This window comes from Chenopodium album, chromosome 4, assembly GCF_948465745.1.
Source record: "Chenopodium album chromosome 4, dcCheAlbu1.1, whole genome shotgun sequence".
NCBI lineage: Eukaryota > Viridiplantae > Streptophyta > Magnoliopsida > Caryophyllales > Amaranthaceae > Chenopodium > Chenopodium album.
Window position 1 is genome coordinate 73,404,754 of NC_137837.1, and position 72,089 is coordinate 73,476,842.

A 72,089-nucleotide genomic window follows, 5' to 3' on the forward strand; every position below is an offset into this window, starting at 1 on the left:
CATTTTTTAATACTAAATGTTAATTTTTATTAGGTTGAAAGTAAAATATAATACGTTGAAAGTTAAACTATCTGAACATTTATGTTGAAAATCTGAACAATTTATTATGAATATATATGTTTGTTTTTAAGTATTGTATTGATGATTATATATTATAAACATTCTAAATAATTATTATGAAGATATTTTGTGATGATTATGAAAATTCTGATTATTTGTTATATTTTAGTGAGTACAGATTAATTGTATTTGTAGAAGACAAAGACTCTGAATTAGTGAAGAAACAACTAAGAAGCGATGAAGAAGTATATGATATGTACAATGAATTTGCCTTTAAGTTGGAGAATTTCCAATGTATATGATCCCAATTTTATGGTTGTATGATAAAGGTTCATTTCTAATATACTAAATGTTCATTTCTTTTTTTTTGACATGTTCACTTTTTATTACTGAATGTTCATTTTTATTACTGAATATTTTTTTTTTTTTTTTTTTTATGTGTTCATTTTTCTAACTAAATGTTCATTTTTAAGGTCGTGGTCTAGCAAATTTATGATTATATGATAATTAGATTCATTTTTAATAAATTATCATTTCCTTGTAACATGTTCACTTTTTAGTATTAAATGTTCATTTTTTTTACGTGTTCATTTTTTGTTTTTATATGTTCATTTTTTTCATGTTCATATTTTTCAACTAAATGTTCATTTTTTATTTGGGCCGCGCGTTTTGGGCTTCACTTGCTGTAGCGATCTTAGCTGCACTAGAGTGCAGCCAAGACCAATTGGTATAAAACATATTTCTAGGCCTCAACTATCGGCTTAAGCTTTTGGTTGAGTTGGTCCACTAACACTAATCTATAATTCATCGTCAGCTTCAAATGCCTTGAAAATAAATTTCTTACTTATGATATTTATTTAATTAAGTAAATAATATTAAAAGTCAAAATATTTTATTAAAAAAAGCGAAAGATAGAGTACATTTAAAAAATAATAGTTTCTATGTAAGTTGATTTATTCAATTTCAAACATAAGTTTAGTGGAATGGGGTGTTATTTTTTATTTTTATAGTTTCATCAATCTTGATATAGGTTTGACTTTTTTTTGAAATTATACAAGTACATGTTGTCACTAAGTTCCAAAAGTTTGAATAGATTCATGAGACTAAAAACGTAGCGACAAATTTAACAAATTGGCAACAAAGTCACCTATAGAAACATAGAAAGTCCTAACAAAAGATAAAACACTAAATTACCAAAGCCTATCCCATTTGTTGATGGAAAACTTTAAGACATTATTGCTATATTTGTCACTACCGTGAAATTTTCTTTTTGGCCAACTTATGTTACAACTTGCTTATAATTGAACCTTTAAATTCATTATGGAAAACTTTATACATGGAGTAGGTAGCAAGAATTAGACATTGTTCTTTTCCCTCATTAATTGAACCATTCAATTTACTTGGCCAAACTAATTATATTTTTTTTAGTTCAAATGGTCAGGCTAATAGCTAGAGACTTGAAAATTGCAAGTGAGTCCCTAGCTACAACCATTGAAGTAGCTACAATCATTATATTATGTCTTCCATTTTACAATGATTCTCTCATTTGGAATCATTTTAACTATTAAAATGAGAAATAATTTTCTAAATTTCTCTCAATCTATGTGAACATAATAGTTTAATAAGGTCTAATTTAATTCATCCTGGTGGGTATATTATTAATATTTAACTTTTATAATTTTTAATAGTGTGAGATTAAAGATATTTTCAATCAATAATTTGCTTAAATTTACGTAAATATGAACATCCTTATGAAACGGAAGAATAATTTTTGAACATATTATACGAAGTAAGATAAAAACCCATTTCTTTTTCAAAATATAATACTCCCTCTAACATTTCCTATCAATTGTTTTTTTTTTTCCCTTCCCTTTCTTTTTGACAAACAATTCCTATCATTGCCCGATGATTGTTTGCAAGCTATTGTCTAGAGACTAGAGGTGATCAAATATCTTACAACCCGGGCCTTAAGACATTTTCTCGTGCCCAACCCACAGAAAAATAGCAGGCTTTTCGAGCCGATTTCGAGCTTTTTAATTTAGAAGCAAGCTTGCTCAAACCCGTTCTATTTCGGGCCAAATCAATTTTGATCACCTCTACTATTGTCCTTCTAATCAGCCATAATGGATCCAAATAACTGACAACCCAGTTCAACTTATAATCTTCTGGGCCGCCATCTTTATAAGCCCAGCTACCCACACAAACATACCCTATTTTATATGGACCGTCCTCATCAGCCCACGATGCAACACAATTCACTCCACACCAACACAATTCACTCCCTACCTGAAATTACTTACCTTGTTCTGGACTTTCGGTCCTTCTAGATGGTATAACATTACTAATTTGCGATAATATCACTAATAATTAGTCACTCAACATTTTACAAACTTACAATGATAATAGGATTTCGGTAACGATTGTCCCCGGAACGTTGGATAAGCATTTAAAATATTGTTTAAAATGGTATTAATTTGGGAAAGTATGACAAAATCATGCGTCGATCGTTGTAATTAATGTTCATTTTAATCTAATATTTCTACTTTTAGCTAGCTTATCCATCCAACGCCCTCGGAGCGTTCATTAGCTTTTGCCATGATAATATGACTGTAGATTTGTTTTCTCCAAAAAAAAAAAGTATAGATTTGAAAACTTTGATTATAAATTACCGTTAATATATAAGAAATAATATAATCATGTGCGATCTTGTTTAATTCGTATTATTGAATATTATATTAAAATCACTTTTTTCTTTTTAATTTTTATAATTCGTATTAATTGCAACACTTTGACATTAGGAAAAGGACCCACTAATATTTTATAATTTCTCTCCCCCACTGACTTCACCTTCACAAATATTTTATTATTTCTCTTTCCTACTAACCCATTTACACTATTTTTTTTTTATTAGTTATCTCTCCTACTAAGGGTCTATTCTAATTTATTGAAATGAGATGAACTGAACTAAACTTATTGAAGTTGAATTGAACTGAACTGAATATTTTATGAGAGAAGAAAATTAAGATAAGAACTAAACTGAACTTATTAGAACTGAAATGAAAATAAACTGAAGAGAACAGCCCCTAACAATATTTTGTATTATAAAATATCCTCTTTTGAGGCATACCCTATATAATTTCTTAAACTTTGTGAACAACCTACTGTTGCAATTAATATGAAACGAAGGGAGTATATTTAAAATTGTGTTTGAGAAACGGTAAAAAATCAAATAATAGGCCAAATCATAAGTATTTGTAAGAAAGGAATTCTAAATCACATATCATAATGGGCCATTAGCCCACATTAAATCCATTACCGTTACAATCAACGCTAGTACTTGTATTTTTTTTTGAAACTCAACAGTTAAACTTAAACCCCTCATTTCGTTCAGTTCTTGGCTACCCAGTTTCCAATTTCTACAACTCTGCCGTTTTCTTTTCTTGCTTATTCTTCTCAAATCAAAGGTACCATTTTCTCTCTCCTCCATTTTTCTTCTTCCTTTCTAAACTCATCTCTCATTTCTATCATTTCCCACCATTTTTATAGCTCTTCATCAATGGCGACTTTGAGGGCAATCGGAGGTAAATGCAGAGCTTTAATGGCGGCCGCAAAGGCCTCCACTGCTGCTTCCGTTGAATCTTCAGCTACCAAGACTACTGCTGCTAAAAAATCGAAGCCCGTTTCTGCTGCTAACGCTACTAGGGGTATTTTGAAGCCTGTTCCTGTTTCTCCTACTCTCAGTCAATTCATTGGTTCTAACGAAGCTTCTAGAACTGAAGTTGTTAAGAAGGTTTGGGATTACATCAAGCTTCACAATCTTCAGGTATTTTCATTTATTTTTTTGGTTGAGTTTTGTTTAGGGTTTAGGGTTTAAGGATTAGGGTTTTAGGGCTGCTTGTCTTAAAATTAGTCACATTTTGATTAATTTGTTTGATCTTTGATGATTAATTGGTTTTAGGGTTTTCTTTTGATGGTTAAATATGTTGATTAGGAAGATTATGCATTATGTCTTGTTTATGATTACATGGTTGCAACATAATGGATGCCATTTGTTGTTCTGGTTGTGATGTTTGATGATTAGGGTTTTTGGATGTTACTTTGAAATTGTTTGTTGGTATATTTAAGTATTAATTTGTTAATTGAGGAGAATGTGAGGTTTATAGTTTAGTTTAGTGGGAGAAGTGTTGAGGTGTTTTTTAGCTGCTTTTGATTGTGTTTTGTGATATTCTTCATTAGATATGTACTCCATTCTAAAATGAGTGGATTTCAGGTTGTTATCCTCATGAATAGTAGCAGTTGCATCGATGTTGAAAAACCAACGTGTAATATCGCATTATTTCTTCATCATCATGTACATAACATGAAAATATAGTAGCTGACAGGATTGATAATGTGAGTAGCATAACAGCATGGGCATAATTCAGTATATTTGCCTATTTAAAGTCTAAGCTTGTTGTGAAACAGAACCTTCCCATGTATAGAATGCCTTTAATCGCTCATTTCCTCTTGAATTACATAAGATTTATATGCAACCATATGATAGTTGATTGGGAGGTTGGTGGGAAAGAGAGCTGCGTCTCACATTGGTAGATTTTCAACCAAACAAACAATGTTGTAGGCATTTTAGCTAACCTTTATGTATTTCATTGTTTCGATGGTAATGGTGACTCTAGAGTTATTTGAGGGATTGGCATGCTTTTTGTGGATGATATTTTCACTATAACCATTGGGAAATTTATTGGAATCATACAATTTATTTGACAATCAGGTGTAACTTACTCTTATCTCTGTCGGATGTAACAGGTGTATCAGCATTTTGAAATTATTTGAATATAAGATCTTTTTCAAATATGGCCTATGCTTATAGCGTCACTATAGCTCTCTGAAGGATTGAAACACTCTCTGCTGTTTGTGATTGCAGATTGAAAATTCATTCAAACAAATTCATGTTGAATCAATTTAGTGCTATATATTATACTTTACATGAAGGTGTATCTTTGTGCGTATGATACAATTAGCCAAGTTAATTGTTGATAAAGGACTTAGCTTGGTTTTGCAAATTTAGGATTCTGATGCAAATACAGTTCCATTAACAATAGTAATTTTAGGCTTGAAGTTGTTTTGTTGTCTACTATTGCTATTTTCTGCCATGTGAAATTGTTTATTAAGATTTTGTGTGGATATAGTTTCATATAGCTGACCAATTTGATGAACCCTTAAGTTTGAACATGTACAGATTTGGAACTTGACTTCTCTTTTCAGCCTCCTCTTTTGCATTTCAGTCTGGCTTGTGAATGTGTTTTTCTGATAATCTGTATCAAGTATCATTTATCTATTACTAAAGTCTGAAAATAATGTTGTCTTCTTTTAGACATATTTTAAGCTTCAGAATAATCCATGTAGTTACTTATTGAGAATGTATTGAGGCTTGTGTTTCCCTTTGACTTCTTGTGCCCTGTTTGCTTGATCGTCATCTGCTTTTGCATTTGCTCTGACTTTTAGGTTAATGATATCACTTGAAATGCATGTTATTTTGCTGCTATTGATTGATTGTAGGAAGTGAATGTCTGTCTTAGGAACTCTCCTTGTCATTGTCAGTGAACATTGATGTTTATTTTCTTCAATGTTACTGCCACAGGGCAACCCTCTTTCTTTATGATTATTGGTTTCAGAAAGGTTTATTAAAATTAAGATTTGAGTATCTCATACTCTGTACTTGATCTTTTCATGGCCTTTGCTTTACACGGGCTTATATTGTTAAATTGCTTTTTCGCAGAATCCTGAGAATAAGAAGGAAATAATATGTGATGAGAAGCTGAAAGTGTTGTTTAGCGGGAAGGATAGAGTCGGTTTCCTGGAGATTGCAAAATTGCTGTCTGTGCACTTTGTTAAGACCGCTTGACTGCTTGACCATGCCTACGGATGGAGGAAAAGACATTGATGAAATATGCTAGGTTTTTAAGTTTTAGGGGGTTGATAATGGAGCCTGTAATGTAGGTTTTTGTGCATCGCTTTAGTTGTCCAGTTTGATGTACTAGATTGCGCTTTTATTCCACATTTCAATCCAAATGGCTTAACTTTTGAATGAATTGTGTAATATGCAAGCTTAAGCAACTTGATCGCCTTTGGAAATCCTCTTGAATGTATGCAAGTCTGGGTGTATATTAAATACTACTATGTGTTTGCTAAATCTAGATCAAATTATTTGACAATGAGTTTAGCATAAAGTAGATGTATGGCTTTACAAGAGTTACTTAACAAACTAAAGCTCATTAACAAAAATCATGGTACGTCTTATATGCAACGGGTGTATTGTATACAATAAGTTTAGTCATTCCAAATCTTGTAAAGACTTGTCTTTTATGAAATTGACTTTATATGATATACTATATAAAATGAAACGATTAAATTTTTTGTATACAAAACACGTGTTCAATATACATTTTTATAAAATCCGCTCAAACGTTTTTCTTTTTTCCCCTCCCCCCACCCCACCCCCCCCCCCCCCCCCAAATTGTAGGCATGGGATAAACTAAAAAGTAACACTACTTGAAATTTCTAAGTGGCTGGGGAAGCCCACTAGTAATTGGGACGAAATTTCCACCCAACACAAAGAATAGCTTCGAAGACTTTCAAGTCAACTTCAACAAGAGAAAACTTCATTACTTCTGAATCTTACCCAGAAATGGTTTTTGTTCTTTTGCCAAGCTACTTCCATTCTTAACTTCAACACTAGATCTTGTTTTTTTTGGTGTTTAGAGAGCCACAAGGGCGGGGGTGAGAATCGATCCCAAGACCTCCTAGAATCGGGAGGGAAGCTCTAACCACTTGAGCTATCCCTCACTCTCAACACTAGATCTTGTAAGCATATTATATTTACTTTGATTGTATTTTAATTTTATCTTCTGCTCATTTATCATTTTCTAATGTAATAAATATAATCTATGGCTTTTACTTTACATTTTAATGCTTATACTTGATGAATTTTTGTTTCTGTTAATTATTTAATAACATTTAAGTATTGGAAATTATTACAGAGGACTTTCTTTATTTTTATATTTTGTGGATTGAATTTCTCTAAGATTTGGTTGTTCTTGTAAAAATGATGTATTTTTGCTTAACTAATAATTATGCTAAAAAAATTTATGTGATCTTCTACAGTTGCTTTCTTCATTTAGCAAAGGCTTTTGGGAATTCTCTTCATCAAATTATTTGGTTAATATGGTAATTTAATAAGTTATATTTCCTGCTTTTACACTTTATTATCATTTTGTGTAGTTCATTACATACATAAACTAGTTAATAGGTTCATCTTTATGAAATAAGAACCAAATTTGATTGTATCAGCTTGTGTATTACTAATCCCCAATTATATTGGTAAAAAAAGTTGTGAATATTTATGTGATAAACAACCTAGAATATAGATGACTGAGGATATGGTCTGATTGGTCTCTGAGAGATCGAGACTGCTGTTGCTGTAGTATAGCTGAGTTAATTGGTTGTTATATACTGGTTTTCGATTAATGAAGGGTTTGAGACTTTGAGGCATGGAGTTAAGAGGAAATTATACTTGGATTTTTGTCTAAAATAATATCAGTCGATATTCTATACTTAATGTAATCTTCAATGATTATTAAGGAAGGAAGAAGTATAGAAATTTCTGTAATGCTATGTCTTAAATTTCTGTAGTTGGGCCAAATTTTAGGTTTTGAATTTACTTCAAGTCATTCCACAAGTTGTTTGCTTGAATATGGATAACTATAGTGTAAAGTTTACATGATTATAAGAACAAAAAATTCGATGAATATCGAAATTTAGTCCATGTAGAATTATCGTCCTGAATTTTGACAGACTGACTTGTAGGTGCTGCAATGGTAAGAGAGTTGTCCACATTGTTATTAGCAGGAACTGCTACTGGGACAATACAGCCTGTGACTGTATGGAACGGAATCAAAGCTGGGAAGAAAATAATAGAATTTATTGGTGAAGTTCCGGAGTGGATTAACTATAATCAGAACCTTGAAAATCATCTCCGACTTCTTAAGAGGAAAACGGATTGCTTAGAGAGTAGAGAAGCTGATGTTGTAATAGAGCTTGAAAACACTGAGCATCAGAGTGGCAGGAAGCGAAAAGGGGAAGTTAACCATTGGTTGAGGAGGGTAAGGACTAAAGTTACTGATGTAAAAAAAGTTGAAGATGATATTAACACGGTGAGTTATTTGCCAAGATTTCTCTTTCGTGCATGGTTAGGGAGTTGTATAGGAAAGGAAATTGATCAAGTAAACGATCTTGTACAGCAAGGTTCATTTACTACGGGACTTCTACTTGATGCACCCCGAGATTGTGGAGGACCTTTAGTCACAAGTGACTTAAAGGGGGTAGTTGTGGCTCAAAAGTTGGATGAAATTTGGGAGCATCTCATCAGCCCTTTAACTGTAAGGATTGGTGTTCAGGGACCTGCAGGAATTGGGAAAACTGCTGTCATGGCTCATATCTTTAACCGATTATGCTCATCTTGTCGTGTTTTTTATGTTAATGTACCTCAAGACTTCAGTATTTATAGCCTTCAAGCTAGCATTGCGGAAGAATTGAAGGTTGACCACCTACCACAAACAGAAGGAAGTGAAATCAGGAGGGCAGCTAGGCTATGCCAAGCATTCAAATCAATGAAAGAATTTGTTCTTATATTAGACGGTTTACCCAAAGACTTTGCTATCGAGGATGTAGGCATCCCTTTGGAAGGAAGCAAAGGGAAAATAATTGTGACATCTCAATGTCTCAATGTTTGTAAAAGAATGTTGTGTCAAGAAACTGTTGTGTTGGAATCCCTGTCTCAAGAGGACTCAGAGAATTTGTTCATGGAGAAATTAGCACCAGATATTCCTATTTCTGAAGATATTAGGAATGTTGCTCGCGATATAATTCAGAAATGTAATGGCATACCATCGAAAATTATCGATATGGCTGTCCGACTAAGAGGAGCTCCTGATGTGAATGAATGGCTGGACACATCATCTGATATGTGAATTCACTCTTGCCATAAAGATGTATTAGCCCTATAAACACGCGATGTGTTTGTCTAACATATGGATATCAACTCTAATACAAGTGTCTTATTGTACTACGTATTAAAACTACTAATATTGGCTGATTATAGTTCAAATAATAACTTTTTTGACAGTATTGTATTTGTTAATATACTATCTCCTATGCTGCTAATCTGCTATACCTTCCTCTTTAAAATTTAATGTATGATATACTTTGAATTTGTAATTCTTTATTGTTATAAATGCAGGATTGGTAATTCATTCAAAATTTCGATTGCATAAGACAGAATTCCCTCTTGAAATTGATTAATTGAATATTGATTTTTGTTCTATACAATTTTTTTTTTTTTCCTTATAATTTTTTCATTCTAGTGTTGGTAACCATAATTAAGCTTTGGAAGACATCTTAAATTCCCTTTTTCGTTTTTGGAAGACTGCAATCAAGATTTGAACGAATTGGTAGTTTTCTTTTTTCTCATGATTTCTTACCAATTCTTTCAAATCAAAACAGTCTTAGTTTGTCCTTACTACTAGGCCAACACTTGTTTGTTAAAGCATGAAACTTTGATGCTATAGAATACACTTCAGCGTTGGTACACCACAAAAATTTCAGACATTATTTCATAAAAATCCGGCTAGCTGAACCCACCCCGAATACTCGAGTACCCGATGAAGAATGGCTAGGTAGTGAAAGGGAAATAGAGGGTGCACTACGTACACGAGTCCGGTCAAGGGACATCCTAATCATTTGCTGGTTCCTGGTCATTCCTGTGAGGTCTGAGTTGGGTATCCTGCAACCAACAGCGTCTATCATGTCATTGAGATTTTCCTTCCAGACCTTAATGTCATCATCTACTCCTCTCAGTTCTCTGGCCTTATCAACAATTTTGCCAGGCACACCCCAACATCGACGAACAATTTCCCTAGCTACATCTTGCACTGGGTGCTCAAGCTCTGATGCAAGTTTAAGTTTTTGCCTAAACAACTCTAATGCTTCATTTTCTTGAAGTCGGTCCATTTCTATAATGGCCCGACAACCTGATCTTCTACACACACTTAGAGATCGCGAAGTGATAATCATCTGCCCTCTAATCCAATCAAGTGGTATCCCTACCTCCTCCTCCCACAATGGCTGACTCAAACCATCTAAAATCAGCACAATGTTCCTTTTGTGTTTCATTAATGCATCATACAACAAAGCTGTCCGTTTCAATTTGTTTTCTTCCTGAAAATTGATATCTAGAGCTTTCGCAATTTCACCCTGCAGATCAAATTCTGTGTCATCCTCATGTACTTGAATCATGTATACATTTGCTTCGCCTCTTAAAAGCTCATTATATATATGCATCATAACAGCAGTTTTTCCTATTCCTTTGATACCATACAACCCGATATGAGAGGATCCCCTTGCTAACCATTCCAAAACTGTATTGATATGTAAGTTTACTGCATTACCAACCAATGGTGTTGTTGCATATTCCACTTTTTTGCTAACACGAACCAGCACCTCTTTGAAATCTCCTCTATCGTGAAGCTCTTCCACCTCTTGATTCTTTAGCTCAAGAAGATTTCCTAACCACGCGTGATACAGAAACTTCCAGTACTTATAACGCGTAGTTTCTCTCTTTATGTGTTCTAGCCACTTATCCAAATCAGTAATTTTAAGGTCAGCATGATTTAACCAAGCATCAACTTCTTCCTTTCGAGTCCTTCCAGTCTTAGACTCTTCGTGTTCAACTCGATTTATCAGATCATTCCGTCTTCCCCACAACATATTCCTTTTGCATTTAAGTTCTTGCACTTTGGCATTGTGGTTTTTGTAGAAGTAAAACCACCGCGATAAATTGATTAGGAATTCCCATACATCCTTCAAAGACTCTGTCTCGTCTGTGATACTTGGTGACTCAATGCAGTACCTTCTGAATAAACTTGATGTGGCTAGCAACAGCGGCACTAAATAACCGCAGTACATTAAATTGATTAGGAACTCGAATTCATCTTTCAAAGACTCTGTCTCGTCTGTGATACTTGGCGACTCAAAGCAGTATTTTCTGAATAACCTTGATATAACTAGCAACAGCGGCACTAAAAATACCATCAAAAAAAGCACTGCAGAAGAAGCTCAATAGTTAAACAGAAGAAGATCATATAATCATTTCATAAATGTTAACTAACAAAACAATGAGATCACAAAATTAAATTTTCTAGGAAATTTGTTAATGACTAGCTTGTATGCTAGCTGCAGGTTTAAATGTCTTTAGCATGAAGAACCAAATTTAGCATCGTAATTAAGACGTATTTCCTCTATCCCATAGATTTTATTTGGCACGTTTGCGATTTCAAAAAAATTTGACCTTAATGAATAGAAGAAATATTGTGAGATCTTGTCAAATCCGTTTCAATGAGAACTTTATTTCAAATCAATAATTTTGTTTATGCGTAATTGAATATATTAATAGTCAAAGGTGTATATTGAATACGTTGCATAATTGCAAACACGAAGATCCTTAATCAAAAAATGAAGGAGATAATACAATTAGTTTTTACAAAACATAGTTCATAATAGTTAGATCATTCGTCACAAAATCAAACACCCCCATTAGTCAAATTTGGCAATAATCCAATTACAAACTCCTAATCAACACATACACGGGTGGCTTAGCTTGCAGATTAGTTGCAAATGATATAATCAAACTATCTATCACATAAATTAAATTAAGTAAGCTAAATAAGGAGCAAAGAATAAGGCAAATTATTTGAAGTCAAATCCAAAACTGAAGAACTACTTACCAAAAAAAATGCAAATAAATGCAAGGAAAACAAAGGTGAAGTGAATCATTCGAATCATTGGACAATCTGAATCCAAATTTATGAAGTTTGATGGGGAGGAGTAGGAGATTTAAGCGAGAAATTGGTCAAGTGAAGTTGATGTACAAGTGTACAACTCATAAAAACCAAGTTTACTTGGGTTGAATAGAGAAAGGAAAACTTTTGTATACACCCGGTTTTCAGTAATTTACTGTACATCAGGTACACTTTTGTCACATTTAGTGTCACTTTTGTCAAATTTAGTGTCACTTTTGTCAAATTTATCAATAAAGCATAAATAACTCTTATATATGTCACGATAACTTTTGTGCGTTTTAGTGTAACTTTTGCACATTTTATTGTCACTTTATAACGGATGTTCAGTAATTTACTGAACATCCGTTTTATTTAAAAGTTTGTGATAGAGAAATGGGAGTAGTCAACTTTTCAAGTCTCAATCTTTTTTTCTTTTTTTTATTTGTTATTTATTATCACCCCCTTTGACTATATTCGTTTCCTTTTTTTTGTTTTTGAAACCGACCACATTCGTTTCCTGGAGATAATGACATGAAATTTTTTATGAAAAAACCCAAATAGAGGAGCAAGCGCCTAAGCCCCTAAATACATACTACTCCCTCCATTTTGTGATTATTTCAACAATTTTCTTTTACGTTGTTTTCTAACCTTCTGTTGTTCATTTTTTTTAAGTTGGTTTCTAACCTTATGTTTTACCAATTTTCTTTTACGTTGGTTTCGAACCTTCTGTTGGTAAAGTGAGTTTTTTTTTTTTTTTTTTTTTTTTTTTTTTTTTTTTTTTAGAGAGTCACAAGGGCGAGGGAAGAGAATCGATCCCAGAATCTCAAAGAGGTTTGCAGAAGAATGTCATGACAAACTCTTGTTGAGTTGGCATAAGTTTGTTACAATCAAGTTGAGGTGGACAAAGTATGTTCGAAGATATTTTGTAGTAACAGAATATAAATACTTGTAATAGTTTCCCTTTTCATTTTAATTATCAGAAAAATAGAAACACAAGTTTAGCATGCTCTTCTTCTTCTAGATTTTCTCTCTCAAAATCCTCTGTAAAAATCTATCATAAGATTGTATGATGAAGTTTTTTATAAAATGAAATTTCTTTCGATTTCTTCGCTATTGATTTGTGCTATTTCACTGTTTGATTGATGTTGATCATCAAATTTATCATGGTATCAAAGTGGGATATATAGATCCTCCTGAATTGTTCTTCTCATTTGGTGAGTTGTTGATTTGATTTCGTTTGATTCCGAAGATTATTGTTGCATTTTCAATCAGTTTCTGGTGTTCTTTGTTGTTTAAATTTTATAATTCTTGAGTTTTTTCTTTAAAATCTTGAGAAATGGCTACTGTTACCTTAACAAATGATCCTTCTAGTATGTATTTCATACATCTTTCTGAGAATCCTGCTAATTCTCTTACAACTGAGAAATTTAATGGAGAAAGTTACAATGAATGGAAGAGAAGTATGATGATATAGCTCTTTCTGCTAAGAATTAAATTATTTTTGTGGATGGAAGTTTACTTAGACCAGCAACTGGTTTTGAGGTTCAAGCATGGGATCGTTACAATGATTACTAGCTATATTATGCATTCTGTTGATGTATATACTTTACATCAGCTAGGGAGATCTGGAAGGATTTGGAGGATAGATACTCTCAAAGTTCAGGACCTTAGCTATATATATTACAATAATCTTTGAATGAATAGTCTCAAGGTTCAACTTCTGTGGCTGAATTTTTCACAAAGATTAAAGCACTTTGGGATGAGATTAATGGATTTAAGCCTATTCTAGTATGCATTTGTGCTGGATGCACTAGTAATATCAGTTAGAAATTCTTACAGCACCAATATTTTGATGATGCAACCTCTTCCTACTGCTTCTTTGGCCTATAGACTGTTGAAGCAAAGGCAGGCAAGCAAGCATGGTTGATGCAAGCAACACCATGGCATTTGCAGCAAGTGAATTAAGGAAACCAGTTGTATATTATGTTGGATTCAACAAATTTCGGCCACCTGAGGCAGTACCAGAAGAACAATTTTGCACTAGAAGTTCGAAGAAACTCTAACTTGTTTTGTGATCATTGTAGGTGTCTGGTCACACAGTTGAAAAGTGCTTTAAGATTCATGGATATCCATCTAGATTTGGTCAAAACAAATTTAAAGGCCAAAAGATTGCATCCATTGTCTATGGTGATGATGATATAGTGGAGATCTAGGAAATGAATATGAACCTGCACATATTCCAGTGGGGTAATACAACCAGTTTATGCAGATAATGAATCAAGATGGAACAGCAGCAAACTCAGGTTCAAAAATCTCAACACAGTCATCACAGAATCAGATGATCTCAGGATCTTCTTAGCACATGTGACAGGTACTTGCCTTCTGCTTCAATACCAAGTGGATTATTGATAGTGGAGCCACTGATCAAATGTGTTCATCTCTTAATTATTTTTATTCTTATCACAAATACATAAAGTATCCTAACTCCATTACAGACTTACAGTAGCTGATGGAAAGCAATTAGTGACTGTTGAGTATATAGGAACTGTTAAGTTTCAAAATGAAATTAAATTTAGAAATGTCTTACATGTGCTTGGATTTCAATTTAATTTAATATCCACTCACAAGCTATGCAGAGATCTTGGTTGTGATATCAAGTTCACTCATGACACATGCATAATCTAGGATCCTATCATGAACACTTCCTTGGTTCTTGGTCAGCTAGAGTCAGGACTATATGTTATGGCAGATTCACAAGCATTTAAGTAGCAGGCTAGGACAAGACTGGCAATATGGGAGTTGTATGCTTGTCTAGTTCAGAGGAAGCTAAGTTGTGGCACTTGAGAATGGGCCATATGCCTTTCAATAAGCTACATCATGTCATCAATAGTATGTTCTCTTCTAAAATTGATTGTGATAGCATTTGTCAGATTTGTCCTAAGGCAAGCATACTAGATTACCTTTTCAAAAGAGTAATAGCAAAACTTCTGCTTGTTTTGAATTACTTCATATAGATACTTGGGGACCATTCAGGTTGGTCACTCATGATGGTTACAGTATGTTCTTAACTGTAGTTGATGATTTCTCAAGGAACACTTGGACTTTTTTTTATAAAAAATAAGTCTGATGCTATTAAAATAATGCAAAACTTTGCTTTATTTATTCAGAATCAGTTTCATACTAGCATTATGTGTATCAGATCAAATAATGCTAAGGAATTTAATGAGGGTAACATGCTTTTGTTTTATAATTCTCATGGCATTATAAACCAAAAGAACTGCACAAATACCCCTCAACAGAATGGTGTAGTTGAGAGAAACACATGGACACTTGTTGGAAACAACAAGGGCCTATATTTTCAGTCTAGATTTCCTTGTAGTTGAGAGAAGCTTTTCAAGATCCAGCATGGGTTAAAGCTATAAGAAAAGAGATTGATGCTTCAGTTTCCAATGGCACATGGGAATTAGTCAAGCACGTTACCAAAGGATAAGAAGGCCATTGGGTGTAAATGGGTGTTTAAGGTGAAATTAAAGGCTGATGGAAGTGTTGAAAGGTTCAAGGCAAGGCCAGTTGCCAAGGTTTAAACTTAGAGGTATGGGATAGTTTTTGAGCAAACTTTTTCTCCTATTGTGAAAATGACAACTGCTAGGTGTCTTTTGGCTCTTACTGTCAGCAAAGGACGGGCATTGCACTAGTTGGATATCAATAATGCTTTCTTACATGGAAACCTATAAGAAGAAGTGTCCATGAAAGTACCTGAATGAATCCCAAATCCTGATAACCTTGTCTGTAAAATTAAAAGGTAGCTTTATGGTCTTAAACAGGCATCTAGACAGTGGTTTTCTTGACTGAATGTTGAACTGCTTTCAAAAGGATTCATACAGTATAAGAATGACTATTCCTTGTTCATCAACAAGTCTGGTTATGAGATTACAATTGCTGCAATATATGTTGATGACATTATCTTGACTAGTTCTAATATTGCTGTCATTTTGGACCTCAAATTTCATCTGCATCATGTTTTCAGCATCAAAGATTTAAGGCAGCTTCACTTTTTTCTTGGCATTGTGGTTTGCTATGTTTCTCAAGGAATTATCCTCACTTGGAGAAAATTCACTAAAGAGCTTCTACGGGCGGGATTCTGGTTTGGATCTCTCAAAACAAGCCAAAACTCCACTTCCTGCTCATCTCAAGCTATTGACAGATGATAGTGATTCTTATCATGATCATTCTCTTCACAGGTGCTTAGTTGAGAAGTTAAACTTCCTTACACATACCAGGCCTGATATTTCATATGTTGTTTAAACTTTAAGTCAGTTCCCATAGCAGCCCGGGGTGCCTTATCTCTCGGCTTTACATCATGTTCTAAGGTTTGTTGCTGGAACTATTGGTCAAGGCATTCTGCTACATGCCACTCAACATCTCACCCTCTAGGGCAATTATGCTTTAAATTGGGCTTCTTGTCCCAACTCCAGAAGATCTATCACTAGCTACATCATGCTGCTAGGCCAGTCACCTGACCTATTTCATGGAAGTCTAAGAAGTAGGGCACCACATCTAAATCATATTCTGAGGCTGAGTATAGGGCCATGGCAGCTGCACCTTCTGAAATCACTTAGCTAGTAAGGCTATTACAAGAACTTGGGGTTGATAATTTGAAGCCTGTAAAGCTTAATTGTGACAATCAGGCTGCTATTCACATAGCTAAAAATCCTGTTTTTCATGAGACGACCAAGCATATAATGATTGAATGTCACTTTACAAGGGAGAAGGTCCTAGATGGTCTTCTTAATCTTAGCTATGTTCAGAGTTATGATCAATTGGTTGATCTCCTTACTAAGCCCCTTATGTCAACCTCAACATCATGATTTAAGCAACAAGCTAAGCATGATTGATTCTCAATCACCCTCTAGCTCGGAGGGGGTAATGAAGGTAGTTGTGCTTAGCTAGCTGATCAGCAGAAGTTAAATTAGAGCAGCAGAGAAGTTTCCAGAAGAATGTCATAATAAACTCTTGCTGAGTTGGCATAAGTTTGTTAGAGTCAAGCTGAGGTGGACGAATTTTGTTAGAAAATATTTTGTAGTAATTCTCAGAAAAATAGAAACACAAGTTTAGCATGATCTTCTTCTTCTTGATTTTCTCTCTCAAAATCCTCCGTAAAAATCTATCCTAAGATTGTATGATGAAGTTTTTGATTCAATGAAATTTCTTTCGATTTCTTTAGTATTGATTTGCTGCTATTTATTGTTTGATTGACGTTGATCATCAATTTTATCACGAAGTTTTATATAAGTTTGTTAGGTATTCTATTAGAAATTCCAAAGTTTGCTACAAGTTGTAATAATTTCTAATACATTGTTGTATTGCCCAATTGTATGATTGATTGATGAGCTAATACAATTTTATGATACCCCCAAATTATCTTATCTCTCTTCCTTCTTTTTACTGTTTCTTCAGTTTCATAATAATTTCAATACTTCTTTATTTCATAATAAAAATTCGGGGCGACTAAAGCCTTAACATGAAATATTATGCCTGAATCAGCAAAAAAAACGTCAATCTTGTTGTGACAAAGAGGACTATATATATAACATGTTTGATAATTAGCTTAGATGGCTAAATAGTCAATTTTGCTGTAAGTGGTTTGAGATTTGAATCCTCTTATCAAGTGTTTGTGAATTGACGTGGCATCATGAATTGTTAGTGAAGTGAAGTGACGTGGCGTAATTGGGAAGAGTCTACGCATGGACGTTTTTATAAACGCCTTTTAATAGATTAGTATAGATGTTTTTAAGCCGAGAAATTGATTCTTTCACACAACATTTTGCGGACCGATGCCTGTTGCTTCATCTGAGAGAAAAGACCCAAGAGTAAAGGATGAGACTTTTCGTAATTAGCCTTATCCTAACCACCATCATCAATTCAATGAGATTCCGGGTTCATCCCATCCAAGCTCGCACTTTTTTTGGCTGGGTCGATCGGGCGGGGCATTTGATGATTCACTCCACTAGCTATAATTATAAAATTTCCCCTTTAAAGCATTATTGAGATTATTACAAAATAAAAAAAAGTGTTTTATTATTATTTTTTCTTTCACAAGCTCTACTTGTATCATTATTTTATTGTAATTTGACTCCCCCTACCAAACCAACTTAAAAAATATTTTTCTCACTAACTATTCCATATTAAATATTTTTGAAACATAAAAAATTAAAACAATTATCCTAATGTTTATTTATTTTTTATTTTATTTTAAAGTTCATACTACCTCTTCCTCAAAAAAATTTTTTAAAAAAATTATACATAGTACTCTGTATTAGATTGATTCGGGGTATTTCAAAAAAAAAAAAAAAGATTGATTCGGGTCAGCCTAATTGGATATTTTGCTGCCCACCCTACAGCCTCACTGGGTCTAACCGGGTTATTTTAACACTTTTTTTTTACACTTACTACCCAAAAAAAAATCTTAACAGTTGTTCATTTGTTCATATAATGAGCAGCAAAAATAATACAGATGTCTTCAAACTTGAGTCAACTAAAACCAAGCTAGTCAAAATCAAGCTTCCATGAAACTGAAATTCTGAATCCTCTTACACTTGTGAAGATAAAATTTATTTCCAATGATTGATTATCGTATGTTCTTTTCTCCTCTTTTTCTTGCATCTAAACTTCTCTTTCCTTTTAATTACAATGTTTATCTAGCTAGGTTCTGGAGTTTTGATTTGGATTTTGCTTTTGCTTCAATTATATTTGTTAAAATTACCCTTTAATTACTCACAAACAAACTCGTTAAAAGGTTGGATCTTTGATTTATCTTAATTTCTATAACAAAAAGTAATTAAATTTCTATGATTATAAGGAATAATCAGGTGTCCAACGTTCACTTAATTTTTGAGTTTTTTTTTTTTTTTTTTCACAAAGTCCAGAACTTAGTGCTTGTGTATAAAATCTAAGGTAAAATTTAATCCCTTAGTTTGAAATTGACAAGTCACTTATGTTATTTTTGGATATTCAAAAAGAAGTAATTACATTCTCTAATACTACTCCATAGATTATTAATACATCCATTTCATATTATTTGCAACATTTGAATATTTTATACAAGTATCTCACATAGTTGCAAATAATATGAAATGGAGGTCGTATTTGGTTTCTCAATATACTTTGTATTATATACAATAGAATTGGCTCAAGCTGCTGGAGTATGTTAATTGATCTGAGGGGTTATAAGTATAACCTGATCGGTTGTGAACGGAATTATTATGTTGTAGTAAATTGTTCCTATCGTTTGCAGTTAGTGTCATAGCCTCAGTGCTGCTGGTGATGATTGTAGCCCGTTTGCTAATAAGGGAACGGGTGGACTGGAAAAGGATTACAAATGGGATGAAGCCATTTACGGATGAATTGAATTTCATTTACAATGTACCAGGGTGGATTCTCTTCTACTATAATCTCAATGCCAGTATGCAAACACTTGAAGAAAAAAGGGACCGGTTGCAGGAAAGATTGAGTGATCAGAGAATGTGGATTGAAGACCAAGAGTTTCAGACAGGTAGGCGGAGAACCAGAGAAGCTGATGATTGGTTAGCTTCTGCAGGAATCAAATGCGCCGAGGTACAGAAGTTACTGCAGCAAATGAATGGAGAAACTTGTCATTTGAAATTTCTATATCAAGTATGGTCAGATAAAGTTGTTGAGAGATTGTTTCAAGAGATGGATGATCTTCACAGTTCAGGAGCATTTGAAGAGGCGCTATCTCCTGTTAGAGAAAGAGCAGAATTTGTGACTACACAATTGGTGGGTGATGCTGCAAAAGAGAATATGAAGAAAATTATGACGTTGTTACAAAATGGTGTTACTAATATTGGGGTGTATGGAATCGAAGGAGTAGGAAAAACTGCAGTTATGATGAACATTTATAATCAGCTTTTAAGGTCTTATGATCATGTTTACTTCATTGAAGTGCCTAAGGATCACAGGGAATGTACTCTGCAGGGTGCTATTGCGAAAGTTCTAGGAATTGACTTGCAGGAAAAAGACGTGCCAAAAAGGGCAGCTTTGTTGCTGGGAGCATTGCGACAAAGAAATTTTGTTTTGATATTAGATGATTTGAGGGAACCTCTCTCAGAGGATAAGATAGGGATTCCGCTTGGTGTTGGGATAGGGAGAATGATTATCACTTCGCGGTCTCTTGATGTGTGTCAAAGATCTGGGTGCCAGGAGGTGATACAAATGGGTCCGCTTTCATATGATGATGGTTTGAATCTATTTAAGCAGGTTCAACAAGCATTCAAGCTAAAGCCTCCAATAGAAAATGTAGCACAAAGAATTGTTGAGCAATGTAGGGGTGTGCCTCTCAAGATTGTCGACAAGGCAACAGATCTAAGAGGGGAGGCTGACATTAACATCTGGGAAAATAATCTCAAAGAGATGTTAAAAGGGTAACACTAGAAACAATTTTTCTATATTGTACCTTAATGATAACAATATTAACTAAGTCGTGTGTAATGTTTTCATGAAAGTTTGTGTTAATGTTGACAGCAATAGCACAATACTGTGAAGTATGTGATTTAAATGTTCATAGCCAATTTTACATCAGTTATTGTGTGACTGAGAATACATGAAATACTTTGGGGGGGTGAGGTTGCATTGCAGATTACTATAATTTGTTTTGCCAACTAAACACGCAGTTAGTGGTGTTCTTCAACTTCACTATCTCATGTTGCCAGGTACCTCTAGTCACAATTGAGTTGAAGGGAGTTGAAGGGTGCAATTGTATCAAAAATAGGATGAAATCTGGTGGAATCTTATGTCGTGTTTTTTTATGTTAATGTACCTAATTAAGACTTCAGTATTTATGGACTTGAAGGTTGCATTGCAGAAGAAATGAAGGCGAACCACCTACCACGACCAGAAGGAAGTGAAATCAGAAGGGCAGCTGCCAAGCATACAGTTCAATGAAAGAATTTGTTCTTATTTTAGACGGATTACCCAAAGACTTTGCTCTCGAGGATGTAAGCATCCCTTTGGAAGGAAACAAAGGGAAATTAATAATGACTTCTCAATGTTTGTAAAAGAATGTTGTGTCAAGAAACTGTTGTGTTGGAACCCCTGTCTCAAGAGGACTCAGAGAATTTGTTCATGGAGAAACTAGCAGCAGATATTCCTATTTCTGAAGACATTAGGAATGTTGCTCGCGATATAATTCAGGAATGTAATGGCATACCATCGAAAATCATCGGTATGGCTGTCCGACTAAGAGGAGCTCCTTATGTAAATGAGTGGCTGGACACATCGTCTGATATGTGAATTCACTCTTGACAATGTAGATGAATAATGGAATGTAATTGATACATAATTGTATTGTAAGTCTAAGAGGATTCATTTTGATGAGTAACATTTATTATTTTAATAAAATCAGAGCTAAATCATCTAGAACATGCAAAACTCAACCATATCTAAACGAGTAGATTGTCACCATTAATCGCTGGCCACCCATCTCCCTAAAGTTAAATTGTTGATGTAACTTCCAGGAAATACGTACTAGTAAATAGTATAGGCAAGTTTGGACAGGAGACTTTAAAGGTTGACTCTCCCAACAAAGTTAATAATTTAAACTCATGTCTTCTACCAAAAGTGTACGACTTCACTTGACCTTTATTTTTTTAACTCCAAACTCAATTTTTTTGCTTCTCTTCTTTCTCTCTCTTCCTCATCAACCCTTTGGGAAGATACAGATAACAGATTCCTTCCAATGATTGAATATCGTAAGTACTTTACCAATTTATTTTTCTTGCATTTTATTTTCTTATTTAAAGTTTTAGTTAATTGATAGTTATTTATTGTATTATTGATTTTGTTCATTTTATATTTCTGGAGTTGAGATTTGGTTCAATTGATTTCCCATTTAAATTCTCTGCTTTTTATGTCTAGTAAGGAGTAACAGGCAATAAATTTTGCAACTTGACCAAATGTTGATTGTTGCAACAGTTGTAGTGAAAGCAAAATGTTATGAGATAGCCGATATAGCTAGTTTAGTTGGTAAAGTTTTCGGAGATTTTCTCATAATATTAGTACGGAGTAATAAATTACCCGAGTCTTACAGAAATATATCTGATGAGGCTAAACCTATCTAGATTATAGTTTACAAGATGCTGGTTTTTGGAAGTTAATACATTGATTGTCTTTAATTTAGTTGATTGTGAAATATGAAATTAAAATTCAATAAAAGGAACTGCAATTTAAAACATTAGGGGGTGGTCACTTATCTAAACACAAGAATAAGTCACGTATACTATCAAATTTCCGGGATAGTTGTAAATTTATAACGTTTATAGTTGTCACATCTCCTAAGATAGTATTTGGATTTCTCTATACGCCATTATATGAAAAGAATCGTGAGGATTTCTCTAATTTTGGGATTATGAAATCTGATCGATTCTGGATGAAGTAATTATGTACAGGCAAATTCAGAGAATAGACTAGGGAATTTTTAATGTGTGCTCCTTTCTTCTGCAGTGAATGCAGTATATACGGCGCTGCTGCTGTTAATTACAGTAGTCTGTTTGCTAAGAACAGAACGCTTGGACTTGACAAAGATCTTAGATGGGATTGATTCGTTTAAGGATGCATTGGACTTCATTGGCAGTTTACCACGGTGGATCCACTTCTACAACAATCTCAACGTCAACGTGCAAACACTCCATGAAAGAAGGGACAGGTTGCATGTAAGACTAGATGATATGATAATGCAGGTTGAAGATCAAGAGTTTCAGACAGGAAGGCGGAGAAAAAGAGAAGTTGATAATTGGATATCTTCTGCTGGAACCAAATGCAATGAGTTAGAAACGTTGTTGCTACAAGATATGTTGAGAGAAACTAATTATTTCTGGAAATTCTTATATCGAGCTTGGTTAGGTAATCTTGTTGAGAGACTGATTCGAGAGGTGGATGATCTTTACAGTTCGGGAGTCTTTGAAGAGGTACTGTCTCCTGTTAGAGAACGAGTGGAATTCATGGAAACACAGCTGGTGGGCAAGGCTGCAAATGAGAATAGCAGGAGAATTATTACGTGGTTACGAAATGGAGCTACTAGAATTGGGGTGCATGGAATCAAAGGAATTGGAAAAACTGCTGTAATGAAAAACATTCATAATCAGCTGTTAAGATATTATGAACATGTTTACTTCATTACAGTAACTGAAGACCAAAATGAATATGATTTGCAGGGTGCTATAGCAAGAGATTTAGGAATTGATTTGACGGAAGAGGACTTGCCAAAAAGGGCAGCTTTTTTGTATCGAGCATTGCGACAAAGGAACTTTGTGCTGATATTAGATGGCTTGAAGAAATATTTCTCGGAAGATAAGGTAGGAATTCCTCTTGGTGCAGGAACAGGGAAAATGATCATCACTTCACGGTCTCCTGATGTGTGTCGAAAAATTGGGTGCCAGAACAATATAATAGCAATAGATCCACTTCCGGATGATGAAGCTTTGGATCTATTTAAGCAGTTGCAACAAGCATTGAAGCTTAAGCCACCAATAGAAAAAGTAGCCCAGAGTATTGTCAAGCAATGTATGGGTGTGCCTCTCAAAATTGTCGAACAGGCAACAAATCTAAGAGGAGAAGATGACATTGGCGCCTGGGAGAATAGTCTCAATGAGATGTTAAAAGGATAATACCTCGAAAATCTGTTCTAGTTTATACCCAACAACCCCTTTGGTATGCAGCAACATATGAAGAATGACAATAAGTTAATGAAATTGTGTGTTAAGTTGAAAGGAAAGTCCATGCTTATGTTGATAGTAAAAACACTGAACTCTGATTCTCTGAAGTAGGTGTTTCACACTTTCATATCCATTTAAGAGCCTGACAAAAAGTTTATGAAATATAAAGGGGGTGAGATTGCAGTTATATTGAGTATCTCTATCTCATGTTCACTTCTTTGTCTATGTTCGTTCCGTTGCAGTAAAAATCCCAATTAGATATTAGTCGTGAAGGAATTTCTCAAACTTTCTTTGAAATTGAGTTTTCTTATTCAATGTATGCCATCTTAATACATCCCCAATTAGAACATTGGTCTAGAATAGGTAACAACAGCAAAGAGAATTAATGTATTAACTATAATAAATCTGTTCTTTTAGCCAACAAAATTCAACAGGTGCAACTCGATGCCAAGGAAAAAATATAGAGCAGTTCCACAAATATAGACGCCTGTTTGAAGCGAAAAAATGGAAAAGCAAGTGCACTAGTTGCTGGGCCGGTCTTTGCAGGAAGTTTTTTTTTTTTTTTTTTTTCTTCATGGGCATCCTTCCTGAGTTCACTGGAAGAAGCAGCGGCAGAAACTTCTAAAATGCAGTTCAGCTGTAAGAAAGTCATTGAAAGATGGTCTCAGCTGCTAACACCCATTAAAATAGAAACTATAGGGACTGAAATGTGCATGTATAATTCTAGGAGGCGATAATCAAGCAACGGAAGTGGAATTGAAGCCTATCTACACCATTGCCTTGGTCTCCAGCCTCAACAGTGACCAAACTACCGACTCATAGGCATTAGGGCAGACTCAATGAATACACTATCCAACCTCTAGAGCAGACTCAATGAATACACTATCCATAAAAGAAGCAGCTCGTCTTTCCCTCCAACCCCCTTGGCAAGAAGATTGCTGACAATATATAGACAAGTGAATTATAAAATTGTGCTTAATAAGAATGAACAAAGTACAATGTTATGTATTATTAAATCAATGTTAAAACTATGATTAGTCAAAAGTGTGTTAAGAATTAATTTTGTAGTTTCTCTTTTTTACCCACTCACAGGGGTTGGTGATTCTTATGGTCAATATGAAAGGTAAGGGACTGTCAGATTCTCAACACTCCAACATATGGTAAATGAATGCCTCAGCCTCACTGACATAAAATCCCTGTTTATATATGAAAAAAGAAAAATAGCCATAATTCACTTGCTGAAGCTAAAAGATGAACCAAAGTAGCAAGAAATCAAAGAGCAGGATTTAACTACGACATATTACCTTCTTAAATGATGATACTCCCATAGGCTTCAGAGGAGAGAGCATTCCCAACTAGTATCAACAGCACCTATAATTTTCTCATGTAATACAGCTCCAGAACAAGCAATTATTCCACGATCAAGACCTTCCAAATACACTCCCCTTGAAAAGTCCAGTGGGCGTCCTCCGGCATCAGTTACCACACCACCAGCCTCTTGTACGATAAGCACACCAGCAGCATGATCCCATATCTTCTCTTTATAACCAGCTGTAGCAAACCTCATATAAATTTCGGCATCTCCTCTAGCTATGGCTGCATACTTCACCATACTATATACACGCAAAGGCTTCTTCCTGGAAACAATTTATTTAAATTGGAGCTGTAAGGTTCAAATACAAACTGTAGAACTTGAAGAATAAACAATGATGACATTAGTCACATTACAGTTATCAGAGAGGTATCAAGCCTTTCATGTATGAGCCAAGTTAAGATTTTACATGTGTATAATTTAACTGCATTGATAACATTGCCACTAAAGCCAAACTGACACTTTACAGCATCAAGTTTTGGAAAATTATTCTCATATCTAGCAGAAGAAAGGAGGTGCATATAACCACAGGACAAACGAGATAACACAAAAGAGAATACAAACCAATCCTTGAAATACTAAGTTAAATGTGCGAGCAGGTTGAGAACATGCCTAATTGCATACTTCATATTATATATGGACATGCAATCTAGACAAATGAGATCTTACTATATTCATGACTTCACATTTCATGATTGATATGAGATAAACTTCACCTCAAGGCTTAAACAATGAGAACATCAGTGAAAATAGAGTGTTATTTTGGTAGTCAAACACACACAAACACTCAAATACACCCACCTAAGTCCAGCACTGTGAGCAACCCCTTCTGTGAAAGAATGACTGGTATTGGCTTTTTCCACTGGTTCACAAAATGTTGCAAGAGCTGGATCCTTAACAGAGGAAACTTTAATTTTTCTCGCAGAGTCAAACAAGTTAAGCTTCGATTCTCCATGAATTAATGGCTGCATCCATGCTTTACCAGTGCCTCTCTTTGCATACATTACACAGCCTTTCTCCCACATATCAGGAGAGGTGGAGGACATTTCTGGTGTGAGTTGATGATGGTGGTTCACTAGACCCTTCTTCACAGGGTAGTTGGGGCACCCCAGGACTCCAAGTATTACTCTTCCATCCTCGATCAATGCTAGGGCAACAGCATACTGATTGCCACGTACAAAACCCAGGGTTCCATCAACAGGGTCCAAAACCCAATGTCTTCCTTTAGGACCACCAGAAGAGTTGCATCGACCAATGGCTTCAAGCACTTGGTTGGGGGCAAGAGGAATGTTTGAGACTTTAAGACCAAATCTAGGAGCTTCTGAGAAACTTTCGTTCACCGTATTCACCACTGCTTTCAATAAGTCGGACTTTGAGAGAGTCTGTGCATCTTCCTCAGCAACAATGGACAAATTTTGGCTTCCGAAAGATTCTGACAGTATTTGGCTAACAACAGCTTGTACACTATAATCTGTTCATGCAGTAATGCCGATCTGTCATCAAATTCATGTGCACAAAGCATAACACGAATATAAAGTCAAATTTGAATGAATACACAAGTGTAAAGGCTATCCATCAATTTACAAAACCAAAATAACTTCATAATTGATTGCAAAAACTTAACCAAAAAAAAAAACTACTGACATTGATGCACCAATGCTGCTCAAGCAAAGGTAAGACAATCTTCAAAACAAAAAAAATAAAACTCCTATGATTTAGTGTTTAAAAAAGCTAGTGGCAGAACATCTTTCTAATTCACTAAGGAACACCTTTTATATACACCCATGTGCATATAGAGGTAGGTGTACCCAAGGGTGCTCATTTGATATTATATTTTTCTCATTTCAAGATTTTAATGAGCAAAAAAAACCCTTAGGTGCACCTTGCACTATAATTTAAGTTTTTTTTTTTTTTTTTTTTTTTTTCTTTTTACCAAGCCATAATTAGACCAGAAAACTTCTAATTCTGATTCACAACTCGATACGACTGCATGACAGGGCATACACAGCATCACCCACAGTCATTTTATTATGAGTTGCCATTCTGTTCATTTTGATAGAAAGTAACCTCCAGAGACATATATAGGACTTCTCTGAAAAGCCCTCTAGAGATACTTCAATAACAATTGTGAGTCTTACATTCCATTACATCACTTTCTTTGGCAGATTGAATTTCACTAATTGGCTAATCATGCAAAATTTATCATGGAAAGAATACTTTACTTCTTTACATTGGTGAATTTGAAAGAAATTCATAACAGCCTTCAAAGTATAAACCTTTATATAATTAACACTTCAAACCATATATCATTTCTTAAGTACACCCAGAGTGCATGTATAATGTACAACAGACATTCAATCTAAAGGTATTCTCATTGAGACACCATTATCAAATAATCAATACTAAATGCAAGATTATCAAAGTTGTAAGAAAAATCTAACCAAATTCTCCACTAAAGAAGTCTAAAGGTATCCTCATTTATACACCATTATCAAACAATCAATACTAATGCAACATTATCAAAATTATTTAATCAAACACTCCATTAAAGGGCACCCAGAATTATCAAAAATGTAAATTATTAAAACATAACAGCATCATACAAAAATTCATAATCAACCCACATTGCCATTAAAATCATTAAACCAAAACAATACAAAAAACCCCAGAAAACATTCATACAATTGAAGCATACCCATCAAACAAAACACCAAATTCATGCCAAAATTCATGAAACCCAAATCATAAAAACCAAAAAAATACAAATATGAATAAGAAAAGAGAATTACCAGCAACGGTGACAAGAGAATCATCATCTTTAGAATTGACCTGGGAAGCATTAGCAGAAAGCAAGCTACTCTGAACTCTCTGACATAAAGCGCAAGCCAAATGAACAACTCGAACAGCAACATCCAATTCCTTGGAAAACAAAAACTCACCTTCCGCCATTTTTAGTCCAGGTTCATTCAAAATCGAGGAGAGAGAAAATGAGGGAAATTGGGAGATGGGAATTGGAATTACATGGTATAATTATAATAATAATAAAAATAAAATTGAAGGGATTTTAGAGCTTTTGAGAGGGTGGAAGTTCCTGGTCCATTAATCTCTCTTCCATAAGAAAGGAATTTGTAACAGAGTTTTTACGTTTTTTGGTTGGTTTTTGATTCGTAAATTATACAGTATTATTGAAAATTGGAAAGAATGATTTCATATGCACCTTCCGTTTGTTTGTGAGTGTGGCAAAGTGGCCTAACTCTTTAATTAGCTTTTGGCATAAGAGTGTAAAGTGTAATATTTTTTTTACTTGATCCGCTTTGACTTTTACACTATTTTTTATTTCTATTTTGACCGTATTTTATGAATAATATGCAAGGAAAAACATATTTATGTAGAGTTTATTAGAATCTTTTCAATAAGTACTATCACAATATACAACTTTTATAATTTTTACTTATAGAAATAAAGTTATTGATGGTTAAAGTTGTGTATCGGCAAGTGTGATAATAGAAACAGGTCAAGAAAAAAAAAACACAAAGGAAGTGGTATTTATCCTCCCATAACTTGAGTCATGGATGATTTTAATAACACGATATTGGTATTCCGATAGTATCTTCTATCAATACCAACAAAAACATTTTTACATCTACTGATATATATTAAAGAAAAAGTATTTTGGTATAATGATGATACCATCTAAAATATAATTTAATACCAATGCGTGTTATTAAAGTTCTTTATAGCTCAAATTATTATAAATAATAACATAAATAAGTGTTTCTCTAATAATAAGCTACGAGAATACTACTATTTAGGATGCATATACTCCCTCTGTATTTAAATAAGTGAAATGTTTTACCTTTTTGCATTATTCATCTAATTGACTTTGACTAATATTAGTGATTTAGGGCATGTTCTGATTGTCTAAACTGAGCTGAATTAAAGTAAACTAAACTGAATATTTATGAGAGAAGGAATTAAGAACTGAACTGAACTTATTAGAACTGAACTACTGAACTGAAAATAATCTAAAGAGAACAGGCCCTTATACATAAATAAGAATAAATATAGTCTTGTGAGTACTTGTTGGAATCGTCTCATTTAATATTTTATTAATATTAAATTGTTATAAGTTTTATTTATTGATAATTAAATATATTATCAATCAATATTTTGCATTAGCATACGTTTACAAGAGAAATATTTCACTTATTTAAATATATATGAAGGGAGTAATAAATAGTTAGTTACTCCCTTCGTCCTCTCATTTCTTATTTTTCATTGGAATTAAGGTTTTTGTAGCTAGTTTTCTTAAACCATGTGATTGGAAGTATCAAAGTACATTAAGGCCCCGTTCTTTAAAGCTTCTCTGCTTTGCTGAGCCCTGCTTTGCTCTGCTCTGCACAAAAGAAATCTGCTCTGTTCGGTTATGCTCTGCTCTGCTCTCTATTTTCAAATAATAATTAATAATAACAACAATAATAATTAATATTTAATAATAATAATAATTAATATTATATTGATGATAATAATTTATTATTTTGAATAATTATAATAATTATTAATATTAAAAAAAAAATTTAATAAAAATAATAATAATAATAATAATAATAATAACAATTAATAACAATTTCTTTTTGGTGGTGGTGGTGGTGGTGGTGGTGGTGGTGGTGGTGGTGGTGGTAGCAGTAGCAGTAGCAGTAGCAGTAGCAGTAGCAGTAGCAGTAGCAGTAGCAGTAGCAGTAGCAGTAGCAGTAGCAGTAGCAGTAGCAGTAGCAGTAGCAGTAGCAGTAGCAGTAGTAGTAGTAGTAGTAGTAGTAGTAGTAGTAGTAGTAGTAGGAGTAGTAGCAGTAGCAGTAGTAGCAGTAGGAGTAGTAGCAGTAGTAGCAGTAGTAGCAGTAGCAGCAGTAGTAGTAGTAGTAGTAGTAGTAGTAGTACCAGTAGCAGTAGTAGTAGTAGCAGTAGCAGTAGTAGTAGTAGTAGTAGTAGTAGCAGCAGTAGCAGCAGTAGTAGTAGTAGTAGTAGTAGTAGTAGTAGTAGTAGTAGTAGTAGTAGTAGTAGTAGTAGTAGTAGTAGTAGCAGTAGTAGCAGTAGTAGCAGTAGTAGCAGTAGTAGTAGTAGTAGCAGTAGTAGCAGTAGTAGCAGCAGTAGCAGTAGTAGCAGCAGTAGCAGTAGTAGCAGTAGTAGTAGTAGCAGTAGTAGCAGCAGCAGCAGTAGTAGCAGTAGTAGTAGTAGCAGTAGTAGTAGTAGCAGTAGTAGTAGCAGCAGTAGTAGCAGTAGCAGTAGTAGTAGTAGCAGTAGCAGTAGTAGCAGCAGCAGTAGTAGTAGTAGCAGTAGCAGCAGTAGCAGCAGCAGTAGCAGCAGTAGTAGTAGCAGCAGCAGCAGTAGCAGTAGTAGCAGCAGCAGTAGCAGTAGCAGTAGCAGTAGCAGTAGCAGTAGCAGTAGCAGTAGCAGTAGCAGTAGCAGTAGTAGTAGTAGTAGTAGTGATGATGTTGAAATCTGCTCTGCTTGACTCTGCTCTGCTATCCTAAAATTTGCCCTGCTCTGCTGAAATTTAATTTGCTCTGCTCTGCTGACCCCTACTCTGCTCTGCCTAGAAGCTCAAAAGAACAGGGCCTAAGTGCAATTAAATAACAAGTGAGAGAAAGAAAAAAAAGAGGTTAATAATTGCCAAAAAGAAGAAGAAGAATGAGGAGAGAGAACACATGTTGGTGGATTAATAAATGCCAAAAATATTTGGCACAAAAAATTAGTAAAAATTGAGGATAATTTGGGGATTAAATTAGGATAATGAGGTTAAAAATGTAAAAAAAAAAAAAAAAAAAAAAAAAAAAGCACTTACTAAAAAAGGAAAGATTCTAACAATGGGAAAAGGAATAGTGGACTCTAATAAAAAGGGCAGAGGGAGTATATCCTAATGTGTGATTGTATTAGAGGTATACATGCATAAGTGAACATTAAATATTTAAAATTCATGGTTAACTCTTTTTAATATGACTTAATTTTTTTTATATGACTTAATTGACATACGATGTGTTGTTAGACTAGTGGTAAAACTTAAATTTATTTAGCTCGATCATAGTACATATATATATATATATTGTAACACCCCCAAATCTCCCTCTACGTAAATACTATATTTATATGTATACAAATATCGTAGAAGTAGACTTGGGCGTATTACCGCCACGTGAAAACGTAAGGCTTACTTAATTACTCAAATTGCAGCGGAAAAATAACTAACTTTTATTAATAATAATATGAATAACCATAATAACTGTTTCAAAATAAACCAATAAAAAAAACTTGTCCAAACATAAATAAAATTAATTCCTAACTATGTGATCCCAATCCCGACTCTAGTATGCGCACGAACAACTTCACACCTGAAATCAAGACTGCTTACCAAAATGGTAAACAGGGCGAACCAAAACAAAAAGGAAAGCAGATTAGCAAAAACGCTAAGTACGTATAAGTGCAAGGCATGTAAATACTTTTATTAGGCAAACATGCTTTCGAAATAACCATTTAAATTTAAACCTGTCACGAGTCATTTTCCAAAATTAAACTTTCCAAAAATAATTAAACCTTCCAAGGGTAGTAATATCCATCAATAAAAGCTTTCCAAACCAATAGATTTCCAATTTATAAACTTCTCAATTTTTTTGATATATTTCTAAACCAATTTTCCTCACCTAAGTGTGCACGCCTCCCAAGCAAGTTATATTATACTCGAGGAAAGACCAGATCATACAAAGTTCATGGTCTTACTTAACCAGTCCCGGGTAGAGGGACAATTAAAATATCAAATACTCAGGCTCATAATGAGCTGCAATTTAATTGAATCAAGTGATTTATAAATCAAACAACTTTTATTAAATCGATCAACACTTTTAGAGATCAAACCTTCAAATCATAAAATTATATACTTTAACTCGTCATGAAAATTGTTAACTTAAATATTCATACGCAACATTTATTCAAACAATCATTAAAACAAACATTATACAAAACACGCATTCAAAAATTGTATCAAGGACCTAGCCACCTATACGTACCTTGATCACGAGAACAATAAGGTACGACTACTAAACTTGACCACGATCGAGAGACTCCTCCTACACAAATAAAATAACCTTAATTAATATAAGGTTAACAAAATAACACAAAACCAAAAACACCATTCTATTGTGCATGAACTACCTAAATATTAAACTTTATCAAAATAGTGCTATTAGTATAGTTGGGTGGTCATTGGTGGCGGAAGAGGTAGTTGTTCGGTGGCAACAACTTGGTTATGGGTTGCAGAGTTTATTTAAGCTAGATAGAGTAAGAAGAAGGGGTGGTGAGATAGAGTACTTACTTTGATGCCTCGTACCCTAGACATGATACTAGGAATATCATAATAACAACATAAACATGATCATAACATCAATTAAACCATTAAAGTACTTACTTTGATGCCTCGTACCTCTTTCTAATAACAAAATACACACGTTAGTAACTTCAAGGAAAATAATAAAACAACAATTAAATTAAATAATTGAAAGAGAGATTTGGGACCAAACCCTCAGAAATTAAACCTTTTACGTCTAGGGCGAAGGCAACTTCGAATATGGCTAAGTGTTTCTAGATCTAATGAATGCGGAATTTTGTATGTAAAAAGCAATTTTAGAAGAAAGAGAAAAGAGATGAATGAATGAATTAGAGAATGCGAGAATTAAAAACTGATTGTAGGTGATTAAAATTGAAAACTGGTTGTAGGTGAATATAGATGAATGTTGATGAGAATTGGTCAATATTAATTAAAACTGATTGTTGATGAATATAAACGGAGTTTTTAATACGTTATTTATAGAGAAAATCAGCCAAAAAGATAAATTAACAAAACATGGTCCTGACGCACGTGAAACAGAGCTGGCGCCAACCCTGGCTAACTGGCGCCAGGCGCCAATGCCTGGAGTCAGGCGCCAGACCTGTTTTTGACGCGTTTTCGAAAATCAGATAAATTTGTCGTACTGGAGGATAAAATCGTATCTTTTCCTCGAAAATGCTTTTTGATTTTAATTAAAACTCTGAAAAGTCAACAAAAGTCAATTTATCAATGTTAATTGAATTAGGAATGAAAAGAACCTTCTAGAAGAATCTAGAAGACTAAAACCATTCCTAATTGCATTAGGAATGATAAATCATATTAGGCCCTCCCCTAGATCATTGGGCCGCATATAAGGCTCAAACCGGGCCCAATTTAGTAAATTGGCCATAACTTCCTCAATATTCATCGGAATTGAGCTTATAATATATCGTTGGAAAGCTCTTGTCAAGCCCCATCCAACTACACTACTATTGGACTCATATCATGGACCAACCAAACTGGATTGACTGTTTTCTTAAAATAAGTTTTCAAAAACAGAGAGAAGAGAAAAGAAATTAAAACTATCCGCAACGCTAGACTTTCCACACTTTCGCTTCATTCGATTATGATTCAACGTGAAAGGTACTCATCACCGGGTTTGGTTTTGGGGAGACACAAATGGGTGTCTACACACACACACACACACACACACACACACACACACACACACACACACACACACACACACACACACACACACACACACACACACACACACACACACACACACACATATATATATATATATATATATATATATATATATATATATATATATATATATATATATATATATATATGTAAAATTTTTCCATAAAGTTAATATTAGACTATTTTGAAGATTTTATATGTAATCTTTGTTGCGACAATAAATACTGCATAAAGTTATCGAAGTGTTTTCGTGGTCTTCGGAGCCTTGTTGGTGGGTTTTGAGGGTTGTAAGATTAAACAATCCCTTATTAGTTGGGTTAGTGGTCCGGGTTGTAGCCTTGTTGGGGTGTGAATGTGTTCCCCTAGTAGTTAAAACAGATTTCCAGGGGGAAAGTTATTTGTGCAGGTGGATGGTTTTCCCTGCATATGGAGTTTGCAGGAGGAGTGTGGTTTTAAGGGAAGAGTTTGGTTTGCAGGTCTTGTTGCTAGGTTGTGGGATGATATGGGCATTCAGGTAATTGCTATATTTGTAAAATAATTGTAACCGTATACATATAAAATAACAGCAATGGAATGCCAATCTTCGGCCTTTATTTGTAAAGTTTCTATTCTTTGGTAATCAAAGCCCAACGATCTATGAACTAGCTTGTATTTGACTAGCCAAGCGGACAAACGACCCTACATTTTGTTTCTATCTCCCTCATTTGTTTATTTGTTTGTATAAATATTTTATTTCCATTTACTTTACGATATGCTGAAATTTCTTAAAATTGACCTGCTGCTTAATTCACTAATTTGGGTGAAGATGCGGAGCTTTTGTATTTGAAAAATGTTTTATCATCCCTTTGTTAGTTTGGGTGATGACAAGGTTAGTCGTCGTTGTTAATCAATATCTTGAAGGAGGCTACCCATCTTTGATGTTTTGGTTAAGCAAAGTCCTCCATTTTCTTGCATTCATTGTTGGTGGAGTTGCAAGAGGAGAACCTGCATTTGGATGCACGGTTTCTCATAGAGTCGTTACATTATATGACTCTTTAGGTTTTATTCCCAGACTCCTAGGATGCAATTATGCTTTTCGATCCCAAGGAGTGGAATGGTGTCACATGTTCGTTTTTCAACAAAAGGGTGTATATTTCAGGGTCTTTCGTCTCCTAACAATTTCTATCTACCACTTTGGGTTCTTTTCAATGTTTGTGATTTGCGTTCTTGGTCCATCTTGACTGTTTCAGTTCATTTGGCTTCTCTTGGTCCACAGTTTGGATGTGGTTCGGTTTTCTTGGTTGTTCGGGCTCCGCAGTTATTGGCACTACAACAAAATAAAGCAAAGGTAACAGTGTAAAACCATTGCCTAATATAAATAAAGTGTTGCCTTGTAGCTAAGGCAATACATTTTTATTCAAAGGCAACAATTTTGAAAGCCAAGGTAAAATGATCTTTTACAAAGACAACAAATGAAAAATGTTGTCATCTAAGGAGATAATTCGAAAATGTATCTAAATGTTGTCACTCCAAGCATTTAGTAGATGGTAGGGCTCGAACTTGTGACTTCAAAGTCACTAGGTGAGTTCCCCACCAACTTCACCAAATTTGCTTTTACACACACACACACACACACATCTTAAATTATGTTGTCTTTTTAATATAAATGTTGCAATAGATGGAAACATAGATATTAATGTTACATTTTTAAACAATAGGTTTGTTACCGTTTTCTTTTCATGCAACAATTATTATGTTTGTTGTCTTAGACAAGAAAAAGGTAACACTTTAAGCGATTGTTGCCTTATATAGTCTAGAGCAACACTTTTTTTCTGTTACTTTAGTTTAAGGTAACAAATAACTATTGTTGCGTTAGATTATTAAGAGTAACATTTCTGTAAGTGTTGCAATCTTAAGTGTTGCCTATACTCATTATTTTTTTGTAGTGTGGTTTGCTGCAAGATCATGCCAGTATTTTGTTCTCTTCGTTCTTCCTGTAATAGTACTTGGTGTGTGTCTTTTAGTGTTTAGGTTGCGATACTGCTTTTCTTTAATAGTATCTTTTGTCTCAAAAAAAAATATACCTTGTTAAAGATTTGCAATTGAACTTTTACTTTTTCATGATATCTTGGAAGGAAAGATACTAGACTATATCATACTCCTAGCTTATTCCTTTGTTTTGTAGTTAAAAAAAAAAATCCTGAAATTACGGAGTATTCTTTTATGAAATCTTTAATAACTTTGTGATTTCCTTAAAAAAAAAAAAAAAAAAAAAAAAAAAAAAAAAAAAAAAAAACTCTGTTGTAACTACCCCCTTTGTCCTATAATATAGTTCATGTTTAAGAAAGAGGAGAGAAAGTTGATAAAGTACATCAATAAAAGCGAAAAGTACAATAATAAACAAAAGTTAAAGAAAGAAAGTGGAAAAAAAGTAGTACAAAATATGTGCAAAATTAAAGGGCAAATTAGGAAAATAAATAAAGTTAAAAAAGTGAGGGCCAAGTATAATGGTCTTTCTATGCTATCCAAAAATAAAAACAATGAATAATATTTTGGTTTTCCAAAATAAAAAAACAGAAACTATATTATGGGACGAAGGGAGTATATGATCTCTTTTATTTGGTGTTGAGTGGTAGAGGGAATAATCGGTCGTTGGACAATCAACCTCAAGCCAAACAATATTTCTACCTAAACCAACCTAAGACAAGTCTAGGGTAAGTAAAGGATTGTATCCACAGGGAATGGGTATGAGTACACCGAGAATATGAAACGGTTGTAATCTAGGTCGGTCACAAGTTTGGGGTTTGATTAAATAACTACTATGGAGACAAACACTAGGGAAAGGAAATGGGAATCGACACCAACCAAACCTATGAATCAAAACAATAAGCAAGCATATACACAAATTGGGTGATAGAAAGGGCACTCAACATTGTCTTCTACCGAAGCCACCACACTAAGCATTCTTAAACCAAACTCAACTAGCAAGATAGGCTAACCAAGTCTTAATAATGGGAAGTAGACTACTAACTCAGGTTTGTCTTTCGATCGGTTCGAGATAGTACTAAGGCACAAATAATTGGGATTTCTCTCCTAATTACCGCAACTAATAAGACTACTATATCATCCAAACAAGGAACCGTAATCAAGATAGAAATTCGGTCTAATCATACAAGAGAAGGTTCACTTCTTTCAAAACCACAACACTAAGCATTCCTAAACCAAACTCAACTATCAAGATAGGCCAACCAAGTTTTAACAATGGGAAGTAGACTACTAACTCGGGTTTGTCTTTCGATCGGTTCGAGATAGTACTAAGGCACAAATAATTGTGATTTCTCTCCTAATTACCGCAACTAAGACTACTACATCATTCAAACAAGGGACCATAATCAAGAGGAATTTAGCATAATCATACAAGAAAGGGCTCACAACTAGACCTCATCTTTCAATGCAAGCATAGAAGTGAATACATGAGCAATAAGTGGCCATCCAATTACACATGCAATTAACCAATTCTTTAACAATCAATCATCAATCCAAAATGAACATGCAAGCACAAATATCAATCAACCCATGGCTTGGTTGGGTTATCACCCAACCCCTAGCTAACTAACTACTCACTAAACATGGTAAAGAACATTCTAACAACAATATCTAAGTTCAAAATAAAATCTAACAAACTGAAGAGAGTAGTAAGAACAAAGTAGATTGAACATGCAACAATAATTAACCAAGATTAAGAGAGAAATATATAATTCAAAGCAATAAAAAAACAGAAAATAAAGAGTAAGAGATAGAGGAAAGAGATTACTAATGAAGCTTCAAGGTTGAGAAAATGTTGAAAGTGAGAATACAAACTTCAATTAATCTACTTCAATGATTGAGTTGAGAGAAACTAAGCTAATTAATAAGAGTTTAGAGAGTTAAGGGACTAAGGAGACTAAAGGGAAGAAGGTGATCTTCTCCAAGGAAGAAGATGCAGAAAACTGAAGCCAAGGGTCGTATTTATACACCCCAAAATCACATAGTAAAATCCGCCCAAAAATATTCGGGTTTGCATGTAGGAGCGCCCGCTCCTACATAGAGGAGCGCCCGCTCCTCAGGCTGGAGCGCCCTCTCCTGGCTCTCGCGCGCCCTCTCCTCCTACAGCAATTTGAGGCAGTTTGTGGAAGATCAGGGAGGAGCGCCCGCTCCTACTATGGTGCACGCCCTCTCCTAGCTGGGAATAAAGAGAGACAGATTGTGGCACTTGGGGTAGGAGCGCCCTCTCCTCAGGGGTTGCACGCCCTCTCCTCTTGTGCTTTGCTTCCAATATAGTTCTTCATGTTCATGCTATATAACCAATTTCTCCTTGCATCTACAAACACGAACACACACATAAAAAGGATCGGGAAAGCCAAAAGTTGTAATCATACAAAAAAGGAGTCAGAAAGTGGGTAAAGGGGGGAAAATGGCAACAAAATTGTGTTAAAAATGTCATAATAAGTGGACAAATAAAACACTTATCATTGAGCGGTCAAATTTCCAATTTTAACCGCATATATGCCTCCAATTTCTCCAAACCTTGAATACTCGATCAGCTTTTATTAACTCTTAAACATGGCTATTGTGAGTACTGTGCAACGGAAGAGGAAGATACTTTACACCTTTTTTATAATAGTTCTATAGCAAGGTATGTTTGGACTAACTGCCAAATGCCAGGCTATCAAAATCTTAATGGATCAAATTCCTGTGTGCATTGGATCCAAAGCAATATCCTGCTGTTTTATAGTCAGGATGGAACTGAAAGTTGGCGGGTACAACATTTTGTGGCAAATCTCTAGTCGTTGTGGACTACAAGGAACAAGCGAATTTTTGAGGGAGACCATGGCTATCTAAGATCTTTCTTCATTAATTTAAATCTAGCTCTTACTCTTGTCCAAGATTTTAATAAAATCGATATTAGGAGCGTGGGGAGTTCAACAACTAATGTTCAAGATTCTCACTATCCGGCCACCAGGTTTTCTTCAGATTAATCTAGGCATGGTTTCCCGCCTCCTTTATTTCGAAGCCACTCCTAAGCCCTTTACTATTCGAGTAGATGGATCATGGCACAAATCGTCAAAATTATATAAGACAGGCTGGACGATCACTCTATCTGACCAAAAGGGAGAGAGATGCGGGGGGTACTTCTGGTATTGCTTCCTCGGCCGTTCATGCTGAGGGTCTAGCTTGCCTTTTCTGGGCCCGAGAAAATAGATATATATATATATATATATATATATATATATATATATATATATATATATATATATATATATATATTATATATATATATATATATATATATATATATATATATATATATATATAGCTATATACAGATTCTACTATGATGATCAACTCACTATGCAAAGAAGAGGCTTTATAAATGGACCTCTTCTGGATAGTTAAGGAAATCCGAAGGATAGGTAAACTTTTTCCAACATTGTGTAATCCTAAAAGTCGGAAGAGAAGATGTTTATCGACCTCACAAGCTTGCAAACCAATGTCGACAAACGGTTTCATGTTTTGCTACCTCCATTCCTTTTGATGTTTTTTAATTTTTTACTTCTTTTTTAGTTTTCTTTATTGTTTTCTGCTGTTGTAAAAAAAAAAAAATAATAATAATAAATAAACATGTTCTAGTATTCAATAACATCCATAGTTTCCGGTTTTCCACTACCAGAAATTTTTTATTAATAACAAAAATCGAAAATGTACCAAATTAATAAACCTTGTCGTCCTTGGGTATTATCACAGATATGTTCTAGTCGTGATCAAACTTAGAGGAGAAGACTATGTTAGGATTAATTCCTACAATAAACTTAAATCTTCATATCAAATTAATCGATAAATCTTAATTGCGGAAGCATACATGATTCCATGACAATTGATCGAACTCCTTCATCTTGATTATTCGTCTTCTTGTAAATACACACTCTAGGGTTTTTTCTCTATTGATGAGATATTATTGAGAGTCTATTGTATGTACTACTGGGGACCATAACCATGTCTATTTATAGAGACCCCCTTCCCTAATTCATCCATCACGCATTAGATTAGGTTCAATGGTTTCTACACATAAAACTAAACCCATACTCTATAAAAGACATAACAAGTCTAATAATAATAATTTATTTTTGGGCTAAACTATATGATAGCGTATAAATATAATCATAGATGTATAGTCCACATACAGTGGCGGATCCAGGATTTCCAAGTAGGGGTCGCGAGCACGTAGTTAAGAAAATTTAAAAATAAAATTAAAACCATACTTTATTTTAGCTATTCATATTAAAAAAAATTCCCACAAAAACGATTAGCAAAATAATAAACTGAGTTGTATTATTGATGCAATGCAATGTGTTAGTACATTGTTGTGCTACTTATTAATTGACAATGTGATTTTGGACATGCATACATTTGACCGAGAACTTAAAACAATTATTAAGATATATTATACTTATAAAAAATAATTACGGTTTAAAAAAAAACACTACGGTATGAGGTATCAAATTAATTATTTTTAGAAATTAATACTAGTGATTTTTACCCGTACTTTTATTTTAACAAACAATTCGTATATAATTTATCATTGTAGTTCATAAAATACTCCATACATCATAGATAATTTGTGAAAATGAAATAAAATCTTTATTAATAAGAGTAATGGAGAATTTTAAATTACTATTAATCTTATTAATGCTTTACTTATATATGTACATTATGGTATAAGAAATAAAGTCTAGGGGGAAATTGATTTGGAACAAAGAGTAATAATAAGGCCTCGTTCTTTAGAGCTGCTCTGCTCTGCTCAAATCAAATCTGCTCTGCTCTGCTCTACTAAATTTTCAAATAATAATTAATAATAACAACAATAATAATTAATATCCAATAGTAATGATTAATATTATATTGATGATAGTAATTTATTATTTTGAATAATTATTAATATTAAAAATAATTCTAATAATTATTATTAACAATAATAATAATAATAATAATAATAATAATAGTAATAGTAATAACAATAACAATAACAATAACAGTAGTAGTAGTAGTAGCAGCAGCAGCAGTAGGAGTAGCAGCAGTAGGAGTAGCAGTAGCAGCAGCAGCAGTAGCAGTAGCAATAGTAGCAGTAGCAGCAGTAGCAGTAGTAGTAGCAGCAATAGCAATAGCAGTAGCAGCAGTAGTAGTAGCAGTAGTAGTAATTATTATAAAATAAGGGGAAAGGGCAATTGTGTTTATTCATCCATTTTATGACCATCTATATATATACATGTATGATGTGAACATTGTAACCTATATATACAATGAAGAGTCCATTCTTGAGAGGGTTAATGAGAACTAATGACATATGCAGAGTTACAAGGATGCTATTAAAACCATACTTAAGATAGTCATAAAAGAGATAATTACAAGCTATAATAGGCATACATTATTATTTGTAACAATAATAATAATAGTAATAATAATTATAATAATAAAAAATAAATAAATAAATAAATAATAATAATAATAATAATAATAATAATAATAATAATAATAATAATAATAATAATATAGTAATAGTAATAGTAATAGAGTAATAATAGTAATAATAATAATAATAATAATAATAATAATAATAATAATAATAATAACAACAACAACAACAACAACATTAATAATAATAACATTAAGTTCTTTCAAAAAAAAATAAATAACATTAATAATAGTATTAATAATAACTAGCTTTTTGGCCCGTTCAATGCACGGGTTGTTACTTGGGTTAATTATTTTCATATGTAGGAAGATCGTTTCATTTCTAAATTTAGAAAAAAAGAGAGAAGGTAGAACCGTGAAAGAAGATGAATGAATTTAGTTAGATATATATACGTGAAGATTGTGGGATATAAAATGACATATTATTTTAAACTATATTTAAAGTCTAGGAGATGAAAATACAATTTTTATTATAATTTATATGTTTATGTAATGTGTATTAATTAAAACATTATTTTATTATGGTGGAAATGAAACACTTCATTTTCTTACTTGAATTTGCAAGTTGTATAATGCATAAAGACTTAAACATAAATATTAAGGGAGATAACATGTGGCATATGGTGTGATGAGTGACTTGTGAATTGTGATGCCATGTGTCATATAAAAATTTGTGTTTTGTGTTTTTAAATACTAAGTATAGATATAGATAGGTAGATAGATAGAAATCTGCTGTGTTCGGCTCGGCTTTGCTCCGCTATCCTGAAATCGCTCGAACTGCTGATGACCTTGCTTCAAAACACCAAACTTGGGAAATTCTCTTTTACCACTGCAGCATTGATAAGCATCTAGTATAAATGTTCGGTATTAAAAAATTTATACCGAAATATGCTACCCCTTGTTACTAGGTGGATTCGCCACTGTCCACATACATTATAATATTTGGGTTCATAAATTTTTTAATGACTAGAATTCCATACAATTGTTACAAACCGCAATATCACCTAGCTTTATACAGTTGTAAGTTGAAAGGGTGACATTCATGTCTAAGTTGTTGTATTAATTGCTTCAAGTTTTGTTTTGTTTTTTTTCTTTTTTTTTTTTTTAAGAGCCGTACGATAAACTAGCTACAGTACAGAGATAGAGCTCCAAAGTGTTGAGGTCACGTGCCAGTTCCCGAGAGAGGAAACTGTTAACTGCAAACCCCAAACTAAATTTGCCGCCAACAAGTTTTGTGCAGTTGCATCGACCTTCCTTCACTGTTAATTAATGAAATGAAATGCCCAACTTGGCTAGGAGCCTAGGAGTACCTAGTATTTCATTATTTCACTCCCTTTTTGTAATAAATAATTTTCATGTAATAACACAGGTAATTTTTAAGTGGTTACGTATATCTTTTTTTGTATGTCATCTTAACAAGACTATATGCAACGATTAATTAAAGTTTATATATAAGATTCTAATATTTCATCATCTGTTATATGAGACGGACTTACAATAATTTATTATAATTCATTTAAATTTGAGGATAAGAAATTTACAATTGAGAGTGTTATGGGAGATCTCGATGCACAATTTGACCTACTAAACCTATGTTGTTTCTAAGATTTGACCATAACAATCATACCTTCTAATGTTTAAGTGTTTAACAGTTATATGAGACGGACTTACAATAATTTATTATAATTCATTTAAATTTGAGGATAAGAAGTTTACAATTGAGAGTGTTATGGGAGATCTCGATGCACAATTTGACCTACTAAACCTATGTTGTTTCTAAGATTTGACCATAACAATCATACCTTCTAATGTTTAAGTGTTTAATACGATATAACGTACATATGTAAACTCAATTACCCTACAAGACAATGAAGTAGCTAGACAAATTTATAGTTGCTCTATATTCTACTCCTTCTGATTTTACTTTGTTGCCTATCCAATAAAATCACCCGAAAATATTGAAAGTTTTAACGAGTAATGATGGTTAAATAAAGTCATTCAAATTAAAATAGGTCACTACAAAACTACAAAAGTACTTGTCATTTGTATTATACATACAAAAAATTGGTTGTATGAACATAATATATACTTCATATTACTCAGAAGTTTGTACTTTGAGACAAGTATAATTAAAAGTGAAAGTTAAATTGGTTTTTGTGTCAAAAAAAAAAAAAGAAAGTTAAATTGGTTTTCAATGTTAGAGAATATGTAAAGGTTCTCTTCTGAGAGAATATGTAAAGGTTCTCATATTTATTTTGTGTAATTATTGTAACCCTAGGTTGTAATCACCTATATAATTTGGTTAATGGATCATCTCCATCTCAAGGAGAATTACACAAAAAAAAAAAAAAAAAATAATAAAAAAAATATGAGAACCTTTACATATTCTCTAACATTCAATACAAAGAAATCTTACAATTTCATGATAATAAGTAGGAAATTTGCATAATTCATACTTCCTCTTAGGTTAAGAAAACTTTCTAGATCATTTTTTTGGGTTGTCTTTTCTCAAGCACCACCAAGAGGCCCAATAACATCATCAAACACCCTTGGATTCAACCCTTATTTTAACATAGGGATTCAAACTCAAAGGTTAAACACTTAAACCTTGTAAAGTTGTATGACTATGTTCGGTAAAAATAATTTTTTTTAACAATTTAAATAAAATAAAATAAAAATTACATTAAGAATTTATTAATAAGTTAAACTGAACTCAAATGAAGTTAAAAAAAACCAACAAAAATAAGTTAAGTTAAATTTAGCAAAAATAAAGCGTTGAGAATAAAATCGATCAACCTTCTAGAAGGTGTCATCATAGACTCATAGTTATCACAATCTATACCACTAGCTAGACTACAAATCTACAATACCTCCTTAATACATTCTTATCTCCTCAAAATTCAAAACAAGATAAAGCTTACAAATTCTAATGGAAACTAACCTTGAATAGATGATACATCTCATCAAACAAACTTTTACCTAAAAGTATCATACATTATACCCCACGTCCCCACCCCCAAGGTGGTAAGGTGATAATAACTCCTATAATTAAATGCTTTTTACTAGGACATTCCAAATATACAACCAAATTTTACAGTAGTATAATAAGCTAAAACACAATACTAGTACAATATAAAAGAGAGTAGCAAAACAAGTTGTACTTAACAAGTGATAAGAAAAATGGAGTTTTCATGTTTTTTTGTGGACCAAAAGAGGGAAATGCAAAGCCAAAGGCCGGTTGCGGGGATGTGTTCGCGGTGTGGTGCGGCGGCGAGAGTGGCGGATATGAAGACGGCCACCCGATTTTGTTTCGTCCCTTTCTACTTTAAGTATTGGAAAGCTATCATTTGCTCATTTTGTGGTGCCACCCTTAAATCTTATGGTAATTAACTTATAATACTTGTATGTAATATTCTCATGCATTTCATTTTCACTATTAATACTACGTTACGTAGTTATTTTTTTTTTCTTTTATTTTTGTATAATTAATATCCTAATGTATTTGTTCTCTTTGTAATTTTAGAATATATATATAATAATCCTCATTTTGTAGTTTTAAGTGTGAATTGTACGTCGATTGCAAAAATATTACTTTGTATTAGTGGTAGAGAAGAAATAAAATCATGAATTTTGATACTTTGTATTAGTAGCGCATTAGCGTATTGATTTTAATTTAGATGGTATTGTAGATTTGTAGTTAATGTTGTGTTATTAAATTGATAGAGAATGTACAACTCGATTAAAAGAGTGAATTGATGGTTGAAGTCTTTAAAATATTTTTATATTTAATCATCTTATTTTTCAAGCGCTTGCTATTCTCTCTTTTTTTTTTTTTTTTTTCTTTGGTTGGGGCCGGGGTAAGAGGCCGAATGATAAAATTAAAATGAGAAAAGAGAAATGTAGCCATCAATTGATTAAAAATGTCCATTCCCGTAACAAAAGGTCACAAAATGTAAGTACGAATTGAAGTATATTCTGCATAGGTTCAAATTCAAATAGCATATCATTTATATCAACAAATCAAACTTACATTAGTCAATTTGTTGTAGAATTGTAGTGGCGAAGAATATACTTGTATGCTTCGTAATTTCGTACTTGTATAAGCACAAAGCTAGGCGAACTTGTTTAAGCGAGCCAGGTTGGCGGAGGAAAGTACATAGGCCCACCTACCACGGTCGTAACATGTAAAAAAATAAAAAATAAATAAATAAATAATTCTCAATGTTAACAGGTCAAGGAATGACACATCCACTTGATAAGACACGAGTCACGACATAACACAACACGAATCATGTCACGACCTAGAGGCCATGGCAAGGTCGTGGCAATATGGCATGGTCCTAGAGCGGCCCACTGCCAATCTGCCATGCATGTGGTGAGTACCTCCTTCAAGTAAATAATAAGAGTACAATTCATGTTCATAAAAATAAATAAATAAATAAATAAAAAATAAAAAAATCCTAGGGATGAATTATTTATCCCTTTTATGTAGCCTAATTTTAGAGCTTATGAAATTTTTAGTAATGTATACAACATGATGCAATTCATAGTGCAGAACAAAGTATACTTGAAACTCCAAAATTTAGCATCCATACCAAAACTGTTAAGTTACCTTTATAGCATAATAAATGACACAATCCTCTCCTAAAAGGAGAGGATTGCCAACAACCATCATAACTTCTACTACCAGAAAAGGGTTGTACATTTATTTTCAACAGAATGCTTATTTTCAAGAGAAAATTATTTCACGAAATATATTAAAATTCTCTCTATTATTGTTGCTTTGTTGGAAAATATTTCCTAGTATAATTTATTAATTTCAAAGTACTCCGTAGTAGTGTTTCTAATATGATTGATCGATTGTTACTCCGTATGTGGTCACTATGTGTCTTTGAAAGAATGACCTAGTTTTCCTTTTTATTCGCCTCTTTAAATATTACTCCCTCCGTTTTTAAATACTTGCTACTTTTACTTTTTACAATTTTATATTCTTCCACCTAACCCACTACTTTCATATTTTATTACTTTCTCCAATTTCTCCAAAAACTCCGCGCATGGAGAATTGGAGCAAGTATTTAAAAACGAAGGGGGTAATATTATTCCATTTCATTTTTATTGATATGATTTTGATAATTTTTCTCTAACTTGTTGCTAATTCAACGTGTTAATCTCCATAAATATGTGTTCTCTTAATACAACTAAACTTGAAACAATATTAAAAGTGAGATGTAGGGACCTAATGATAATCTCTCCTAGGCATAGAAGAGGACAAGGGATTTATTAGTAATGGAGCAATTGTTTAGATTCTACTCCGTATATAACTTTAATTCCATTCTCTATAAATTAGAATATCATCAAAGTTGAACTTGTAAATTATATAAAAGCCTAATGATGCAAGTAAAAAAGAACCAAATGACCATATTTTCAAAGCTATAGTCATTGAAGGATTCTGATTAACCTTAACCGTCACAATGGTACAAAATATATGGCCGTATAATATATAGGAATATAATATACTACCTCTGGTTCTTATTACTCTCAACAAAGGAGTATTATTTGTGAGATATAAGATATTTCTTTGTTGCGAGTAATAAGAATCGGAAGTAGTAATTGACAAACAATAAGGAAATCTAACCTTGTCAAAAAGCTTAGTGGCCCAACCATGCATAACAATTCTGCTTAAGAATCAACAATGCACTCTTGAATTGTTTGCGTCATTTTCTTATCTAGCAGGTACATTAATACATTATTGTAATCGGACCCAAATTTGGCCCAACTCTGACTCAACCCCTTTGTCCATATGTGTATTTTTGTATATAATGGCTATTTTTGTATATATATAAAAAAAAACATACCAAAAATCTTTTGTATATAATGGCTATTTTCTTGCATAGATTGCAAAAGAATTTCGATAGATTGACTCTCTTGATTTATCAATTTCTAATCCCCCATCTTCATTCTCCATAGCTCCATTGTTATATAATTAGGGTATGTTCTCATACGTTTATTTTCAGTTCAGTTCAGCTCAGCTCAACTCGGCTCTGAAATGAACTGAACTGAAATGAATATTTTATGAGAGAAGAAAATTAGGAACTGAATTGAACTGATTGGAACTGAACTGAATTGAAATTAAGCCGAAAAGAACAAGCCCTAAGTGTATCGAAGACTATATATTAGACTTTTTTTTTCATTTACTTTTTTTTTTTTTTTTTTTTTTTTTTTTTTTTTTTTTTGTGTTCCACCCGGTTAACCCTTTGGGCTAATTCAGATTCGTGGATCATTTTTGGGTAGTTAAGTTCCACTCTCCTCCAGATTGTTGTTGCGGGGTATTGAACACGAGTCCTTCCTATCAAGTGTAGTCTCAATCACCACTACACCAACAACCAATTGGTTTTCATTTACTTGTATGGTCATGTGAAAATTAATCAATCGAGAAATGAGGAAAAAAAATACTTTTGATTCTCCGATACACCAAAGTGATCTAACTCTAGATGTAACCAGATGCATAATAATCATGCATTCAAAGCACATGCACAAATAATACTTAACATATATTAAGTGATCATGTTGAAATTTATTTGTGACAATATGCAAATATATATTAGCAACCCATAATACCTTCATATATATCCCCAAAGGCCCAAAGTAGTAAAGTACCACTGAATCCGGCCACAATAATATGCGTAAAAGGAAACATTCTAACATAGTGATAATATATTAGCAAGTCTCGTCAAAGTCCAATTTAATATTGTAAATTTGTAATAATAATCCTCTTAACATTAATAGCAAAACTCACTCAATCCTCTTAAATTTAGTGAGTCGTCTTAAAGTAGTTGTAGCGTTGTTGGTAGTTGCATGTATTGTCAAGCACTCAAGCGCATTTAAATTCAAACTGATTGCCCACATTAGAATAAATACTTACACGAAAGAGGAACATAAGGAATCATAACAATCCTTTGGAAACAACACTTACTTTAGGTAGCTTAGAGAACCAATTAAGCAAGGTAGCTAGTGATAAGTATTGGGATATATTTTAGGAAACAAGATAATTGTGAATATTGTGAAATATATCCTATAGAATATTGTGAGCTATTTTAGGTTATTTGGTCTTGCCCTCCAAGTATACCTAATATATAAATATTGTATGCGGCCATTGTGATTAATGAGGATTACATAGAGAATTATATGATCATAATTTATCATGGTATCAAGAGCTTAGGTTACGATCCAATTTCAATTTATTTTTTTTTTGTTAAAAATAAACAAAAAAAATTACATATTGATTACACGTAATTTACATAATTTTGTGCAATCGTGAGAAGTGAGAGTTCACATAAATTATTTTTTTATTGGATCGAAAGATTGTTTCGAATCAATTGTTGAGGGTAATCGTTGTTGAGTGATACTTCTGTTTTGTGGGAATATATTTGTGAGCATTCACAAATTTGATTTCGAGAGTTGTGTGGGAATTCACAATCTTTATATATATTTGAGATTTGTGATTGAGATATTGATTGAGATATTGTGATCAGAAATCATAATTTAGTTTCTCTTATTGAGATATTGTGGTTAATTGAAACTTTTGTTTCTTTATGGCTGGGGGTGAACGACACTTTTATACTCACTGACATAGTGCAAGTGAGACAGAGACATGTACGGGTAGCCGTGACAGAGGCCGAGGCAGGGAGTTTGTTGCTGCTCCACGTATCAACAATTTGGTTGGGGCGACATGTCGATCCAACAGCACTGCTCTAACAAGCATCTCTTCAGAACAATATGAACAGCTTCTTGCTCATCTAAATAGTCTTAAATCCAAGACTATTAGTAAGCATGATCCGGGTTGGATTATAGACACCGGGGCATCAAATCATGTCACTTGCGAGTTATCTTTGTTGACAAATGTTTCTACTGGTCAAAATTGTCCGGTGGGATTGCCGGATGGAAAATATGCCAATGCTAACAAAATTGGCTCAGTGACTTTGCAAGGGGGTTTGACTATTAAGAATGTCCTTTATGTACCGCAATTGAATTGCAATTTAATTTCGGCGACTCAATTATGTGATGAATCAAATTGTGTAATGCAATTTACTAATCAATTTTGTGTTATACAGGACCTAACGACGAGGAAGGTGATCGGAACGGGTGAACGAGTGGATGGACTATATTATTTCCGGGGTACGGTGTTCCTATAGTGAAGACTATGAAGATAGATGGGGATCATTCGACAGAGTTGTGGCATAAACGATTGGGGCATCCTTCAGGAAAAGTACTTCAACAACTTCCATTTGTGAGTAGTAGTAATAAATTTAAATCATGTGATGTGTGTCCTCGGGCAAAACAACATAGGAGTAGTTTCCCTTTGAGTCATAATAAAGTTAGTCGGATATTTGAACTAGTGCATTTAGATTTGTGGGGGCCTTACAAGATTCCATCGTCTTGTGGTGCTCATTATTTTTTAACTATTGTTGATGACTATTTTAGGGGTGTGTGGACTTATTTATTGAGAAATAAAACGGAAGTTGAATACATGTTCTATAATTTTGTGAATATTGTGAAACGTCAATTCTCTCAAGAAATTAAAATTGTGAGGAGCGATAATGGTACGGAGTTCAATTCTTTGAAAGATTATTTCTTTAAGAGTGGGATATATTTTGAGACATCATGTGTAGGCACACCTCAACAAAACGGGAGGGTTGAGCGGAAACACCAACACATTTTAAATGTAGCTAGAGCCTTGAGATTTCAAGCCAATTTACCTCTCAAATTTTAGGGGGAGTGTGTGCAAGCGGCTTGTCATTTGATAAATCGAACCCCTTCCCGTTTGCTTGATTATAAAACCCCTTGTGACATGTTATTTGGCAAAACACCTTCATATGAGTATATTCGGGTGTTTGGGTGCTTGTGTTATGCGTATAATTTGAAGAGTAAAGGTGATAAATTTGCAAGTCGTAGTAGGAAGTGTGTGTTCCTAGGATACCCTTTCGGGAAAAAGGGATGGAAGGTGTACGACTTGGAAACTCGTGAAATTTTCGTATCGAGAGATGTGACATTTTTTGAGACCGAATTCCCTTTTATTGCGCCTAGTGAAAAGCCCAAAATGGTGAGTGTCAGTGCTCAAGATGTTGGGGACAGCGTGATGAGTGGTGCATGATGATGGAAGGGGAGTGTGTGAGTGAAGCCGAGTGTGATGCGGGGGTGGAAAGGGAGGCATACAGCTCCGCAACACACCCGCGGCAGGCAGCTCCAGACCGCAGGGAGGTCGCGGAGGAGTCTGCCAGACCTCCTGACCAGCCCACTGCTTTTCCTGCGGTTGCTGGATCTGATGGGATTGCTGGCAGCATACAGCAAGAGGCTGCTGGGGGTGCTGGAAGCACGCAGCCAGGTGCTGCTGGGGGTGCTGGCAGCACGCACAAGGGGGAAGAACATCAGCGGTTAGAAGCTCAAAATGGGCAGTGTGAGATGGACTGCAATGTCCCAAGGGACACCGAAGCTATGGGTAAAGGTATGAGACCGAAAATTCCGAATGTGAAGCTCCGTGACTATGTGACACACACGATCCGAAATATAAGTCCATCTACATCATCTCAAAGTTCACCTGTGACATCATTTTCCTCAGGTACTGTTTACCCTTTAACACATTTTATTGATTCTCACCGTTTTTCTGTGAAGCATAGAACATATATTGCTGCTATTACAGGAGGAAATGAACCCAAAAGTTTCAAGGAGGCTATGAAACACGAGGGTTGGAGGAAGGCAATGGCAGATGAGATACAGGCGCTTGAAGAACAGGGTACTTGGGTGCTAGAAAAATTACCACCCGGTAAAAAGGCACTCGGGAGCAAGTGGGTGTACAAAGAGAAATACGATGAGCATGGGAATTTGCAGAGATTGAAGGCAAGATTAGTCATCTTTGGCAATCATCAGGTTGAAGGATTAGACTACAATGAGACTTTTACTCCGGTAGCAAAAATGGTGACAGTTCGAACCTTTCTTGCAGTAGCGGCGGTGAAAAATTGGGAAGTTCATCAAATGGATGTTCATAATGCATTTCTTCATGGTGATTTGGAAGAAGAGGTATATATGAAAATTCCCCCTGGTTTTGAGAAAAATAATTCTGACAAAGTTTGCAGGATGAAGAAATCGTTGTACGGGCTTAAACAAGCTCCAAGATGCTGGTTTGCGAAACTTGCTACAGCTTTGAAAAAATATGGCTTTAAGCAGTCATATTATGATTATTCTTTATTCACTCTGACAAAGGGTAAAATGCAACTCAATGTGTTAGTATATGTAGATGATTTAATTGTTGCAGGCAACGATAAAAATGCTATGCTCAGTTTTAAATCATATTTGGGAAACTGTTTCAAGATGAAAGATTTTGTAGTGTTGAAATATTTTTTGGGGCTAGAGGTAGCCCGGAATAAGCAGGGAATTTTTATTTGCCAGAGGAAGTATGCATTGGACATTATTTCTGAGACAGGTTTACTTGACGCTAAACCTGCAGAGTTCCCTATGGAACAAAATCACAAGTTGGCTTTATCTCAGGGAGAGTATTTGAAGGATATTGAGAAATATCGTCGTCTTATAGGTCGACTGATTTACTTGTCTGTTACGAGACCCGATTTGGCATACTCTGTGCACATTTTATCACAGTTTATGCAGAATCCCAGGATTGATCATTGGGAAGCAGCTATGTGAGTTGTTCGATATTTGAAGAAAAGTCCGGGACAGGGAATTTTATTGAGATCTGACAGTGCTTTACAGTTGGAAGGTTGGTGTGATTCAGATTGGGCAGGTTGTCCTCTCTCTAGACGATCCTTGAGTGGTTGGTTTGTGCTTCTCAGTTTGTCCCCAGTGTCATGGAAAACCAAGAAGCAACCTACTGTTGCTCTGTCTTCTTCAGAGGCCGAATATCGTTGTATGAATGCAACGACTTGTGAATTAAAGTGGTTGAAACGACTACTTGGTGACTTAGGTGTTAAACATGAGAATGGGATGCATCTTTATTGTGATAGTCAGTCTGCGTTGTACATTGCGCAGAATCCAGTGTTTCATGAGCGAACAAAACATATTGAGTCAGATTGTCATTTTGTTCGGGATGCAATTACAGATGGAACGATTATACCTTCGTATGTCCCTACGACGGTCCAGTTGGCTGACATTTTTACCACTACTACAAAAATGGTCAAAGAGACCCAAACTAAGAGACCATTTTATTCAATAACCGGTCTCTTTGATTCAGGAGACTCAATTTCACAAACAACGGGTCTCTTTGGAATTAGCTTTGGGAGTTGAAAAATAATTGAGACCCTTCATTAAAGATAACAGGTTTCTCTTGATTTTTTTTTAAATGTAGTAAAAGAGAGACCTGTTTTATTGAATAGCCAGTCTTTGGAACTAAAACTTAAGACCGCCTATTAAGTTAGGCAGTCTCTTGGCTTTTTTTTTTATTATTATTTTCCTTCTACATACCTCGTTTCTCTTTAATCTCCCTTTACCCCATATGAGTTCTGACCTCTTAAGTCTTTAATTCTCTCTCCTCCTTAAAACCCTTGCTTCCAGCTTCTAGCCTCCAGCATTCTTTTTGATGCAAGTCCATTCTCATTCATCCATTCTCTCTCTTCATTGCAGCCCAACCTACCACCTCTTACCGCCAACAACTCCACCGCATCCCTCCCTCATCACTGCCTCGCGGCCGCAGCTAGCGTCTGCAATAGGTTCGTCATTCCCTTGCTCCGATCCGAACACTTGGTGCTCTCTCTTTGGGTTCCAAGGTTTGTCTGTCTCTCCCCTCTTCATCTTATCTTTTTGTTTAATTATTTTTCAGAATGTACTAATTTTCGAATTGATATTTGTGAGTAGTTTTTCTAAATTTTGTTTGTGTAATTTGTTTGGCGAATTGTTCTAAATTTTGAATTTCGAATTTTGAATTTTGGAGATAATTTAATGGAGCGGACTGAAATTTTCATTTTCTTTAATTCTTTTTGATACCGCACCAAACTTATTTTTTCGTTTAATGTTTAAATTAGATCAAAATCCATCTCAAAATCACAATAATAGTTTCAAAAATTTCTAGATCTCATCTTGAAAAGGTTGTTTTTATAATTTCATATTACCATGCATTCTCTATTCAGAAGAGTATATTGAAAAAGAAATTCGTGTCTCTTTCACAATTTATTTAATGGGAAATTATCAATGATACCCTCGTCGTTTTGACTTTTATCAATGATACCCTTCATTAAACTTTCATTATCAGCGGTACCCCTATAATTTTACATTAATTGCTACAGTAACCATGTCGTTAAACAAACGTTTAGTATAATCATTTGACATGTTTAATGGGGTGGGAAATGTCAAAAATACTTAAATGCCCCTGTCATTCAATCTCTTTCCAAAACCCAAAAGTTTTCTCTCCTTTTTTTTTTCTTTAATTCAATTCCCTCTTTCATGTATAACCTTTACCCCTTATTTTTGCTCCTCCTAAAATCATACATTAGATCATTAAATGAAGTTGAATTCATAGTAGTACCAACTAAAATCTCATACACAACAACATTTGGACATGTCCTAAAGAACTTCATTAAGTCAACATCATCTATTGGCCAGTGTTTATCTCATCTATAAGCATAAGCAAAAATAGGGTTCAGTATAACTACTCCCTTTTTTTGTTACTTATCTTCAAATTCTATGAGTAAATCCATTAAGTTACATTCATCAGGGTCCACTTCAATATCAATTCTATGCACCTTATACTTAAATCAAAACACAACCTTCTCATTCTCATTCTCATTCATTCTGCAAAATCAGTATACAATCACTTTATTTAACCACACCAAAACATCACAATACAATTTCACACACAACACCAATTTTAATATCTGAAAAGATTAAAAATTTAGCAATTACTTTGCAAAATCAGAAATAACACTGTTACATGCAATCATAAACACAATTTCACACTCAAATGTATTTTAATATCAGAAAAAAAAAAAAAAAAAAAAAAAAAAAGAGCAATCTAACATGATCATATGTAAATAACCATAATTCAGAGCTAAATTTAACGTTTGTTTAACGGCATGGTTACTTTAGCAATTAAGGTAAAATTATAGGGGTACCGCTGATAATGAAAGTTTAATGAAGGGTATCATTGATAAAAGTCAAAACGACAAGGGTATCATTGATAATTTCCCTTATTTAATTTATCTTATTGATTAGAGACGTTTGATTTCATTGAATTAGTTGTATTTTATTTTCTAAAAAAAGAATTATGTTTAGTTATATATTTTTCTGTTATTTTCTATATGTTATTTGGTACTAATGATTTTTATCAGTTCAATTGGATGAGTAGTTTTTCTAAGGTAACTTAATTTCTGTATTTTTAGATTTCTAGATGTGAATTTTTTTTAGGCAAAGGTAGTTGTTATTTACAATTTTCTGGGTTAGATCTTTGAGTTTTTCACCTAATTCGTTTATGTTAATTGCAGCTTTTGAGCGTATGAAGCATATGGCTCAGTCCATATTCGAAGCTAAAGACATTGTCCAACATGATATGAATATTTGAAGCTCACACTGAAGAATTGAAGATGCATATTAGGATTTAAAGATTTTAATACTTTTTACATTGGGTTGTGTAATATTTTTTTTTTTTTTTGACAGAATGTGTAATTTGTAGTCTGTACCATATACCAAGTATTTGTATAAAATATTAAATGCAATTATTATTTAAAATTTAAATATTAAATTAAATAATCTATTTTTTTTATTTTAAAATGACACCAAGAGACCCGTTAAGTTCCATAAGTGGTCTCTCTTTTTTCAAAAAAGAGATTGCCTAACTTCAATAGGCGGTCTCAGTTTTCTTAAAAAAGAGACCGCTTTTCTATAATAAGCAGTCTCACTTTTCCTATTCTAGAGACCACTTTTCTTCAAAAGGCAGTCTCACTATTTTATTCTAGAGACCGCTTTAATAAAGCAGTCTCTTTGCCAAAGAGACCGCTTAGCTAGAGACCGCCTCCAAGGCAGTCTCTTTGGCTTATTTGAACAGGTCTCTTTGGCCTATTTTGTAGTAGTGTACAAAGGCTTTGGGAAAAGCTAAATTCGAGTTTCTTCTTCGCAAGTTGGGCATTTGTGACCCGTATGCTCCAACTTGAGGGGGGGTATTGGGATATATTTTAGGAAACAAGATAATTGTGAATATTGTGAAATATATCCTGTAGAATATTGTGAGCTATTTTAGGTTATTTGGTCTTGCCCTCCAAGTATACCTAATATATAAATATTGTATGTGGCCATTGTGATTAATGAGAATTACACAGAGAATTATATGATCATAATTTATCAATAAGCTTAGCTTGTTCTTAGGGCTTGTTCTTTTTAGATTATTTTCAGTTCAATTTAGTTCAGTTCAGCTCCAATAAGCTCAGTTCATTCTCTCATAAAATATTCAATTCATTTCACTTCATTTCAATCAATCAGAACATGGTAGAAGAAATTAAAGTACCTTATGAAGTTTTTACATGATATTTCCTTTGTCCCTTATTATTTACCTCATTTGACTTATCACATTTTCCAAGACACGTATTAAAATGCATATATCTCTATAACTTTATTTCCATGTGCTTAAAAAATATTAATAAAATATACAACAATCTGAATTTAATAAAACCACATATGACTATATAATCTTTTATACATTAACAAGAATTTACGGTCAAAGTTTTCTAAATTTGACCCAAATCTTATCAACGGGGCAAAAAAAATAGAGATGGAAGAAATACATAACATTGTGGACCCATGAAATATTTTGATTAAAAAATAAACATACATATACGAGTAGTCATTATCTAATTGATTAAACTTGTGTCATGTATGTGCTTAAAAAATATTAATAAAATATACAACAATCTGAATCTAATAAAACCACATATGACTATATAATCTCTTATACATTGACAAGAATTTACGGTCAAAGTTTTCTAAATTTGACCCAAATCTAATCAACGGGGATAAAAAATAGAGATGGAAGAAATACAAAACATTGTAGACCCATGAAATATTTTGATTAAAAAATAAACATACATATACGAGTAGTCATTATCTAATTGATTAAACTTGTGTCATGTTTCATGAACAAGCCATGAATTCCATGAGGAATATTATTATGATTACGGTAAGGGCATTATTGGAAGCTAAGAAAGTCTACAAGTTGGAGAAACAAAATTCTTTTGTTTTAATATTTAAAAGATATACAAACATATTTGTATGATTAATTGGAACTTATAATCAAAGGTTTTAAAGTTTGATCTAACTATTTGCAATGAGTACATTATAAGAGCAAGTTTAGTCCCAAGTCTTAAAACTTGGGGTGAAATCATCATTTTGAGTCTTAAGATTTATACTTAAGACTTTTCAAATTTTTCTTCAAAAATCTCAAGCAAGTCTCAAGCTGAGTCTTGAAATTTCAAGACTCAACTTAAGACTTGAGATTGGGACCCACTTCACTTTTATTTTTATTATCCCTTTTTTTTTTTTTTTTTTTTTAACACTTTTCTACATATAATATGTCAAATATTTAAGTCTTAGAGCTAAAGTGATAAATTTGTGTAAATCTTAGTGAGTCTTAACAAGAATTTGGTGACATCATTTTCAATGGGGACCACAAAAAATGATGTCACATCCAAGTCTTAAGACTTGAGGCTAAACTTGCTCTAAAAAGGATGAAGGGAGGTAAAAACAAGGGGAAAAATTAGGGTCTGTTCTCATACGATTATTTTTAGTTCAGTTCAGTTTAGCTCTAATAAGTTCAGTTCAATTCAGTTCATTTTAGTTCAGCTCCTAATTTTATTCTCTTGTAAAATATTCATTTCAATTCATTTCACCTCTAATAAATTCAGTTCAATTCAATTCAATTCAATTCACTTGATTTTAATGGATGAGAACAGCCTCAATATGTTACTAATTGGGTACCAACAAAAGTTGTTAACAAATACAAAGAGTATCATAATAGACTAGTAACGTACCACATGCATGTTTGACTTAAAAAAAATTATGATTAACAACATTATTTGTAAGGGAGATCCGAAATTAGCTAAAAGATTAGACAATAAAACATTATATTCATGTTTAAGCCAAATCACATCGCACCGTTCGCCTTCATTCACGCTGTCTTGTCCTTATGTTTATTTTTTCACACTTTAGTCATACAGTACATACAGTAGTACTTCGCAACTTCATAGTCTTTGTTCACATTAATGCTAATAAATATCATTATTCTTTCTCAAAAAAATTAAATATATTATAGATAGAAATTGAAAAGGATATTAAACAAATTGAAGAGGATTTTAAGTGTTGATTTGTAGAATTTAGACATTTATTCGTGAGAAGGGTATCATACTAGACATACACATACTATAATTGTTCATTAGTTTATTGCATAATTTGCGTTTAATGTCTGGCTTTTTATAATTAGTGAAAAGCAGAAATCTTATCCTAGGGATTAATGTAATTGTCCCTATTATTGCATGAGATGATTTATATAATAAAAGAAAAATGTTATACATAGCCCTTAGGGTTATATATAGAGCTGTCAATTCAGGTAAACGGGTCGGGTTTTAGTCGGATTAGTGTGAGTCGGGTCATCTCGGGTCGGGTCAATACGGGTTAATGTCATAACATATGCGGGTCAGGTTTGGGTTGGGTCATGCTTGAGTCGGGTCATACACCTTATCGGGTTTGGGTCGGGTTTAGGTCGGGTTACATTTGGGTCAGTGAAAAATAGGTCAGGTTAAATTCGGGTTTTTACGGGTTTAAACGAGTTAGGGTCATTCTCGGGTTCGAGTCGGGTTTGGTTCAAGTCAATTATTTACGGGTTATAATAAGGTCGGGTCATTCTCGGGTTCAAGTCGGGTTTGGTTCAAGTCAATAATTTGCGGGTCATTTCCAAGTCAGGTCATTCTCGGGTTCGAGTCGGCTTCGGTTCAAGTCAATAATTTGCGGAAAACATGTTTCGTCCCCTGAAATTCGTCCCTAAAAACATGTTGTGAAACTAACATCTTAAATTCAAAGTGAAATGTTGAAGGAATAGAGTTAGGATTCAATTTCCGTTCCAATACCAACATGAGATAACGACCTATACATATTGATTCAATAACAAGTCGGGTTGAATTGGGTCAGGTCAATAACAAGTCGGGTTGATTCGGGTCGGGTTTGTAACAGGTCGGTTGAAATTCGAGTCGGGTTTGTAGCATGTCGGGTTAAATTCGGGCCGGGTTAGGAACATGTCGGGTTGAATTCGGGTCAGGTTAGGAACAGGTCGGGTTGAATTCGGGTTTTGAAGGGTTAAAACGGGTTTGGGTCAATTTCGGTTCAGGTCGGATTCGGTTCAGATAAATAATTTACGGGTTACATTCGGGTCGGGTCGTCTCTAGGTCGCTTAATGTTCGGGTTCGGGTCTCAAATACTCGGGTCAACTCGGGTCTAGGTTTGGTTTCAGGTCAGATTCGGGTCGCCATTTTTTTCGAGTTCAAACGGGTCGGTTAATAGGTCGGGTTAGAGTCGGTATTTCGGGTCGGGTCAGCTTTTGACAGCTCTACTTACATATAAGTATTAAATATACACTTGAAAAATCTTAAGAAGTTAAGAAATCATAAAAATATAAACACTAATTATACTGATTTACACATATTTTTGTCATGAATTCCTAATTTTATATAATTTCCAAGAGTATATTTAATACTTAGATATAGCCGTTAAGGCTACTTATAACATTACCCATAATAAAAAAGTGTGCTCTTTTAATTTGGACCTCAACAAAGATTAGCTTCTCATTATATACGGGGAAAAAAATACTACGTATGTTATATCGTTAATTATGACTTTTCAAGAGCTAGGTAGAATTAAATGATTTTGTTGGCCAAGATCACAACTTGCAAATTTGTTTGCCAAAAAAAAAAATCACAATTTGCAAATTTGTACATGTTTTTTGTTTGTAACTTGAGAATATGCCTTGAATATGTTTGCTTCTTTAAATGGCTATTATAGAATCCTATTATACGTTATGTGACTATGGGTCTGTTCTCTTACGTTGAAATTCGTTCAGTTCAGTTCAGTTCAATTCAGCTCCTTATTTCCTTCTCTTATAAAATATTCAGTTCAGTTCAGTTCAGTTCAATTCAGTTCAGTCAATGAGAACAAGCCCTATGTGAGCTACGATTTTTATGTTATTGGGCTCATTTTTGGCGTATTTCATTTTATGTGAGTATAAATTACTTTGTGTATAAACTCCATAAGGGTAGGTTTTTTAATATACAATTATAGGTATAATTTATAGTTTGTATTGGTCTCAAATTGGTATTATATATCTCTATGTAATAAAGAAATTGAATTAATCAATCTCTATTTATTCTAATATGTCTAATTGAATTGTTAACAATATGTGTATGTTTTTTATTATAAATTTGATGATTGATTTTGGATTATTCCTCACAACAACTGATAGAGATAAACAATTCTCATTAGGGCATGTAATCACATAAAAGTACATAGTATGTACTCTGTACTTTGTACTCCGTATCATTTTTTACTTGATTGTGTATGATTATTTCAACTTGACTTGATTGTATTTTCCGCCGACTTAGAAGAAATCAAAGAATAAATTTCATAAAATTTGGAAAAGTAAATTTTTAGTTTGGCAAAAGTATACTAAAATATTTTCTATGATAAAAAGATTTAAAATTGTTTTTTTTTCAACCTTCGAAATCTTTTTTTTTTTTTGGAAAAAAAAACTATTGAACTTTTTATCTCATATTATTTGTATCACTTGAACTATTCTGCATTACTCCGTAAATTATAAAATTCTACAAAGTTTTTTTTTTTTTTTTTTTTTTTTTTTTTTTTAAGGAATACAGAGTACCTTCTTAAGCCATATTATTCATTGGTCAATCATAATAAGAGTACCAACATGTAATAAAATATCGTAGAATAATCTATTAAGAGGTGGGTACTCGTGGGATGAGCTACTTAATTATTTTTTTTAAAAAAAAATCTATACTTTGTATCTTACAGATGATCATTTTATTATACACCGCTAAATATTTTTTTCAAGATTTGATACAGTATATTTTTCTAAAAAAAAAATAGGAAAATGATAAATATAGCCATATAGGGCCTATTCACATTTACTTAATTTCAGTTCAGTTCAACTCCAATCAGTTCAGTTTAGCACTTTAGCTCCAACCAGTTCAGTTCAGTTTATTTTAGCTCCAATCAATTCAGTTCCTAATTTCCCTCTCTTATAAAATATTTATTTCAGATCAGTTCAGTTTAATTTAGCTTCAATTAGTTCAATTCAGTTCAGCTTAGTTTAGTTAATGTGAACAGACCTATAATGTATAAAAAGTAAAAAAAAAAAGAAATATTAAGAATAAATAATTAACAGTAATCACACCGATTTAACGAGTAATTTTATCGTAAATTCTCAAACTTAATTCCATTTTAAAATATATACTTAACGCTTATACATATCTTTAAAGACCACAAATATCATTACTCAGGGCCGTATCTGGCCCGGGGCAGCCGCCCAGGGCCCCGAAATCTGAAGCCCGTATATTTTGTTAAAAAAGAAAAAAGAAAAAAAAATTAAAATTAATTAAATTAAAACTAATGCGGAGTACTCAGTATAATGAAGCGTTTCAAGATTTAATCATTCCCCCTTGATAATCCCCTCACATTAATATTCCTCCTAGAAAACAGTTTCTTTATTTTTGGAAAGGTGAATATGCCAAATTAATTTCCCAATGTAGCCAAACTCAATTGTAAATCTTCATTCCTCTATGTAATCAATTATTTCTGATTTTACATCCATATAACCTTTATTTTTTCTGATTTTTTCATCTTCCTTCCCATATTTATTCTTAAAAAATGATTTTCCCATTAACGTTTTTCTTAGCAATATTTTAAAAAGGATTAAAACCAACGAATTTTCCTATAAACTATACTCTTTTTTTTTTTTTTTTTTTTTTTTTTGAAGAAGAAATAAATTGTACTCCTTTTATTGTTCTTCACTTATCAATTTCCTTAATTACCTTTTTTTATATCTATTATTTTTTCACTGTTTTAATGGGTTTCGGCTTCAAACTTCAAAGATAAACTATCGCCGGCGGCCATTATCTATCCTAAGGTCTCAAGAAAGGTTGAATGTTTTAGCTTTGTTTTGTATTAAGATAAATATGTTAGAGCATAGTGATGTACTCAGTAGAAACTAACTATTACTATTAATGACTTTTCATTTGAAAAAAATACTAGAAGAAAATGTTTTGTATAAGCATTTATACACTAATAAAATTTCATAGCAATTAAATAAACTATTACGTACTTAATATATTTTTGCATACCCAACTATTTTTCCTTGATATATTCAATCGTGACTCAATTAGAGACCTATTTTTTTTTATCCGCCCTAGGCCACCAAAATCTCAAAAACGGGCCGACATTACCCTTTAAAAAAAGGAAAATATATGCGGAGTAGGAAATTTATGGGAAATGCAAGGCTGAAGTAAGAGGACGTGAGCCCCAAGCCATGTGCTGAAATGCGGCGTAGGGATTCTACGACAATGCCAAATATTGTTAGAGAATAAAATGAGCTAATGAACGTCATCTTTAACGGTTTGTTTGGTAAACCATTGATAGCAAGTTATAACAAATTAAAGTAATGGTCTCTATTGACTTGATGACTAATGGGGATTGAGATGAGATTGGCTTACTAATTTCCTATTACTTTCCAGAGCCAATTCAGAGACTTCAATCAGTTATCAACGACTAAAACTTTTTAATTGAATTGGTCATTTGATCGAGTTAAGGTTTTCACATAATGTATTGATCTTAATAGAGTCATAACATCACGCTAATCTAACACACAACCTTCACTACAATTGAGGTTTTTATTTGCATCATTAAACAATTGAGATTTTTGTTAAAATCATTAAACTAAAACATCAGTCAATTGGTTGTTGGTGCAATGATGATTGAGGCTGCACTTGGTAAAGAAGATTGCATATTCGATCCACTATAACAATAATTGGGAGGGGCTGAAATCTAACCACCTATAGATGATCCCAAATCTTGATTAGCCCTAAAAGTCGAATTGGGTGGAACACAAAAAAAAAAAAAAATAAATAAAAAAAATAAAAAAAAAAAAAAAAACTAAAGCATTGCGTCTTTCTATTTAGCACAACATATTTATTATACTATGTCAAAGGGTTATTTGTGTGAGGCCCCCAAAAACAATGCAACTTTGAATAACTTTGGACTATGTGCGATTTCACAATCGTTTGCGTCGCCTAAAGGTCGGGCATGCAAACAATTTGAGCCGTGCTATGGTTGGGAACAAGTTGAATCATGTATTATGCAAGCTTATGTGTTGAGCTAGAGAGCATTATTGCTTGAAACAAACTAAGAAATTTTTTTGTCGTGTCAGGTTGAGCTCGTGTTGATATTTTATCAACAAAGCTCATGCACAATCTAACCCACATGTTTTGACTCAAGTTCGTTTTACTATGCTAAGAAGCCTTTATAGTAATGTTTCATACTTTTCCCTTCTAGTATATTGCAACAATGATGAAATTACGCATCCCAAAACATATTTTATATGTTAAACGTCTATAATTATATAAAAGTAAAATTTATAAAAAGTTGATATTGTGAAAGTGTTTTACGGGACATATCTAATAAGACCTCCATGACTTTATTTTATTTAACGTATAAATCATAATATGTTGTCAAATAGGAGTGATGAATAATGTAAGAGTCTCATTGTTGCAATATTAACATAACCGAGAAAGTAGCTTATTGATCAATTATAAGCAATGTATTGGGCGGACTGACTCGTGCCTCTTATATCATTATAAACCAATATTGGCCATATCGGACCCGGTGTCCCGGATGGTCGGGGTCATTTGGTCCATGCCTAACTCTAGTAATTCTGTTGAAGACTTGAAGTTACACCGGAACGTTTAAGGGTCAATGGCGTCAAGTCAACAATAACACAAAAAGAAAAACACCGTTATCTACGTAAGTGAGACACAAAGACAGTGATTCTATTCAGTGCTAAATTGCAAATGAAAGCCGCGTTATAATGGGCCCCATCAACGGTCCCAACCCAGCAGAGCAACCAAATTCTTATTTCTTCCTACCTTTACAAACAGAATCTCTCTTTTTTTTTTTTTTTTTTTTTTGGCAATAATATACTTCGTATTTCGTATATATATTTTATTACTGTTACACATTTATTAATCAGACTTTCTTTAATATACGGCTAGAAATATGATAGGCCTAGGTTTAAAGATTTTCTAGTTGTGAACTTATTTATTTAAATTTTTTTCAACTTGCCTGTTTCTTGATCTGTATTCAATATTTTAAACTCATAAATTTTGTTCATACATTTATTGTTATGAAATTTTGCAATTAGATCTTATTTCAAACCGTTCAAAATATCTTTTAAATCTATGTAAATTACTTTATTGATAGAAGAATCCTACGACAACTACACTAAAAATCAAAACTAGCAAATACAAAATAAATTGGATCAAATAAGATTTTAATTGAGCAAAATCACGATAATTGATGAATATTGTATTTCACATATCGGTTTGATATAACCTTTTACAAGGAAGTCTTTCGATCAATTGTAGTTTTAAAATTTGATGTAATTATTTCTAAATGTAGAATTGACCTCTTATACCTAGTTATGAATCTTATTATTACCTTATGAACAAATATTCTAGTAATTAGAATTAATTAGACACAATTTATTGACATAGAAATATGGTCCAAATGTAACTAATGACATGAACTATTCTATACATAAGTAAATAATTTAACATGAACTTTACATAGTGAAGTGACATCAACTCAAACTTAGCATGCATGCACTTAAATGACCACGATCATGCCATAAGTGTTTTTAATGACCAAGTTCATCTTACATTTATTTTAGTGACCAAATCATATTTTTGAGTGTATTTAACGACAAAGCTGTAGTCAAGTTCATGTCAATAGTTGTAATCAAAACATAGTTCCAATTCAGTAAATACAATTTCTTCTTAAGACCGCAAAATCACATTGATGGACGAAAGATGGTTATGAACCGAGCATCCCTTGTACTAACCTCGCTCAACTTATCTAATCAATGGGGGCATCAAATCTTCTAATCACACCTAAATCCCAAAACATAAACAGCTGGTTTTGGTTCAAATAATGTCAATGTGATTTGGGTTTTGTAGTTTCACATCTTTTTCCTAAAATAAAGTGGGTCCTTTGCTCCTTTCTCTCTCTTCTTCTCTTCCTGAATAATGACAGCCTAATCAACAGCCTGGAAAGGGCTGGTAATTCTGGTTAGCTCAATTTCAGCTCACTTTACCTGAGTTTTCATGGTAGTTGGTACTTCTACTACTTGGTATTAGTATCCTTTCTTTCTTTCTTACTTGCTGCCATTGATGCTCTCTCTCTCACACTCTTTCTCTCTCCTCCATTGTTGGCTCAACTGAAACACAAAAAGAGGTAAAAGTTTTGTACTTCAATTGCATCAACTTTAGCTTAATTTAAATACCCATCTTTCTTATTCAATTTATACCTTGTTTTACCAATTTGGGTTGCTATCAATTTGTACATTCTTTGCTGTAAGCTCAGTAAGTTGGAACATTGTTTGATAGATCTGAAGGGTGTTCGACGAAATGCCTCAGTGAGTGTAAAAGTGCTGCCAGCTTGGGTTTGCACTATTTGGGTGTTATTGGGTATATTTTGTTTCTGGGTTTTGAATTGTTTTAGGCAATTGATTGATTAGTCCATTTTTTGGGGTTAAAAAGATGAAGATTATGAAATGGGTGCCTTTGTTTATGACTTTGATTTTATATGGGATGTTTGTTTGTAGCTCAAATGCAGCCTTTAAACCTGTTGATTCTTACTTATTAGCTTGTGGTTCTTCTAATAATGTCACTTTTCAAGGCCAAACTTATATTCCTGATTTAGAGCATTCCTCAGTTAAACTCAGTAGTCAAGCCAATTCTCTTGTTGCTACCACCAATTCTAGTGCTCCCTTCCCTATTTATCAATCTGCCCGAATATTCACCCGTAGTGTGTCTTACGAATTTGATATCAAACAGAAAGGCCATCATTGGGTTCGGCTTTATTTCTATCCGGTTTCGAGTGCAGGGCATGACTTGAAATCGGCTTCCCTTACTGTTGTTACTGAAAACTTTGTGCTCCTAAACAACTTCACATTTGAGAACTTTAAGGGTTCTTATATGTGGAGGGAGTTTGCCATCAATGTAGACTCGAAATCCTTGAGCCTTACTTTTATTCCTTCGAACAATTCAATTGCGTTTGTGAACGCGATTGAAGTTGTCTCAATCCCAGATGACTTGCTCCCTGACCAGGCTTTGTTCTTGCCATCAACCTCTATTAGTGGGATATCAGAGCTAGCACTTGAGACTGTGTACCGAGTAAATATGGGCGGTCCATTGCTTACTGCTCAAAATGATACTCTAGGAAGAATGTGGCAGAATGATGTGCAATATCTTCATGTGAATAGCTCTGCTACAAATGTTTCTGTTAGCCCTTCAACTATCAAGTATCCAGCTACAGTTACTCCTGATATAGCACCAAATTGGGTGTATGCCACTGCTGAAACTATGGGAGATCCGAATGTGGCCAATAGTAACTTCAACATGACCTGGGTTTTCAATGTTGATCCAGATTTCACCTACTTTTTAAGGGTTCATTTTTGTGATGTTGTCAGCCAGTCGCTGAATTCTCTTGTTTTCAACCTGTACATCAATTCCGATGTTTGGGCAAGTGTAGACCTTTCATCCTTAACTGGCGGTCTTGACGTGCCTTACTACAAGGATTTTGTTGCAAATTCTTCAGACTCAGGTGAGTTGACCATAAGTGTTGGTCCAGATCCTGTAGCTGATGATAGTAATGGTATTATGAATGGCCTGGAGATCATTAAGATGAGCAATGAAGCAAGAAGCTTGGATGGAGTTTCTCCTGTTGAACATCTTCTTCCTCCTTCAGCATCGAAAAAGAAACACTCTGCAATTATCATTGGTTCATCTGTAGGTGCTGTGGCTGCAGTAATGATGATTGCTCTCTTTTATTGCTGCTTTGTTTCTCACAAGTCGAAGACTCCTCAACAAGGAAATTCATGGTTGCCTTTGCCATTGTATGGTAACTCCTTGACGTTGACAAAAATGTCCACTGTTTCTCAAAAGAGTGGTACTGCTAGCTGCATTTCATTGACTTCCACCAATCTTGGTCGGTTCTTCTCTTTCCAAGAAATCATGGAAGCGACTAATAAGTTTGATGAGACCATGCTTCTTGGAGTTGGTGGTTTTGGAAGAGTTTACAAGGGAACACTTGAAGATGGGACTAATGTTGCTGTCAAAAGAGGAAATCCAAGGTCTGAACAAGGTATAGCTGAGTTTAGAACTGAAATTGAGATGTTGTCTAAGCTAAGACATCGTCATCTTGTCTCTCTCATTGGCTACTGTGATGAGAGATCTGAGATGATATTGGTCTATGAATACATGGCCAATGGACCACTTAGGAGCCATCTTTATGGTGCAGATCTTCCATCTCTGTCTTGGAAACAACGGCTTGAAATATGTATTGGGGCTGCGAGGGGATTGCATTATCTCCACACAGGTGCAACTCAGAGCATTATTCACCGAGATGTCAAGACAACAAATATTCTCTTGGATGAGAATTTTGTGGCTAAGGTAGCTGACTTTGGCCTCTCTAAAACCGGACCTTCTCTTGATCAGACCCATGTTAGCACTGCTGTTAAGGGAAGTTTTGGGTATCTTGATCCTGAGTACTTTAGGAGGCAACAATTGACTGAAAAGTCAGATGTATACTCATTTGGGGTAGTTTTGATGGAGGTTCTCTGCACTAGACCAGCTTTGAACCCTGTGCTCCCGAGGGAGCAAGTCAATATTGCAGAATGGGCAATGACTTGGCAAAAGAAAGGCATGCTTGATCAAATTATGGACTCAAACCTTGTGGGGAAGGTAAATTCTGCTTCACTAAAGAAATTTGGGGAGACTGCGGAGAAGTGCTTGGCAGAGTATGGGGTTGATAGGCCATCAATGGGAGATGTATTATGGAATCTTGAATATGCTCTTCAGCTGGAGGAGATGTCATCTGCTCTTGCGGAACCTGAAGATAACAGCACAAATCATATTCAAGGTTTACCATTAACCTCTCTTGAGCAATTTGACAATAGTGTTAACATGATGAATGGAGCTAACTCTGGTACTGATGATGACGCGGAAGATGCTACAACAAGCGCCGTGTTTTCTCAATTAGTAAATCCCCGTGGAAGATGAGGGTGATGGTTTCTATTTAATACTGGTGAACATTGTTTGGGTGCCCCATCCAGAGATGTATCAGAAGGTTAAGTTAAGTTTGATTGCTTGTTGGCCTCATTGCTTGCTTATTTTGATTTGTAATATAGAGAAGAATGAATATAATGAAGTTCGTCCGATACTGTCCCCAAGATCGTTATAGGAAGCCCATTGTTTCCTTTTTGTTCTTATATAATTGGATTTTGCTTCCCATTTTGTATTACACTTCTTTAGGATAGTGATATATGTAATGGATTCACAAAACAATTGTTCAACAATGCAGAAAATAATGCACAGGTTCTGCTATTATTATCTTGCATATTGGTGTCCTTTTAAGATCACATTGATGTATTTGCTTCCTATCCTATTTTTTCTGTTGACTTATGAAACCAAATACAAGAGAAAAGCATCTCTGTGCTAAAATTGGTTGCTAATATTAAAATACAAAGGCATAAATTTCTTATTCTACTCCTGGATAAAAAAATAAAAATTGTGAAAGCGATGAAAGAATGACAAAGAAGAAAGAGATTTCATGCATGAAATCTGCTAATGGATACAAATTCTTATTTTCATTTTCTGCAAACTATGCCTTGTCCAATCTTTGTGCTGCCCCTGCAGTCTACAATGCCCAGATCCTTCATAAAAGCGAAATTCTGATGTAGTACTCCAATTGGAGAGAACAGGCAGGATTTGCAGTCTGTTGATAAAAGGGTTGAGGTTCTATATCTGTCTTCTCCGCCTACAACGGGCATAGCAACACCTGGCTTTGCCGGGTTCTTAAAGTCCGGCTGGTATGTCCTTCCGAGCACACCTTCAACTTTTGGTGAAAGTCCGAAAAATCGGAATTGCACTTCCAAGTGAGCAAAACAGTCATCTGGAGGTATTTGATAATTATGTATCCTGTTGTCTTTCTTTGTAACTGGAACCACATTGACTGATATCTCTGCGATTTCTTGTACAGTCACAATAACACTGTTTTTGCTTTCTGTTCTTTCTATTTTCAGGTCTTCATTAGCTGATGTCCAGCTTGATGAGTATCCTGTGGGTACATTTAGTTCCTGTCCATCATAAGAAAACTTCAAGTGCTCAACTTCTTCATCCCATGCTGCAGCAGGTGTGGCCTCAAGAGAGAGAGTGTGGGAGTCGAACAAGATCCCTAGGGCTTGTATCCACGTGTAATCTCGCTTTCTTCCAGAAGGTCGGAGTCCAATGAAGCGGGCATTGACTTGGAGCTTAGGATCTGATACTAAACTAAAGTGCTCATTGCTCTTACCATGGAAGTAAAAAACTATTCCATCTCCACCAATGAAGCGAGGGTCCAAGCATGCTGCTCCCCGGCCACTGCAATTTGGCTTGCGATCTATGATTGTCACCAAACATATTTTGTGAGTATGCATAATATGATAATCTCATAATCAATACTTTGCATGTTATATAGCATAAGACAATTTGTTGTTCTTTAGAGTAAACTATAACATAGTGTTAGAAGATCTCTGCTGGTTCATCTTTTATAGTTTATAAAACCTTCAAAGGAGCATGTTTAACCATCTTACACTAAGTGTGAGACATTAAAAGTCTTTCCCAAAAGAAGTATGAGGTCACCCCTATGGTAAAAGAGTCAATTTAGCTTCACATAAAGTTATTAAGCCCATCTTTAACAAGACATTGCCTAGTGTAAGACAACCTAAGTTATGATTAAAGACGTAAATAAATGAGAGAAAAAAAAAATGTGGATGTGTAACTGTGCTATACATGGAGGATGAAATACACTCACTTCTGCATTCAGCCTTGCATATTGGTGAGTAGCAGTCTATATAGCAAACTTTAGCTTTAGGATCTTTCGGGTGTGATGTTGGGCACTGCCTTGGGCAGGTAATTCGCTTGAGGAAGCAAGGGCTTCTGCGACTGAAGCAAGTCCTGGTCTCTGTGTGTACTGGTATCACTTTTGTCGATGATTTTGAATGTGCTTGTGTTGAACTGGAGATAAAAACCAGAAAAAGGATCTGTAAGCAGTTGATTATAGACACCTTCATGGCTTACTCCCTATTACAAAGATCATACAATGACCCCTTAATTCCGAGTTTTGTTGTCTTAGGGTAATAAGCAATCGAGTCTTGGTTAATATAGTGTTTATCTCTGTTGATTCTGCACCCAATTTTTGTGAGTTTCAGGTATAATTCAACTCGAAGTGGAGTTCTAACTGTATAGAACATACAACTTTGGCATTTTAGCAAAATAAATGCTATATTAGGTCCACAAATTACAGGTGTTCTATGAAGTATTTGACTCTCAGAAGTCTTTTTGGCTATGCTGTGATCCAACCCAGTTGGCCCTTTTGCACTGCTGGAACGGAGACCTGCAGAGTAAACTATGTGGACAGTTGTGATGCCTAATGAATGTTTATATTACCGTCTTTTGGAGTAGCATGCTCGATGCCCAGTTACCTGACCCAATATCAAAAGTGTACTCGTAATTGCATGATTCAAATCAAAATTAACCCGACTTGAAAGTTAATTAAGATTAACAACTTTTATTTCTTCTCATGATTAAGTAACATGATAACAATTATCACGGAGTTATGATAATATATCTCAAACAAAACTGATTAATACAAATCCGATTCGAATGACCTGATTTCCACCTACAACTCTACAAGTAAGAAGAGCCACCATACACAATCAATATTATCTTAGATTCTTTGTTACTCCCATAATATGTTAGGCCTTTTGGTATTTCTTTTTTTTGACATTCATGTAAAATGGTTGACTTCCTAAATAAGAGAAGTCTACGTGAACATGTAACTTTTGAGATGGAAAGATATGAATGAATGCTCTAACTTTTACTTTATGGACTTAAAAGTCATAACTCTTCCTGGCTTGCACATTATTGTGGACTGTGTTGGTTGGAATGGCGCGTAAATGATGTACAAATAATTGTATAGTCAAGTCAATTCTAAGTCTAATATTTTTTTTTTTTTTTTGAAGAATTGAATTCTAAGTCTAATACGGAGTATTTATTCATCATCTTTGACTAATTTTGATTATTTTATTCTATACATTTCCATGCATAATGCACAAATTAAAGCTAATGATACTGATGAGTTTTTACCAAATTATTTGGTACAATTTGTATCTACTTAATATATTCGTGACGTAATTGACAAATTTGAAATGGTGGCTTTAAAACGGCAAAAGAAGTAGTGCAAAAACATAAAGGTTACAAATTTACTACTTGTAAAACTCTAAAACGACTTATTTTCAACTTTTTAGCATTTTTTATATTGCAGAAAGGCAAATAGGAAAATGTAGTAAAAGGGAAAGGTTAAAAAAAAAATGTGTATCAAAACTTTAACTTCAGGAGTAACCGAGTAATATTTATTACATAGTATTATTTTGGTGATGAGTTGATTAGCTAGTTCATTCTATTAAATCAGTAGCCTTTTGGTATGTGAGGCGAGTTGTTAACAGTAAAATTAGAAAAATAAACTAAATAAGTAAGGACCTTAATGTTATGCAATTTTTTTATTTTTTTTTATTTTTTTTTTAAGTCAACGATTTTTTTTTTTTTTTTGACAATAGCAAAACCAAACCAAACATCTATACTACGGGTAATCTGACAATGTCATCCGGCATTGCCTAGCAATGCCATGAGCCTTTTGAACCTGTTCTCTCTGAACTTTGATGATTGCACATTTCTTGAAGGCTGCCCCAACATTCTTGATTTCCTTTAGTGTCCAAGAGATAGATATATCATTGCCTACACTTTCTTGTAGGTTGTTGAGAAGCACCACCGAGTCGATCAATATAAGGACTCCTTCTTTTCCTTTTGACTTTGCCCAAGTAAGAGCTTCTAAACACGCCCATGCTTCACACTGCAAAGCTGAGCATGCAGCTCCATGTTCCCCTCCCCCCCATCGAACATCTCAGATTGATCGTTGCTATTTACCATCCCAGCCCTAGTAGACTTCTTTTCCCATGCTCCATCCACCTGTATAGTAAAATCGTCGCACCCATTCTTTTCTTTTCCTAGTCGTACATGATGGAAACTTGGGGGAAGAATGGGGTCTTCTCCAGTTTCATTTTCCATTCTCATTGCCTCCCTTGTTTGGTCCGCAAAAATTTCATGATCCTTCATTGCTATGCCCATGAATTCCTTCACTAAGTTTATAGTGCCACTAGCCCCATTGAAGCTTCTTTCATTTCTAGCCTTCCATAAACCCCATAAACAAGCTATGAAATTAACAATGCGTCGCTCCTCTTACCATCCTCGCTATAAAAGAGCAGGATATAGTGCTGGATCCAATTGCTCAAAGAGCTGAACCCAGGAGAGTCAGAGCAAATCGATAGGGAGCCATCTTCCCATACCTCCTTTGCTAGATTACAGAACCGGAAGAGGTGTTGGCTGTCTTCCGTGTTCCCTCTACATAAATCACATGAGTCATCAATTTGAATTCCCCTCTTAGTTAAGTTTCCCTTAACTGCAATGCCATCATGGAAGAGTTTCCATAAAAATATCTTCCATTTGGGTTGGACATTCAACCTCCAAACAAGCTTCACAAATTCTTGTTCTCTGCTGCTCAGAGTAGACTTC

At 34.0% G+C, this 72,089-nt stretch overlaps 6 protein-coding genes and 1 pseudogene across 12 annotated transcripts; 5 read left to right on the forward strand and 2 right to left on the reverse strand.

The window, feature by feature from the left end:
• Positions 1–3,428: 3,428 nt before the first annotated feature.
• LOC145627245 (upstream activation factor subunit UAF30-like) lies at positions 3,429–6,174 on the forward strand. The gene is made up of 3 exons (XM_081679634.1): positions 3,429–3,524; positions 3,607–3,883; positions 5,837–6,174. The coding sequence occupies exons 2-3, from the start codon at positions 3,617–3,619 to the stop codon at positions 5,960–5,962; spliced, it is 393 nt and encodes a 130-aa protein (XP_081535760.1). The 5' UTR covers positions 3,429–3,524; positions 3,607–3,616; the 3' UTR covers positions 5,963–6,174.
• Positions 6,175–6,594: 420 nt separating this feature from the next.
• On the forward strand, positions 6,595–9,240 carry LOC145629301 (putative disease resistance protein At1g12290). 5 transcript variants are annotated; one of them, XM_081681864.1, is made up of 3 exons: positions 6,596–6,921; positions 7,222–7,284; positions 7,912–9,240. In XM_081681864.1, the coding sequence occupies exon 3, from the start codon at positions 7,932–7,934 to the stop codon at positions 9,084–9,086; it is 1,155 nt and encodes a 384-aa protein (XP_081537990.1). In that variant the 5' UTR covers positions 6,596–6,921; positions 7,222–7,284; positions 7,912–7,931; the 3' UTR covers positions 9,087–9,240. The 5 variants fall into 5 exon arrangements, with proteins under 5 accessions (XP_081537992.1, XP_081537990.1, XP_081537989.1 ...); XM_081681863.1 differs by having other exon boundaries at positions 7,924–9,240; XM_081681866.1 differs by lacking the exon at positions 7,222–7,284 and having other exon boundaries at positions 6,595–6,921; positions 7,924–9,240.
• A 9,172-nt stretch (positions 9,241–18,412) lies between these two features.
• On the forward strand, positions 18,413–21,373 carry LOC145627246 (putative disease resistance protein At3g15700). 2 transcript variants are annotated; one of them, XM_081679635.1, is made up of 3 exons: positions 18,413–18,584; positions 19,246–20,392; positions 20,833–21,373. In XM_081679635.1, the coding sequence occupies exons 1-3, from the start codon at positions 18,572–18,574 to the stop codon at positions 20,873–20,875; spliced, it is 1,203 nt and encodes a 400-aa protein (XP_081535761.1). In that variant the 5' UTR covers positions 18,413–18,571; the 3' UTR covers positions 20,876–21,373. The 2 variants fall into 2 exon arrangements, with proteins under 2 accessions (XP_081535761.1, XP_081535762.1); XM_081679636.1 differs by having other exon boundaries at positions 19,250–20,392.
• Positions 21,374–21,552: 179 nt separating this feature from the next.
• Positions 21,553–23,867, forward strand: LOC145629302 (putative disease resistance protein At3g15700). Its single transcript, XM_081681868.1, has 2 exons — positions 21,553–21,718; positions 22,470–23,867. The coding sequence occupies exons 1-2, from the start codon at positions 21,706–21,708 to the stop codon at positions 23,630–23,632; spliced, it is 1,176 nt and encodes a 391-aa protein (XP_081537994.1). The 5' UTR covers positions 21,553–21,705; the 3' UTR covers positions 23,633–23,867.
• Positions 23,868–24,044: 177 nt separating this feature from the next.
• On the reverse strand, positions 24,045–28,272 carry LOC145629303 (3',5'-bisphosphate nucleotidase AHL-like). Of its 2 annotated transcripts, none has more exons than XM_081681870.1 (4): positions 27,842–28,272; positions 25,854–26,523; positions 24,985–25,317; positions 24,045–24,276 (listed from the first exon to the last, which is right to left on the reverse strand). In XM_081681870.1, exons 1-3 carry the CDS (start codon positions 27,999–28,001, stop codon positions 25,014–25,016), a joined length of 1,134 nt encoding a protein of 377 aa, XP_081537996.1. In that variant the 5' UTR covers positions 28,002–28,272; the 3' UTR covers positions 24,045–24,276; positions 24,985–25,013. The 2 variants fall into 2 exon arrangements, with proteins under 2 accessions (XP_081537996.1, XP_081537995.1); XM_081681869.1 differs by having other exon boundaries at positions 24,045–24,317; positions 27,842–28,271.
• Positions 28,273–64,333: 36,061 nt separating this feature from the next.
• Positions 64,334–67,580, forward strand: LOC145629305 (receptor-like protein kinase THESEUS 1 pseudogene; annotated as a pseudogene).
• Positions 67,581–67,954: 374 nt separating this feature from the next.
• On the reverse strand, positions 67,955–69,550 carry LOC145629306 (uncharacterized). The gene is made up of 2 exons (XM_081681871.1): positions 69,274–69,550; positions 67,955–68,859 (listed from the first exon to the last, which is right to left on the reverse strand). The coding sequence occupies exons 1-2, from the start codon at positions 69,530–69,532 to the stop codon at positions 68,069–68,071; spliced, it is 1,050 nt and encodes a 349-aa protein (XP_081537997.1). The 5' UTR covers positions 69,533–69,550; the 3' UTR covers positions 67,955–68,068.
• Positions 69,551–72,089: the final 2,539 nt, after the last annotated feature.

What these genes read in the sequence shown, in the direction of transcription:
- LOC145629303 (XM_081681870.1), bottom strand. Translation starts at nt 28,001, where the DNA reads ATGGCGGAAGGTGAGTTTTTGTTTTCCAAGGAATTGGATGTTGCTGTT. An exon ending in TTCTCTTGTCACCGTTGCTG is followed by an intron (nt 26,524 to 27,841) that starts GTAATTCTCTTT and finishes CTGCATGAACAG; the next exon opens with ATTATAGTGTACAAGCTGTT. An exon ending in GCTCACAGTGCTGGACTTAG is followed by an intron (nt 25,318 to 25,853) that starts GTGGGTGTATTT and finishes AATTGTTTCCAG; the next exon opens with GAAGAAGCCTTTGCGTGTAT.
- LOC145627246 (XM_081679635.1), top strand. An exon ending in CTCAAAGAGATGTTAAAAGG is followed by an intron (nt 20,393 to 20,832) that starts GTAACACTAGAA and finishes GTTGCATTGCAG; the next exon opens with AAGAAATGAAGGCGAACCAC.
- LOC145629301 (XM_081681866.1), top strand. Translation starts at nt 7,932, where the DNA reads ATGGTAAGAGAGTTGTCCACATTGTTATTAGCAGGAACTGCTACTGGG.
- LOC145629306 (XM_081681871.1), bottom strand. Translation starts at nt 69,532, where the DNA reads ATGAAGGTGTCTATAATCAACTGCTTACAGATCCTTTTTCTGGTTTTT. An exon ending in ATGCAAGGCTGAATGCAGAA is followed by an intron (nt 68,860 to 69,273) that starts GTGAGTGTATTT and finishes TGACAATCATAG; the next exon opens with ATCGCAAGCCAAATTGCAGT.
- LOC145627245 (XM_081679634.1), top strand. Translation starts at nt 3,617, where the DNA reads ATGGCGACTTTGAGGGCAATCGGAGGTAAATGCAGAGCTTTAATGGCG. An exon ending in TCAAGCTTCACAATCTTCAG is followed by an intron (nt 3,884 to 5,836) that starts GTATTTTCATTT and finishes GCTTTTTCGCAG; the next exon opens with AATCCTGAGAATAAGAAGGA.